The sequence below is a fragment of the Arachis hypogaea genome, chromosome 10 (genome assembly GCF_003086295.3).
Source record: "Arachis hypogaea cultivar Tifrunner chromosome 10, arahy.Tifrunner.gnm2.J5K5, whole genome shotgun sequence".
NCBI lineage: Eukaryota > Viridiplantae > Streptophyta > Magnoliopsida > Fabales > Fabaceae > Arachis > Arachis hypogaea.
Genome location: NC_092045.1, coordinates 99,139,045 through 99,211,133, shown reverse-complemented (window position 1 = coordinate 99,211,133; position 72,089 = coordinate 99,139,045). Strand labels below are relative to the sequence as shown.

The 72,089-nt window shown below is 33.8% G+C and overlaps 1 long non-coding RNA gene across 2 annotated transcripts; it reads left to right on the top strand.

Annotated features, from left to right (window-relative positions):
- The first annotated feature begins 50,913 nt into the window (after window positions 1–50,913).
- On the top strand, window positions 50,914–55,636 carry LOC140175519 (uncharacterized). Of its 2 annotated transcripts, none has more exons than XR_011866347.1 (3): window positions 50,914–51,085; window positions 51,183–51,237; window positions 55,332–55,636. It is a non-coding gene; the product is annotated as an uncharacterized lncRNA (long non-coding RNA). The 2 variants fall into 2 exon arrangements; XR_011866346.1 differs by lacking the exon at window positions 55,332–55,636 and adding an exon at window positions 51,316–51,393 and having other exon boundaries at window positions 50,925–51,085.
- Window positions 55,637–72,089: the final 16,453 nt, after the last annotated feature.

The window sequence follows — 72,089 nt, the reverse complement described above, 5'->3', positions numbered from 1 at the left end:
ATTGTGTGGGTAGAGTACTCTGTGTGTATGGGTGTCAGTGAGTAAGGGAAATGTAGTGGGTTAGGATTTGGGGTGGTTTAGAAAATTTTAATAAAAATAGAGATAATAATATAATTTTATAAAATAAATAAAAATATAGAATAATAATTAAAAATCAATTCAGATTTAAAGTATTCATCTTAAAAATACTTTTTAAATTACCAAATATGTAAATTATTTTTAGTTAATTACAATCTAATAAAAATTGGAGATAAGTAAATTAATTCTTCTTCGTTTATAAAATGAGGTTAAAAATATTAAAATTAAGATATATAAAATACTCATTATTTTAAATTATAAAAATTCTAAATTATACAAAAGAATTTGTCCGGTTTATATATAAAGTTTCAAAAATATAATCTCAAGTAATTGTAATAAATCATAATAATTTATTAATAACTTTTTTAAAATTCGGGACTTTACATCCTACCACACTTATAAAAATTTTCGTCATCAAAAATCAACTTAATACGCAGAATACTAAAAGTTTTGAATACTTTAATTTTGTATACTTTAGAAAAGCAGAGGTTTTGACATATATATGCGTATAATTTTCCAAATACTGGATAACTCGTAGAACTTAGGTGTAAGGAAAAAGTGTGGTTTAAAGTAAAAGTTACAAGATGATTCAAAACAAAGACATCACTTAGGGCTACTATTTTACCAAAACTTGAAGCACAGAAAGGTGCAAGTGCTCAAGTTAGGTGTTTGCAAAAATAAAGGGAGTATTTAGGTGGCAACAGTTTGAAAAACAGGTTGACGTAAACAAACAGAATAACCTCTGCATACAAACCTCGTACCAACTTCAAAACTTCAACTTCCCAACTCCATCAGTCACTTCACAACCCCATAACTCGTCACAAGCCTAAAACCCGCAAACTCCTTCGCGAGAACCTAAACTCCCACAACTTCTTGTAACATTGCACACGTACAAGCTTCACCTTCCACATACACAAACTACGTCTTAAAGAACTAATGCATCACTTATTATACCTAAAGGTCGCACGTGACTCTAAGGCAATCCTCGAGTTTATTCGAAAGGATACAAGACCTTGGAAAAGGACAAGCGACAAGAACAAAATCTGCAAGAGTTTGAAAGGATTGTTGAGATCACAAGTAATCAGGGATGCACAAGGAATGAAGAATGCCAGAAAGAAAATTAGTTTGCAATCTCAAGAATGACTCCCGAATAAACGACATCTGATAGGAATAGTAAAAAGAAGAGTAGTGCAGTAGTTTGAAACAAAATCAAGTCGAGTCACGGAATATGAGGTTTACAGAAGAAGAATGTCTAAAACCAAAGATAGAGCTCACAGGACTCGATAATAGGATAAAAAAATACTTTTAAATGCATTTGCTCATAAAGAATGAAAAACTTTTCAAGTTGCATACAATAAAACTCGGAATAGAATTAAGTTGTATTACTTTAAAACAATTTTCCAAGTTATAGGTAGAATATGTAAGGTTCGAAAATGAAATATAGGGCTAAGGGCCAAAGGTAATTTCTCAAAAATTTTGAAAGTTATTTTGGTCCTCATTTAAGCCAAACAGGTATAAGAGTTACAACGAAGATAGAAGAAAATTCAAACTTTATTTAGAAAGAAAAAATTTGGGGTACAAATTATTATTTATTTTTATTTGTAAACTCATTTTCAGCAAAAATTGGGTTCCTCGTACGCGAACACCCTTCCACGTACGCATGGGCATTAAAATGTTCACCTCGCGTACGCATGCCACCTACGCGTACGCGAGTACGCAAACAGAAAGGCTGATCTGCGTCGCGTGCCACTGCTGCGTACGTGAGTGTTTAAAAAGTGTACCTTTGCGTACGCACACCAGTGCTGTGTACACATACATAAGATTTTCAGAGTTTCATATGAAGGAGTTAATGCTAACTTCAAAACAACTTTGTCAAATTCAAAGAATAGCTATGGATGCAATTAAGTGAGAAAAATTGATTTAAAGACTCTTATAAAGGATGTCCAATCTCGTTTTAAAATTCACCTCAAAACTCCGAGAATATACTTGAAATCACGACCTCATAAGTATCATTCAATAAGGTTATGATGCGCTTAAAAGGAAATCAACCCATGGAAGAAAGGATCTTTAAATCAAGGAAATTCAAACAAAAATTTACTAGGCTTGGAATATCAAACTAGTTTCCAATTGGTCAAACGGAATACAAAATGTGTAAGGAAAGACAACTCAATCAATAGAAAATTCTCAAGAAAATAAAACTTTGACTAAAGAAAGACAATTAAGAGGACAACGGTGCATTAGATTGAAACAGATTCAAGCTGACTCGGATGAGTATGAGATTCATAAGAGAAAGTAAACTAAGACTAATGGTGACGTTTGATGAGCGGATAATTTATACGCTTTTTGGCATTGTTTTTAGGTAGTTTTTAGTAAGTTTAAGTTACTTTCAGGGATGTTTTCATTAGTTTTTATGTTAAATTCACATTTCTAGACTTTACTATGAGTTTGTGTGTTTTTTTGTAATTTCAGGTATTTTCTGGCTGAAATTGAGGGACTTGAGCAAAACTCTGATAGGAGGCTGACAAAGGACTGCTGATGCTGTTGGAATCTGACCTCCCTGCACTCGAAATAGATTTTCTGGAGCTACACAACTCCAATTGGCGCGCCCTCAACGGCGTTGGAAAATAGACATCCAGAGCTTTCCATCAATATATAATAGTCCATACTTTATTTGGAAATTGACGACATAACTTGGCGTTGAACGCCAAGTACATGCTGCTGTCTAGAGTTAAACGCCAGAAACACGTCATGATCCGGAGTTGAACGCCCAAAACACGTTATAACTTGGAGTTCAACTCCAAGAGAAGCCTCAGCTCATGGATATATCAAGCTCAGCCCAAGCACACACCAAGTGGGCCCCGGAAGTGAATTTATGCATCAATTACTTACCTATGTAAACCTTAGTAGCTAGTTTAGTATAAATAAGACTTTTTACTAGTGTATTAGACATCTTTGGATCACTTTAGATCTGAGAAACATCTCTGGATGCCTAGTCCATAGACCATGGGGGCTGGCCATTCGGCCATGCTTGAACTTTTCACTTATGTATTTTCAACAGTGGAGTTTCTGCACACCATAGATTAAGGGTGTGGAGCTCTGCTGTACCTCAAGTTTCAATACAATTACTATTACTTTTTATTCAATTCTCTTTTATTCTTATTCCAAGATATACGTTGCACTTCAACTTGATGAATGTGATGATCCGTGACACTCATCATCATTCTCACCTATGAACGCGCGTGACTGACAACCACTTCCGTTCTACGTTAGGCCGAGCGCATATCTCTTAGATTCCCCAACAGAATCTTCGTGGTATAAGCTAGATAGATGGCAGCATTCATGGGGATCCGGAAAGTCTAACCTTGTCTGTGGTATTCCGAGTAGGATCCCGGGAATCCGGAAAGTCTAACCTTGTCTGTGGTATTCCGAGTAGGATTCCGGTATTGAATGACTGTGACGAGCTTCAAACTCCTGAAGGCTGGGCGTGATGACAAACGCAAAAGAATCAATGGATTCTACTCCAACCTGATTGAGAACTGACAGATGATTAGTCGTGCTGTGACAGAGCATTTGGACCATTTTCACTGAGAGGATGGGATGTAGCTATCAACAAGGGTGATGCCTCCAGACGATTAGCCGTGCAGTGACAGCGCATAGGACTATCTTCCCGAGAGGATTAAAAGTAGCCATTGATGATGGTGATGCCCTACATACAGCTTGCCATGGAAGGGAGTAGGAAGGATTAGATGAATGTAATAAAAAAGTAGAGATTCGAGAGGAGCACAGCATCTCTATAAGCCTATCTGAAATTCCCACTATTGATTTACATAAGTATTTCTATCCCTTTTTATTTTCTATTTATTATTAATTTTCGAAACCCATAACCATTTAATCTGCCTAACTGAGATTTACAAGGTGACCAAAGCTTGCTTCATACCAACAATCTCTGTGGGATCGACCCTTACTCACGTAAGGTATTACTTGGATGACCCAGTACACTTGCTGGTTAGGTTGAATGGAGTTGTGAGATTCTCTAACAGTGCCTGGAACTCTTGTATTACAATTTCGTCCACCAAGTTTTTGGCGCCGTTGCCGGGGATTGTTCGAGTATGGACAACTGACGGTTCATCTTGTTGCTCAGATTAGGTAATTTTCTTTTCAAAATCTTTTTCAAAATTTTTCTTTTCTTTTTTGTTTTTCCAAATTTTATTTTCGAAAAAATTAATAAAAATACAAAAAAAATCATAAAATCATAAAAATCAAAAAAATTTTGTGTTTCTTGTTTGAGTCTTGAGTCAATTTTTAAGTTTGGTGTCAATTGCATGCCTTAAAAAAATTTTCCTTGCATTTTTCGAAAAAATTCATGCATTCATGGTGTTCTTCATGATCTTCAAGTTGTTCTTGACAAGTCTTCTTGTTTGATCTTGATGATTTCTTGTTTTGTGTTGTTTGTTGCTTTTCATATGCATTTTTTGTTTGTCAGAGTCCATGCATTAAAGATTTCTAAGTTTGGTGTCTTGCATGTTTTCCTTGCATCAAAAATTTTTCAAAAATGTGTTCTTGATGTTCATCATGATCTTTAAAGTGTTCTTGGTGTTCATCTTGACATTCATAGTGTTCTTGCATGCATCTTGTGTTTTGATCCAAAATTTTCATGTTTTGGGTCATGTTTGTGTTTTTCTCTCTCATAATTAAAAATTCAAAAATCAAAAAAATATCTTTTCCTTATTTCCCTCCAAATTTTCGAAATTTTGGGTTGACTTGGTCAAAAATTTTTAAAAATTAGTTGTTTCTTACAAGTCAAGTCAAATTTTCAATTTTAAAAATCTTATCTTTTCACAATCTTTTTCAAAAATCATATCTTTTCAATTTTATCTTTGTTTCTCAAAAATTTCAAAATTCTTTTTCAAAATATTTTCAAAATCTTTTTCTTATCTTTATATCATATTTTCGAAAATTAGTTAACAATTAATGTGATTGATTCAAAAATTTGAAGTTTGTTACTTTCTTATTAAGAAATGTTCAATCTTTAAGTTCTAGAATCTTATCTTGTAGTTTCTTGTTAGTGAAGTAAGTAATTTCAAATTTTTAATTAAATTTTTTTATCTTTTATCTTATCTTTTTCAAAAATTTTATCTTTTTCAAAATATCTTATCTAACTTCTTATCTTCTTATCTTTTTTAAATTTGATTTTAATATCTTTTTCAATCAACTAACTATTTGTTTGTTTCCTATCTTTTTCAAAACCAACTAACTATCTATCCCTCTCTAATTTTCGAAAATACTTCTCTCTTTTTCAAAAATTCTTTTTAATTGTTTTAAATTTTAATTTTAATTATATCTTATCTCTGATTTTCGAAAATCACTAACCACTTTTTCAAAATTATTTTCGAAATTTCCCCTCTCTTTTCTTATTCTATTTTATTATTTATTTACTAACACTTCTCTTCACCTCTCTTCATCTAAAAATCCGAACCCATTCTTCTTCATTCTTCTCCCCTTTCTTTTTCTACTAACATAAAGGAATCTCTATACTGTGACATAGAGGATTCCTCTTCTTTTCTTGTTTTCTTCTCTTTCATATGAGCAGGAACAAGGATAAAGGCACTCTTGTTGAAATTGATCCAGAACCTGAAAGGACTCTGAAGAAAAAATTAAGAGAAGCTAAGTTACAACAATCTAAAGGTAACCTTTCAGAAATATTAGAACAAGAGAAGGAGATGGCAGCCGAAAATAATAATAATGCAAGGAGAATGCTTGGTGACTTCACAAAGCCAACGTCCAAATTTGATGGAAGAAGCATCTCCATTCCTGCCATTGGAGCCAACAACTTTGAGCTGAAACCTCAGCTAGTTGCCTTAATGCAACAAAACTGCAAGTTTTATGGACTTCCATCTGAAGATCCTTATCAGTTTTTAACTGAGTTCTTGCAGATCTGTGAGACTGTAAAGACAAATGGAGTTGATCCTGAAGTCTACAAACTCATGCTTTTCCCTTTTGCTGTAAGAGACAGAGCTAGAATATGGTTGGATTCACAACCTAAGGATAGCCTGGACTCCTGGGATAAGCTGGTCACAGCCTTCTTGGATAAATTCTTTCCTCCTCAAAAGCTGAGCAAGCTAAGAGTGGATGTTCAAACCTTCAAACAAAAAGATGGTGAATCCCTCTATGAAGCTTGGGAAAGATACAAGCAGCTGACCAAAAGATGTCCATCTAACATGTTTTCAGAATGGACCATATTAGATATATTCTATTATGGCCTGTCTGAATTTTCGAAAATGTCATTGGACCATTCTGCAGGTGGATCTATTCACCTAAAGAAAACGCCTGAAGAGGCTCAAGAACTCATTGACATGGTTGCAAACAACCAATTCATGTACGCTTCTGAGAGGAATTCCGTGAATAATGGGATGCCTCAGAAGAAAGGAGTTCTTGAAATTGATGCTCTGAATGCCATATTGGCTCAGAACAAAGTGTTGACTCAGCAAGTCAACATGATCTCTCAAAGTCTGAATGGATGGCAAAATGCATCCAACAGTACTAAAGAGGCAGCTTCTAAAGAAGCTTATGATCCTGAAAACCCTGCCATGGCAGAGGTTAATTACATGGGTGAACCTTATGGAAACACCTATAACTCATCATGGAGAAATCATCCAAATTTCTCATGGAAGGATCAACAAAAGCCTCAACAAGGCTTTAACAATGGTGGACGCAACAGGCTGAGCAATAGCAAGCCTTTTCCATCATCTTCTTAGCAACAGACAGAGAATTCTGAACAAAACACTTCTAATTTAGCCAATCTAGTCTCTGATCTGTCAAAGGCCACTTTCAGTTTCATGCGTGAAACAAGATCCTCCATTAGAAATCTGGAGGCACAAGTGGACCAGCTGAGTAAGAAAGTCATTGAAACTCCTCCCAGTATTCTCCCAAGTAATACAGAAGAGAATCCAAAAGGAGAGTGCAAGGCCATTGATATAATCAATATGGCCGAATGCACAAGGGAGGAGGAGGACGAAAATCCTAGTGAGGAAGACCTCCTGGGACATCCTTCAAGCAAGAAGGAGTTTCCTATTAAGGATCCAAAGGAATCTGAGGCTCATATAGAGACCATAGAAATTCCATTAAATCTCCTTCTGCCATTCATGAGCTCTGAAGACTATTCTTCCTCTGAAGAGGATGAAGATGTGACTGGAGAGCAAGTTGCTCAATACTTAGGAGCTATCATGAAGCTGAATGCCAAGTTGTTTGGTAATGAGACTTGGGAAAGTGAACCTCCCTTGCTCATTAGTAAACTAGATACTTGGATTCAGTAAATTTTACCTCAAAAGAGACAAGATCCTGGCAAGTTCTTAATACCTTGTACCATAGGCACCATGACCTTTGAAAAGGCTCTATGTGATCTAGGGTCAGGGATAAATCTTATGCCACTCTCTGTAAGGGAGAAGCTGAGGATCATTGAGGTACAACCTGCCTTGTTCTCATTACAATTGGCAGACAAGTCATTGAGATAAGCTTATGGAATAGTATAGGACGTGTTAGTAAAGGTTGAAGGCCTTTACATCCCTGTTGATTTCATAATCTTAGACACTAGGAAGGAAGAGGATGAATGCATCATCCTTGGAAGACCTTTCCTAGCTACAACAGGAGCTGTGAAAGATGTCAACAGAGGAGAATTAGTCCTTCAATTGAATGGAGACTACCTTGTGTTTAAGGCACATGGCCATCCCTCTGTGACAAAAGAGAGTAAGCATGAAGAGCTTCTCTCAGTTCAGAGTCAAGAAGAGCCCCCACAGTCAAACTCTAAGTTTGGTGTTGGGACTATACAACATTGACCTGATCACCTTTGTGGCTCCATGAGAGCCACTGTCAAGCTATTGACATTAAAGAAGCGCTTGTTGGGAGGCAACCCAATTTTATTTATCTAATTTTTATTTTATTGTTATTTTGTGTTTTATTAGGTACATGATCATGTGGAGTCACAAAAAAAATATAAAAATTAAAAACAGAATCAAAAACAGCAGAAAAAAAAATCACACCCTGGAGGAAGCACAGACTGGCTTTAACGCCAGTAAGAAGCATCTGGCTGGCGTTCAACGCCAGAACAGAGCATCAACCTGGCACTGAACGCCAAAAACAAGCAACATTCTGGCGCTGAATGCCAGGAATGTACCTAGAGGAAAAGCTGGCGCTGAACGCCAGTAACAAGCATGAAACTGGCATTCAACGCCAGAAACATGTTACATGTGGGCGTTGAATGCCCAGAATGTGCACCACTCGGCGTTTAAACGCCAGAATGGTGTGCAAAGGCATTTTACATGCCTATTTGGTGCAGGGATGGAATTCCTTGACACCTCAGAATCTGTGGACCCCACAGGATCACCTCAGGATCTGTGGACTCCACAGGATCCCTACCTTACCTCCTAATCCTATTTTACTCTTTCCCATGTCACACTTTCCAAAACCCTTCACCAATCACCTCAAACCCTCTTCCCAATCACCTCATTCACCACTCACATCCATCCACTCTTCCCCATAAACCCCACCTACCTTCAAAATTCAAAAACATTTTCCCACCCAATCCCACCCTAAATGGCCGAACCTAACCTCTCCCCCCTATATATACCCTTCCTTTCTACTTCATTTTCACACAATACAACCCCCTATTCTTCACCTTGATTGAACCTACACTTCCCCTTCTCCTCCATATTCTCTTCTTCTTCTTCTCTTCTTTCTTCTATTGCTCGAGGACGAGCAATATTTTAAGTTTGGTGTGGTCAAAGCATAATCTTTTTTGTTTTTCATTACCATCAATGGCACCTAAGGCCGGAGAATCCTCTAGAAAAGGAAAAGGGAAGACAAAAGCTTCCACCTCCGAGTCATGGGAGATGGAAAGATTCATCTCCAAGAGCCATCAAGACCACTTCTATGATGTTGTGGCAAAGAAGAAGGTGATCCCTGAGGTCCCTTTCAAGCTCAAGAAAAATGAGTGTCCGGAGATCCGACATGAGATCCGAAGAAGAGGTTGGGAAGTCCTAACCAACCCCATGCAACAAGTCGGAATCTTAATGGTTCAAGAGTTCTATGCCAATGCATGGATCACTAGGAACCATGATCAAAGTATGAACCCGAATCCAAAGAATTATCTCACAATGGTTCGGGGGAAATACTTAGATTTTAGTCCGGAAAATGTGAGGTTGGCATTCCACTTGCCCATGATGCAAGAAGATGAACGCCCCTACACTAGAAGGGTCAACTTTAATCAAAGGTTGGACCAAGTCCTAATGGACATATGTGTGGAAGGAGCTCAATGGAAGAGAGACTCCAAAGGCAAGCCAGTTCAACTAAGAAGACTGGACCTCAAGCCTGTGGCTAGAGGATGGTTGGAGTTCATTCAACGCTCCATCATTCCCACTAGCAACTGATCTGAAGTTACTGTGGATCGGGCCATCATGATTCATAGCATCATGATTGGAGAGGAAGTAGAAGTTCATGAGGTCATCTCCAATGAAATCTACAAGCCGACAAGCCCTCCACCATGGCAAGGCTAGCTTTTCCTCACCTTATTTGCCATCTATGTTACTCAGCTGGAGTTATCATAGAAGGAGACATCTCCATTGAAGAGGATAAGCCCATCACCAAGAAGAGGATGGAGCAAGCAAGAGAGACCCTTCACGGTTCTCAAGAGATGCATGAGGAAGCTCATCATCAAGAAATCCCTGAGATGCCTCAAGGGATGCACTTTCCTCCCAACAACTATTGGGAACAACTCAACACCTCCTTAGAAGATTTGAGCCACAATGTTGAACAATTAAGGGTGGAACATCATGAGCACTCCATCATTCTCCATGAAATAAGAGAAGATCAAAGAGCAATGAGGGAGGAGCAACAAAGGCAAGGAAGGGACATAGAAGAGCTTAAGGACATTGTTGGTCCTTCAAGAAGAAGACGCCACTAAGGTGGATTCATTCCTTGTTCTTATTTCTTTCTGTTTTTCGGTTTCTATGTTGTGTTTATCTATGTTTTGTGTCTCTACTTCATGATCATTAGTATGTAGTGACCATGTCTTAAAGCTATGAATAAAATCCATTAATCGTTCACCTCTCTTAAATGAAATATGCTTTAATTCAAAAGAACAAGAAGTACATGGATTTCGAAATTTTCCTTGAATTTAATTTAATTATATTGATGTGGTGACAATACTTTTTGTTTTCTGAATGAATGCCTGAACAGTGCATATTTTTGATCTTGCTGTTTATGAATGTTAAAATTGTTGGCTCTTAAAAGAATGATGAACAAAGAGAAATGTTATTGATGATCTGAAAAATCATGAAATTGATTCTTGAAGCAAGAAAAAGCAGTGAAAAAGAAAGCTTGCGAAAAAAAATGGCGAAAAAATAAAAATAGAAAGAAAAAGAAAAAGCAAGCAGAAAAAGCCAATAGCCCTTAAAACCAAAAGGCAAGGGTAAAAAGGATCCAAGGCTTTGAGCATCAATGGATAGGAGGGCCCAAGGAAATAAAATCCAAGCCTAAGCGGCTAAATCAAGCTGTCCCTAACCATGTGCTTGTGTCATGAAGGCCTAAGTGAAAAGCTTGAGACTGAGTGGTTAAAGTCGTGATCCAAAGCAAAAAGAGTGTGCTTAAGAGCTCTGGACACCTCTAACTGGGGACTCTAGCAAAGCTGAGTCACAATCTGAAAAGGTTCACCCTGTTATGTGTCTGTGGCATTTGTGTATCCGGTGGTAATACTGGAAAACAAAATGCTTAGGGCCACGGCCAAGACTCATAAGTAGCTGTGTTCAAGAATCAACATGCTTAACTAGGAAAGTCAATAACACTATCCAAAATTCTAAGTTCCTAGAGAAGCCAATCATTCTAAACTTCAAAGGAAAAAGTGAGATGCCAAAACTGTTCAGAAGCAAAAAGCTACAAGTCCCGCTCATCTAATTATGATTAATATTCATTGATATTTTGAAATTCATAGTATATTCTCTTCTTTTTATCCTAATTGATTTTCAGTTGCTTGGGGACAAGCAACAATTTAAGTTTGGTGTTGTGATGAGCGGATAATTTATACGCTTTTTGGCATTATTTTTAGGTAGTTTTTAGTAAGTTTAAGCTACTTTCAGGGATGTTTTCACTAGTTTTTATGTTAAATTCACATTTCTGGACTTTACTATGAGTTTGTGTGTTTTTCTGTGATTTCAGGTAATTTCTGGCTGAAATTGAGGGACTTGAGCAAAACTCTGATAGGAGGCTGACAAAGGACTGCTGATGCTGTTGGAATCTGACCTCCCTGAACTCGAAATGGATTTTATGGAGCTACAGAACTCCAATTGGCGCGCTCTTAACGGCGTTGGAAAGTAGACATCCAGAGCTTTCCAGCAATATATAATAGTCCATACTTTATTTGGAAATTGACGACGTAACTTGGCATTGAACGCCAAGTACATGCTGCTGTCTAGAGTTAAACGCCAGAAACACGTCATGATCCGGAGTTGAACCCCCAAAACACGTTATAACTTGGAGTTCAACTCCAAGAGAAGCCTCAGCTCGTGGATATATCAAGCTCAGCCCAAGCACACACCAAGTGGGCCCCGGAAGTGAATTTATGCATCAATTACTTACCTATGTAAACCCTAGTAGCTAGTTTAGTATAAATAAGACTTTTTACTAGTGTATTAGACATCTTTGGATCACTTTAGATCTGAGGAACATCTCTGGACGCCTAGTCCTTAGACCATGGGGGCTGGCCATTCGGCCATGCCTGAACTTTTCACTTATGTATTTTCAACAGTGGAGTTTCTGCACACCATAGATTAAGGGTGTGGAGCTCTGCTGTACCTCAAGTTTCAATACAATTACTATTACTTTTTATTCAATTCTCTTTTATTCTTATTCCAAGATATACGTTGCACTTCAACTTGATGAATGTGATGATCCGTGACACTCATCATCATTCTCACCTATGAACGCGCGTGACTGACAACCACTTTCATTCTACTTTAGGCCGGGCGCATATCTCTTAGATTCCCCAACAGAATCTTCGTGGTATAAGCTAGATAGATAGCGGCATTGATGGGGATCCGGAAAGTCTAACCTTGTCTGTGGTATTCCAAGTAGGATCCCGAGAATCCGGAAAGTCTAACCTTGTCTGTGGTATTCCGAGTAGGATTCCGGTATTGAATGACTGTGACGAGCTTCAAACTCCTGAAGGCTGGGCGTGATGACAAACGCAAAAGAATCAATGGATTCTACTCCAACCTGATTGAGAACCGACAGATGATTAGCCGTGCTGTGACAGAGCATTTGGACCATTTTCACTGAGAGGATGGGATGTAGCTATCAACAAGGGTGATGCCTCCAGACGATTAGCCGTGCAGTGACAGCGCATAGGACCATTTTCCCGAGAGGATTAAAAGTAGCCATTGATGATGGTGATGCCCTACATACAGCTTGCCATGGAAGGGAGTAGGAAGGATTGGATGAATGTAATAAAAAAGTAGAGATTCGAGAGGAGCACAGCATCTCCATAAGCCTATCTGAAATTTCCACTATTGATTTACATAAGTATTTCTATCCCTTTTTATTTTCTATTTATTATTAATTTTTGAAACCCATAACCATTTAATCTGCCTAACTGAGATTTACAAGGTGACCATAGCTTGCTTCATACCAACAATCTCTGTGGGATCGACCCTTACTCACATAAGGTATTACTTGGATGACCCAGTACATTTGCTGGTTAAGTTGAACGGAGTTGTGAGATTCTCTAATAGTGCCTGAAACTCTTGTATCACAATTTCGTCCACCAACATTCATAAAAGTAAGAGAGTAATTAAAAACAGAAACAAATATGACATCCATAGAAATGAAAAGTTTAAGAAGGGAGTTGGTCAGTTGGCCCATTCATAAGAAGAAAGATATGAGTCCAACATTTTCAAAAGAGCAACAAGTGCATAAATAATGTAGTATGCGAAACCAAACTCAAATTAAAAATAAATTAGGTGAAGTTTATCAAACGAAAATTAACTGGAAGGAGACAAAAATCTTTCTTTAAAGAATATTTAAATATATAATCAGATAAAGACATTTGTTAAAACTGAAATAGAGTTGATAGAAAAATCAAGTTATATTTTAAAAAAAGTATACTTTCATAAACCAGTAAAAGAACTGGCGAGGTATTGGGAGTAACTAGTTTTTAAACTGAATAAAGAATTTTCAAAGTTTTATATATATCAAATAAAAAAATGATTTTTTTTAAGGCTTCAAGAATAATGATTGCAAATATAGTCAAGTAAGAGAAAAATTAAATCACAACTTCTGTAAAAAGAACTCGAAATAAGAGCTTAAAGAGATACACTGCATCAAAACAAATTCAAAGTTGTACCAAGGAATATATAGATCAAGAAAAGAGTTTAAACAAAGAAAGGCAAACACATCAAGGACGTTAAGCAGACACATACGGTTAAAATCAAACAAAAAAGCATATGAAGAGAAGAATAGGGTTAGGGAAACATCAATTTACTTCCCAACAGAAATAGCAATTGAGGATTCCAAGGTTAAATTATGAGAGAACAGCTCACATGACATTCACAGAGTTCAAGACACCTAACCGAATAACCTCAAGAAATTGATTCTAACGTTTCCAAAACCCGCGACTCGCGTTATCTGTGACTCACGTATTGTCTATGTTAGCCCATTGGTGCTTCCATGTACATAATTCACTAGTGTTAAGTCGACCAAACTTAATACCAGAAATTATGCAATACAAGACTAATGGCATTAATCAATAGACCATCATGTGCATAAAGCTCTAATTCTCTTCATTCGACAAGAATATTACATGACAGATACTCAGAGTATGCAGTTGAAGCATAGTCGGTCCATTCCTTAGGCTCTACAGGAAGGACCGCTCTAATACCATAATGTAATACCCTAACTATTAAAATAATACGCTTCCGGCTACGCCACTCTGATAGCTCGGGTATTACGACTACTCTTATATTATTTAATACCAAAATATGAGCCTGTTTAAAATAGAAACCGAATATTCAAAACATACCTTCATACATTACAATACAGATTATAATACTCACAAATAATTCATATATATATATATCGTACCAATATACAAACTTCACATATCAAAACTCCTATCCCTCTTGCAAAAATTGCTAGAAATAAAGGCGAGGGAAAAATAAAAAACTAAGATAATACAAAATAATGTCAAATAAATAGAAAATAAATATAACTCTTCTGAAGCTTCGTCGCCCATATCCTGAAAAGGGAAAAACCTGTAGGGGAGTGAGAACATCGTTCTCGAAAGGATTCTCACCATAGGGTTACAAAATTGCTATAATAAGATACGAAAATAAAACCGTTCTTAAAGTACAGTGATTAATAACCGCCTTATGCTTCTTTTCAAAACCAAAGATTTAATATTCAAAATCCGAAATCCTTTCTAAAACAGAAAGCTATTAATTTCTCAGAAATCCAAAAGCCTTTTTAAAAGTTTTTCCTAGACAGCATAAATGGCCAAACTGTTCCAAGCATAGGTTCATTATGTCTATGATAAACTAGTTTAGTTTTTCATACTTTTCTAAATAAAAAACATAAACCATTCACGGCCTTCGGCCCATCAAGTATTCAATCACGACCATAAGCTCAAACAACTCAATCAACAATCAATCTACCACAACCAACCAATTTTCAGTCACAACCACAAGTAGGAATGTTCAAGCACAATCAAGCAGTTACATCAAGTAGAGCAATTAGAAATTAAACATAATTATTCACATAGGCAAACCAAGTACAATATGTACACCCAACCAATGTCACATAGATGCATATGATGAATGCCTGTCCTATGGCTGATGAGTCTCATCTGTCAATTATCAAGTCAACCCGACAAATCTGGTTTGCTAAACCCTTGGACTGTCTCCCGACGCACATCTCCATGAGTCTATGCATAGCTTTTTCTTATATATATATATATATATATATATATATATATATATATATCAATCGCTCAATAGGGGTATCATTCCCGAAAATTTATATGTGCCCGGTCACTCTTGCGACATAGGGTCAACAGAGTATCGAGTCTCAATATGGAACACATGGTGGCAAGCCACAGTACTTTACCCAGGAAAACTCGTATCTCAGATAAAAGAAATACAAAAGCCACATATTCATTTATTCATCATCGTTTTCGCACTTCATTAACCATTCATATCAAATCAATCATCATTCAAGCCATAGGTCACTTTTTTCTTTATAACTAGAAAACAAACTCATCTTTGTTCAAAATTTAGAATCCTCATGTTTAGGGGTTGAAAAAGGTCAGGCGGCCTGCCAGGGGCCTATAGCCTGGCCTGGCCTGGCCTGTTATAAAATAGGTACAGGCCCAGACTCTTTTAAAAGCCTTAATACATTAATAGGCCAAGCTCAGGCTTACTAATTAGTCTTATAGGCCTGTCAGGCCTGTCTGGGCCTGTTAAAATATAATTAAATATATAAATAATTATTTATTATTAATAAAATTATGAGATATTTTAAATTTATTATATTTTATTATAAATATTTTTGTATATTTTAAATATGTTAAAAGTTTAAAATTTTTTATAAATATTAAATATATGACATATTACATATAACTATTTTTATTAAAAAATAATTTTTTTAAATAATATTTTTATTTTTGTAAAAAAAAATTATCAGGTCTTTTAACAGGCTTCAGGCCAGGCCAGGCTGAATACTTTATAAAGAGTTTATAACAGGCTACAGGCCAGACTCAGGCCAATCAACTGTATGACAGGCCAGGCCTGTTAAGAGCAAAGCCTGGCCTGGCCTGGCCTGTTTCCACCCCTACTCATGTCTCAATTGTTCTAAGTTCATGTTCCACTTTTCTTTAAAATCGATCCTCTTTGAAAAGACACACATCTTTCACTTTTTGAATCATCCGTTAAACTATTTTAAAATAGAGTTGTCAATTAATAATTTTGGCAAAGACTCAAGACTCTATAGAAGAATAGTCTACACCGTTTCTTAAATTTTTAGAAATCTCCAAAAATGATGTAAGATTTTTTTTTTTGACTTTTTATAAGGATAAATCAGATTATTTTTTATTTATGAATAGTAACTACAATATCAGAAAAGTTAAATTATAAATGTAATTAAGAACTTCTTCTATTCATATCATATTTGATAAAAATTAATGGATCAAATTCATGAGTTATTATATTATTTCTTAACATGAGAAAAGAAAATTGACGAGACAAAGAATTTATTTGGGTGAGATTTTACAAAAAATAAAAATAAAAATAAAAATAATTTTATATTTAGATATTTAATTTAAAAATATATTTTTATTTAATAATTATATTTAAATATAATAATATAAAAATATTTTTTATTATCTTAAAAATATATTTTTTAAATAAAAAATCTTTTAAAAAAATATAAATTATAGTTTCTATTTTTTTATTTTTGTAATGTTTCTACTTTTATTATTAAAATTTTGTGAAATACACAAAAAGAAAATTCTAATAGTTTAATAATAGCCAAACAAATACAAAGTAAATTCATGAATAAAGTAACTTTTTTACGAGACTCCAAAAGAATTTCATTTGTACCTTTGTGATTTACTTTTTTTTTTCCCAAAACATCATGCAATGATTTATTTAAAAAATAAAAGCGGATCAAAATCATCACGTGGTCATATTTTTTTAAGAATAAAATTTTATTATCAAGAAAAATACTTAACCAAGTTTAAAGAAATTGTTATAATCGTTTTTCACATCATGTGCTTCTTCTCCTTTTCCTTCTCTTTTTTTTTTTATTTTCAAAATATAAGTGTATGACTTATTCTAATTAATCTTACCCACTTATTTTTTGGGAATATATTTATGGACTCGCCTCTGATCATGATTTTAACAGAAATCGATATATTTTGTCGGAAAATATGGGTTATAATAAGAAATCTAGCTTACTAATTGTAATCTTTGCATTCCTCCTCATTCTTCTTCGTGTTTCTCTTCCTCCTTCCACTGATGTTACTACTACTTCTTCTTCTTCTTTTCCTCCTCTTCTTCCTCTTTTTTTTTCGTCTTTCTCTTTTGATATCATCGTTGTCACCACCGCCACACCAGAACCTCCATCTCCTCCTCATTTTTTTTTCATTTGAATTTTTTCGATCTCCTCCTCTATTGTGATTATTATCATCATCATTATCGTTATCGCTATTGTCATCATTGTCACATTCTTTTTATATGTGTGACGATCAGATTTCCTATCAGTAAAGAAATATAAAAATATAATCGCGTTGTAAGTATAGCTTCTAAACCAACAGAAAATCCTTTCGTACAAACGTTTTGGTTGTCACAAGTAACAAGTCCCTTTGAAATTGATAACTGAAGTATTTAAACCTCGGGTCGCCTTCTCAAGAAATTGCAGGGAAGTATGAATTATTATAGGTTATGCAAAGGTATATTTTGGGGTTTTGAAAAAGGTTTGAACAAGAAAAATAAATTGCAGGAATTAATAAATTAATAACCAATAAAAACTCTTGGCAAAGTATGAAAACTGGAAGTCCTATCCTAGTTATCATTATCAATAGTGATGAGAATTATATTTTTGCTCCCACTCAGTCAACCTCTAACTATGAAGGTAAGTCAAGTGGATAAATCAATTTAACACCTAAAGTCCTAGTAAACTCCTGAGAAAAGACTAGAGTTATAGGAATCTAAATCAATCAGCAAAGATATCAATTATCAATCACGATGAGTTTGACAACTCAAGAGTTACCAATTAATCAACCAAAGTCAAAAGGAAAAAATCTAAATCATTTATATAATAAATGGAAGAAAGCAATCATGAATCTGAAATACCTCAAATTGTATTAGTTAAGAAAATCCTAACATGAAAAGTTTATAAGCCAATTTGGCAAACTAAAATAAAATAATAGAATGAATAAAAGTAGAAGAGAAATTGAAGTAAAGGAACATTGAACCTGTGATGAAAAAGAAATAAATTCTAATCCTAATAGAAATCCTAATCCTAAATCCTAAATCCTAAGAGAGAGGAGAGAGCCTCTCTCTCTCTCTCTAAAGCTACATCTAAATTATGAAAAGTGAATTATGAGTTGTGAGATCTGCTCTGAAGTATTTGATGAATGAATGGATTCTCCTAGTTTATAGCCTCTAATCTGTACTTTCTGGGCTGAAAACTGAGTAAGAAACAACTCAGAAATCGCTCTGGTACGTACAGGTCGCGGAAAAGTGACGCGGAGGCGTCGTCCACGCGTTTGCGTGGATTGAAGTTCGCAGATGCGACACGGGCGCGTCATCCACGCGTTTGTGTCACCTAACTTCGAGGCAGCTATGGCAAATTATATATCGTTGTGAAGCTCCGAATGTTAGCTTTCCAACGCAACTGAAACCGCGTCATTTGGATCTCTGTAGCTCAAGTTATGGTTGATTTAGTACCAAGAGGTCAGGCTGGACAGCTTTAGCAGTTCCTTCAGTTCCTTGTATTTCTTCCAATTTTGCATGCTTCCTTTCCATCCTCTAAGCCATTCCTACCATGTAATCTCTAAAATCACTTAACACACATATCAAGGCATCGAATGGTAATAAGAGAGGATTAAATATAGCAAAATTAAGACCAAAGAAGCATAGTGTATATCACTCTAACTCTCATGTGTATAGGGTAATCACTCTATTCTTCTCTAATCATGCTTTCTAAACTTTGTTCTCCATCTAACCAATCAACAAATATTTAATGTATACATACAAATATCATGAGATCTTTTTCAAGGTTGTAATGTGGCTAAAGTAAGGGTAAGGATATATATATATATAATGCTAAGTGAGCTAATAATTGAACCCTTGATTAGTCTAAGATCTCACCTAACATATACATACTCTATATAATCTAGAAATCTTGCCTAGCTGCCCAATTTTCCCACTTGTGTGTTACATACTCATGCACCAATTTTATTTTTGATTTTATCCCATGTGCATTGATTCTTTAATTTTTGCATTGGGGTAATTTTTGTCCCCTTATTTAATTACTTAATAATTTTTTTCTTTTTTCTCTTTTTTTTTGAAATATAAGAATAATATATAAATGCACATGGTGTTTTAATTATTTTGATTTCATATGAGCATGCTCCCAAATTTCAAATAATTTATTCACTTTAATACCCTTTTTCTATCATCCCATGTTCCCATAAATTTTTCCACACTTAGTTGATACATAATTTCTATTTTAAGCTAACCAAGGATTCAACTTGGAATTTTTTTAATTTATTTTTCCGCTTAAGGCTAGTAATGTGGTTATAGAACAGAAGGGGGTCAAAAGGGTCAAGGGGGCTAACAAGGGTGATGTAAAAGGCAGGCTTATTTGGGATAAGTGAGCAAAAATTCAAATAATGACCTCAATCACATGCAAGCATGTAAATACACTAAATAATGGACATATAGAATGGAATAAAGCAAAGATTGCAATTATAGAGAAGAAAACACACAAGAATAAAATATTATGGTTAAATAATGTAACCGTATAATTAAGCTCAAAATCTCACAGGTTGTGTGTTCTTTGGCTTAAAAACTAAGTTTCAAATACAACTTCAAACAAATTTAACACATAAAAAATTTTAATTTTTTTTAATTTAAATTAGTAAAATTTTTCAAAAATAGGGTCTTAAAAAGAAACTTATTATTTTCAACCAAGTAGTACTTAAATGCAAACAATCAAACAAATATGCAATGCAACAATGAACTAATAAAGAAAATAATAAGACATTGGTGTTGAGAAGAGAATAACTAACCCATGGAGATCGGTATCGACCTTCCCACACTTAAAGATTGCACCGTCCTCGGTGCATGCTAAGATGTACAAGTGGATGGGTGGCTCCGCAGCTAGGGCTCTTTTTGTTCCTTTCCTTGCCGGTGGTTTGGGAGTAACTTTCTCTTTACCTTTCTTGGTGGCCATCCTAAAAAGGGAATAAGAAAGTAACATGTAAAGCTAGGAGTTCAAGCAAGGAAGATGATGGTATAGGTGATAATCGATGCACGGTAAAGAAGGATGTCATTAACACATGGTCATGACTAGATGTGAAAAGTTCATCAATGGAAATATAGCAAGTGCATGTAATGACAATTAAATGCAAGATATTTATTGGCATGCTGGCAAAGGCATGAGTAGCATAGATCAAGCATTAAATGCCCAATTTGATTATCATCTCTTTCAAACGAATAATCTATTTGTATTGACAATTATATTTAATCAATTAAATACAAAAGGGGTTTTGTGAAAAACTGGCATTAGAAAAGTAGAAAAATTTAATATAATGCATAATGCCATATGGGTTTTTTCACAAACACTTAGCAGGCATGGTAAATAAGTTGAGGAAAGTATATATTTGAACATGCAAGCAACCCTTTTAAGAGGTAATATGAATTGTCAAACAGTTTCACAATAATTCATAAGCAAAAAATAGAGAGAATAATGACCCAAATAAATTTCTAACGCCAATGAAAATAATGCAATGAATGAAAGTATGCAAATAAATTAAATGAAATAGAATGGAAGTGAAGAGGGATGAGAAGTTAAAGATATGAAGAAGAAGAAGGTAAGAAAAGGAAGAAGAAAGAAGAAAAGATAGAAGAAATTAGGATTAGAAAAGAAAAGATAAGATAATTGGCGCTGATCTGGATTGATTTCAGAAAAGCTGTGTGTCGCATGTGACGCGAACGTGTGGGTTACGCGATCGCATTGTGTGTGATAATTATCAGGTGATGCGGATGCATGGGTCACGCGATCCCGTGGCCTGATTTGTGCGATTGGCGCGAGTGCAGCCTCGCGTTTGCGCAACTCTCTGTTTTAAATGCATTTTGCCAACAATCTGGGTGACGCGGTCGCGTGGGTCACGCGATCGCGTGAATGGCCATATTTGCAAAACGACGCGGACGCGTGGGGCACGCGTTCGCGTGGTAAGGCTTGTGCTTCTAGCACCGTTCCAGCCCCACTCCATCATAACTTGCTGCCATGCACCCGTTTACTTCGATTTTACAGGGCCACACGTTCACATGGGTGACGCGGACGCGTGGGAGGCATTTTTCCCACATGACGCGGACGCGTCAGCGACGCGGTCACGTGGATCAATTTGTGCCAAAGGCACGCCTCTAGCCACGTTCTCGCGTGACTCTCTATAAAATCTCTTTTCTTCCCAACGCACCTATGACGCGGACGCGTCGGCGATGCTTACGCATCGCGTGCATCTCTCTCTCTCTTCTTTTTTTAATAATGCAGTATGCAGAATGCAATGCTAATATGAATTTTATGCATGATTCCAGGTCCAATCAAAACTCAAAAACAAACAAAACAGACTAGAACAAAACTGAAAAAGGAACGATCATACCATGGTGGGTTGTCTCTCACCTAGCACTTTTAGTTAAAGTCATTAAATTGGACATTTGGTGAGCTTCTTGTTATGGTGGCTTGTGCTTGTATTCATCCAAAAATCTCCACCATTGTTTGGAATGCCAACAGCCGCCGGGGTCCCAAACAAGGCATATAAAGCCCTTGAGTAAGTTCAAACAGGCTTTAAGGCTCCCGGGGTGTTGAATGTCAGAATAGATTCCAGGATCCCAAACCTTGTTTCTACACCCGTCTTCAAGTGGATCCTGATGATTCCATCCGGGTGGCAAGCAATATGAATCCTTAGGGGAGCTGTCAAATAACTTCCTAGAATCCTCAGGGGAGCTGCCAAATAACTTCATAGACCCATTCAACTGAGCGCTACACCAATCTTTACGTTTAAACTTTGAGCACACAACCATGTTGAACCTTGCTTGACAATTCTTACCACTGACTATCTTCCTCTTACTCTTAATGCCACAAAGAGCTCTAAGTTGACCATCCGTCTCCAGTAGCCCATATTCAAGTGGAATTAAAAAACTAAGGGATATGAATTTTACCCACTTGAATGTTGTGAAGGATGATGGCAACTTATGGGGAGGGGTTTCTAATGAACTTGCAAGCTCCACTCCTTTGTGTTCTTCTTTGACAACTACCACCTCTTTGCAAGCTTCATCAATATCAACCTCTTCCTCTTGGTAGCTTTTTTCCAATTCAGTCTCTTCTTTATTGCTCACCAAGGGCATGGAAGGTTGTGCCTCTTCTTCTTTAATCTCTATGTCAAGTCCAATGGGAGAGGATTCAAATTTAGATAAGAATTCATTAATGATTGAATCAATCTCTTGATCGTCCCTTACAAAGTCTTCAACCATGATATGCCTTGGAGGTTGTACACCCTCCTCAACATCAAATTCAAACTCCTTAGAAGGGGGCTCTGTGACTTGAGTTTCCCATGGAGGTTCCGCACCTCCTAAGGCTTCAACCATTTCTTCCTCTTCAATGGCAGGCATAGCTTCTTCCAATTGTTCCAATACCAAATCGTGCTGCTCACTGTCCACCGGAATTTCTAACTTCTCCTTCATGCCACGTTTTTCAGTAGATTCTCCACATGAAGCCATGGGAGTTCCTTGAATGTTCGAACGTCGAGAAGGTAATTGATTTATCGCTTGATCTAGTTGGCGAAGGATTGCATGAAATTTTTCCACTATTTCCTTGAGACGATCCCTTGATTCTTGTTGACCTCGGCTATCATAAGTAGGATCATAGTGCTCTTGGATTGATGGATATGGAGATGGTGAATATTGAGGTGGTGGTTCTTGGGAGTAATTGGGGTAGAATTGGAGTGGTTCTATATATGGTTTATACGGTTCATAGGGTCGTTGGTATGGTGGATATGGGTTAGGGTCATATGGAGGTGAATGGCAGAAAGAGGCTTGTGAGTATGGTGGTCCAAAGTCATGTTGAGGAGGGGGTTCATAGGCATATGGTAGTGGTTGTTGATAATCAAAAGAGTGCTCACCATAGCCGTTATCTTGGTATGCATCACAGAATGGTTGTTGATAGTCCATTGGTAGTGATTGTTGCATGAGGGTTGATCAAATCCTTGTGGCTCCTCCCATCTTTGATTGTTCCATTCTTGGTGCATGTTGTCATTATAATATCCTCTTCCTGCAACATAATTGTAACCAGACTCATAGCCAAAGGGGTGAGAGTTTAGAGTAGTAGGAAAAAATAAAAACAAAAACTAACAAAAAGAAAATATTTTGAAAAAGATATGATTTTTGAAAAAGGATAAGATAAGATTTTGAAAAAGATACGATAAGATTTTGAAAAGATATGATTTTTTTTCAAAAAAGAATTGAATTTTGGAAAATAAGATAAGATAAGATAAAAATTTTAAAATAAAAATCTGAATTTTTTTTCTTTCGAAAAAAATATTTACAATAACCAATAATAAGGCACACGTTTGCAATTTTCCGGCAACGGCGCCATTTTGACGATTAGATTTCCTATCGGTAAAGAAATATAAAAATATAATCGCGTTATAAGTATAGCTTCTAAACCAACAGAAAATCCTTTCGTACAAACATTTTGGTTGTCACAAGTAACAATTCCCTTTGAAATTGATAACCGAAGTATTTAAACCTCGGGTCGTCTTCTCAAGGAATTGCAGGGAAGTATGAATTATTATTGGTTATACAAAGGTATATTTTGGGGTTTTGAAAAAGGTTTGAACAAGAGAAATAAATTGCAGGAATTAATAAATTAATAACCAATAAAAACTCTTGGCAAAGTATGAAAACTGGAAGTCCTATCCTAGTTATCCTTATCAATGGTGATGAGAATTATATTTTTGATCCCACTCAGTCAACCTCTAACTATGAAGGTAAGTCAAGTGGATAAATCAATTTAACACCTAAATTCCTAGTCAACTCCTGAGGAAAGACTAGAGTTAAAGGAATCTAAATCAATCAGCAAAGATATCAATTATCAATCACGATGAGTTTGACAACTCAAGAGTTACCAATTAATCAACCAAAATCAAAAGGGAAAAATCTAAATTATTTATATAATAAATAGAAGAAAACAATCATGAATTTGAAATACCTCAAATTGTATTAGTTAAAAAAATCCTAACATGAAAAGTTCATAAGCCAATTTGGCAAATTAAAATAAAATAATAGAATGAATAAAAGTAGAAGAGAAATTGAAGTAAAGGAACATTGAACATGTGATGAAGAAGAAATAAATCCTAATCCTAATAGAAATTATAATATTAAATCCTAAATCCTAAGAGAGAGGAGAGAGCCTCTCTTTCTCTAAAGCTACATCTAAATTATGAAAAGTGAATTATGAGTCATGAGATCTGCTCTGAAGTATCTGATGAATGAATGGATTTCCCCAGTTTATAGCCTCTAATCTGTGCTTTTTGGGCCGAAAACTGGGTCAGAAACAGCTCAAGAATCGCTCTGGTACGTACAGGTCGCAGGAAAGTGACGCGGAGGCGTCGTCCACACATTTGCGTGGATTGAAGTTTGCAGATGCAATGCGGGCACGTCATCCACGCGTTCAAAGCTCCGGATGTTAGGTTTCTAACGCAACTGGAACCGCGTCATTTGGACCTTTGTAGCTCATGTTATGGTTGATTTAGTACCAAGAGGTCAGGCTGGACAGCTTTAGCAGTTCCTTCAGTTCCTTGTATTTCTTCCAGTTTTGCATGCTTCCTTTCCATCCTCTAAGCCATTCCTGCCCTGTAATCTTTGAAATTACTTAACACACATATCAAGACATTGAATGGTAATAAGAGAGGATTCAACATAGCAAAATTAAGACCAAAGAAGTATGTTTTCAATCATAGCACAAAATCAGGACGGAAAACGTAAACTCATGCAATTAGTATGAATAAGTGTATGAAAGATTGATAAAATCCACTCAATTAAGCATAAGATAAACCATAAAATAGTGGTTTATCAATGTGTAACAGCTCAAATGCAGAATGCACCAAAATTCTTTAATGATGAAGACACACAAATAAACTTAGTTTAAAATAAGTTCAGATCAAAAGTGTACCTTATTTAAATTCAAAATGCACCAAAACTAAATCCAAAATTCACCAAAATTACTTAATAATGATGACACACAAACAAACTCAGTTCAAAACAACCATAACTTACTTAATGATAATTCAAATCCTCTTCCTTCTTCTTCTTACCATCATCATCATCATCGTCATCATCATCATCTTCATCTTCATCATCTTTTTCTTTTTCTTTTGTTCATTTTTTTCTTATTTTACCTTCTCATGATTCTTCTCATTTTACTCTCTTAACAAAAATAAAAACAAGAAAAAATCTAACAAAGAAGAGAAAGAAACATATAATGTTGCAAAATTAAAATGAAGATGAAAAACCTACATTCATTCAACTAAATAAGATTACAATACAACACATACATGTTCATTCAAGTCTAATATGAGAAGTGATGAGCCACTATTTTATGGTTTATTTTGTATTGAATTGAGTGGATTTTGTCAACTATTCTCATACTTATTCATATAAATTGCATATTTTTTAGATTCCTTCCTAATTTTGTGCTATGATTGAAAATATGCTTCCTAGGCCTTAAAATTGCATATTTTTAATTTTCTTTTATTACCATTCGATGCCGTGATTTTTTTGTTAAGTGATTCAAGGGTTTATAGGGCAGGAATGGCTTAGAGGATGGAAAGAAAGCATGCAAAAGTGGAAGAAACACAAGAATTTGGAATTTTGAGAAGTTGTCCCGTTGCGTATGCATGACTGATGCGTACGCGTGACTGAAGCGTACGCGTGGCCAATGCAGAGTTCAAATGACGCTTACGCGTGGCTGACGCGTACACGTGACGAGCGTCACATGCCTCAGTAAAGAGAATTCGTTGGGGGCGATTTCTGGGCTGCTTATTGCCCAGTTTCAAGCCCGAAAATAAAGACAAGAGGCTGGGGAGTGAAGCTGGAGAGGGGATTCATTTATTCATTCATTCACACACTTTAGTTTTAGATGTAGTATTCTAGAGAGAGAGGCTCTCTCCTCTCTCTAGGTTTTAGGGTTCTTATCTTCTTAGACCTAGATTTTATTTTTGTTTCAATTTAGTTTTCCTTTACTTTTATTTTTTCTAGCACTTTAGTTTATCTTGTTCTCTTGTTAATTTCCCTATTTTGCCAATTTTAGCTCATGAACTCTTTTGTTAATCTCCGTTTTCTTTCAATGCAATTTTATGTTTTCATGTCTTTTTATGTGTACCTTAGTTGATATTGTTAATTTCTTGCACTTGTTAGTCTTAGGTTTTATTATTTCTTGTTAATTTTCTATGTTTTTTTTATGCCTTTCAAGTGTTTGATAAAATACTTGGTTGCATTTTAAAATAGCTTTTTTTGTTCTTGGCTTGGATTGAGTAATTTGGAGACTCTTGAATTGTCAAAGTCTCTTGTTAATTTGTGATTGAAAGTTGCTAGTTGGCTTGAGCTTCACTAAATCTAGTCTTTGATTAGGAATTGTGATCTCAAGTCAATTTTGCTCAATTGACTTTCCTTCAATTGTTAGAGATTAACTAAGTGAGAGCAAAAGGCAATTACTATCACAATTGACAATGATAATGAGGATAAGAATTCTTATTCTCAACCCTTGCTAGGACTTTTCTTAGTTGTTAGTTTATTTTTTTATCACTTACATTCCTTGTTCATCATTCAAAAACCCCAAAAATACTTTTCTATAACCAATAATAAGTACACTTCCCTGCAATTCCTTTGAGAGACGACCCGAGGTTTAAATACTTCGGTTATTTTTATTGTTTTGCATTGTGACAAACGAATTAAACGTTGACCGAGGATTATTTGTCAGTTTAGAACTATACTTGCAACGCGATTTTATTGAGAAATTCTTTACCGACATATTTATCCTCCATCAAGTTTTTTGGCACCGTTGCCGAGAAATTACAAATGTGTGCCTTATTATTGGTTATTGTATATATTTTGAATATGTTTGCCTTTTACTTCTTTGTTAGTTGTTGCTAGTTTTAGGAGTTTGTTTTCATTATTTCTTATTAGCTTTCCATTTTATTTTGTCTTTTCACCATGAATTCTCATCACTTTAGCTATGAGTTTGGCTCAAACTATGTTATAGAAAATGGAAGCTACAATAATGATATGCAAAAAGGATGGAACAATCAAAGGTGGGAGGAGCCATATGCATATGATCAACCTTTTGGCAACAACCTCCTCCAACTTACTATGAGCAAGAGTCATTCCAAGATGCATACCAACCCGATGGCTATGGTGGACCTCCTTGTGATTATCAACAACCTCCACCATATGCCTATGAACCTCCTCCTCAATATAGTCCCCAACCATACTCACAAGTCTTATACCACCAAACACCTCCATACTCACAAGTCTCATACCATTTTTCCATTTGAACATGGTTTTCTTGGAATGGATGGTCAACTTAGAGCTCTTTGTGAATTGAAGAGTAAGGGAGAGTTGTCTAGTGGTTGGCAAAATGATGTTAGGCTCATCAAGGTTGAACCCTCAAGTCATAGGTCTCATTGTTGGAAGAATGCTAAATTGTATGGATCGAGGAGGAAAATTTGGTGCCTAAATGAGAATTCGGCATGCTTCTCACCCAATTGGAACTATGATGATCAACTTGAAGATGGATGTGAAAACAAAGTGTGGGATCCTAGATCACAAAAGGAGGATCAATTTTGGGAGCTCACGGTTTGTGAAGAACTCCATCAAAGCTTGATGCAAATGACATGGAATGATGGAGCTTATTGGAGATTGAAGCATTTTTTGTGGAAATTCAAAGATGAATTCAAGCACAAGCCTCCTTGATTAGAGCTCCCCATAAGTCCAACTTAAAGACAATAAATAAAAGTGCTAGGTGGGAGACACCCCACCATGGTAAATTCTTTCCATTCTCCTTTTGTTTATATTGGTAATAAGTTGAATTTTCATTTTTAGTTAGGTTTATTTAGTTTAAGTTGTGATTTAGCTTGTTTAAAAATATTAGGTATTTCTTTGGTAGCTTGTTAGTTTCTCCTTAAGCTTTAAAAAAAAGCGAATGACGCGCACGCGTCGCCCTGGGTGCTACTGTTGTCTGGTACAAAAATCAGAGAGTTGTGATGGAACCATGCGGCTGTTGGGTGCTGGGCACGATAAACGTCCACTCATACGCGTGATCGAGGCGTATGCGTCACCCTCTCTTTTCTGCATCTCACGCGTGCGCGTGGGGGACGCTTACGCATCACTTGCCCCTTCTGCTTTTCGTGCCCACACATGGTCCAGGCTTGCGCGTCGCATTGCGTCCTTAGCTACCATGTTCCTTCTCTCTTCTTTATTTCTTTCTTTCTTCTTTCTTCTTCTTCTTTCTTTCCTTCCCCCATTTCTTTTCTTTCTCTTATCTAATTTCTCAACATTTCTCATTCACATGTTCCCACTTTCCCTTCTCTCTATTTTCAAAACTTTCACTTCTCATTTTTTCTCTTTTTTCATCTTTGTACTTTCATTCATTGTATTTTAATTTTGTTTCTTGCATTATTTTGGTGCTTCGTGACTTATTTGATATTGTTGGGTGATGAATTCTTAGATCAATGCTTAATTTCTATTGAAACTTGCATCCTTTGTGCATTGATATGAACTCGCATTGTCTTTCATGACCCAACTTTTTTCTTACTTATTATTTGTAAATTTTGCCCCACACACAAGATTAGTGCTTTAGTCCTTTCTAACACTTCATTGTTTGTTTTTGTGCTTAATTATCATTGAGTTAGAATAGGACCAAAATCTTCATGCTTATCACTAATCTTATTTGTGTCAATTCTTGTTTAAACTTGATGTTTTCGAGTATTCTCTTTATTCCATTTGCTTATGCTTTGATTTTACTCTTTCATCAAGTGCTAGTTGATATGCCGTTTGTTTATATTGCTTTCTCACTTGCATATTATAGCTACCATGTAGTTGAGAACCCCACTCTTTATTCGGTATTAGCCCACACCTATGTTTTATTTATCTTTGTTTGTGAGTTTAATCCCTCCTTTTTCTTTCCTTTTAAGCTAGCCACCAACAAGGGAAAGGAAAAGCTTCTAAATGGGACGAACAACAAGTCCCTCCGTACAATCTTTTGAGGAAGCTCATCAGTTGTAGCAACCCTAATCCACTTGCTCATCTTTATATGCATCAAGGATGGTGCAATCTTTAAGTGTGGGGAGGTCAAGACCGACTTCCGTGGGTAACTACTTCCTTTTCCAGCACCAATTCTTAATCTTCTTTGTTAGTTAGTTGTTGCATTGCATGATAGATTGCATTATAGTTAGAGTTTGTGCATATTTTACCATTACTTGGTTAAAGTAATAATTTCTTTTCCAAAAAACTATTTTAGGGCATTTCACTAATTTAAATTAAAATTTTTGAACTTGCTTCAAGAAATTTATTTTGGAATATGGTTTTAGAGTTAGAACACACAAGCCCAATAAGATTTTGAGCCTAATTGATTGGTTGCATCTTATCAACCAATCTTTTGATTCGGTGTATGTTGTTCTCTCTAAGATTGTGATCTTTGTCTTGCTTGATTCTATATTTCCATTGTTTGATGTATGAATGCATTTATGTGATTGAGGCCTTTGTTTCACTAAAGCTCACATACCAATATGGCCTTACCCTTTCATCATCCTTTGCAACACAAGGTTGAGCCCATTTTACTCCTCTTTGTTCTCTATTTTAGCACATCACTAACTCTAAGCGAAAAAAAATGAATGTCCTTAATTTGAATCCTTGGTTAGCTTAGACTAGTGAGAGTATACATGAATTAAGTGTGGAGAAATTGGGTTTGGGAACATTTGGTTTGGAAATTGAGTATTGTATATCTTTGTGAAAATGTAAAAAAGATAGTTGAGCACATATTCTTGCATTCAATACCTTAATCATATGCCTTGATCTCTCGTATATGTATATTATCCACCACATATATAAAAAAAAGAAAAATTAAAAAATTAAAAAACAAGAAAAAGAAAAAAATGAAAGTAATAAAAGGAGACAAAATGTCCCAAAGTAAATAGTGGTAGCAATGCATATGTGTTGTACTCAAAATTAGGGTGCATGAATATGTAGAAAAGATAGTTAATGAGTAGTTAGGTTTTGTATCTTGATTCTATGGATTGTCTTAGGTTAGGTGGAAAGTTTAGGTTAATCAAGGAATCAGATTTTAGTCCACATAACTAAATACATTCCTACCTTGACTCTAACCCCATTACAACCCTTGAAAAGACCTCTTGATATGTGTATTTATACATTAATTTTTGTTGATTGGTAGAAGAAGAGCAAGCCTTAGAAAGCAGAATTAGTAGAGAATTGAGAGAATCAACCCCTCAAACACTAAAGTGATTAGAGTGTATACACTTCTGGTGAGGGTTCAATGCTCAATCCATGTTCTCGGCTTTCATGAGTTTTCTTCTTTTGCAAGTCTATTTGTACTTCACTTTATGATTTGAATTAGTGAAATTCAGTTTATATTTGTTCTTGGAAGATTTACTTACTTTTGATCAAGTAGGTAGAAACGTTTTGCATTTAGTTGCATTCATATAGATAGGTTGTATTGCGTAAGTCCTACCATTTTCCCTTCACCCTTTTGGTTCCCTTGAGCTTAGCATGAGGATATAATAACGCTTAAGTATGGGGAGATTTGATGAGCCACTATTTTATGGTTTATTTTGTATTGAATTGAGTGAGTTTTGTCAACTATTCTCACACTTATTCATATAAATTGCATGTTTTTGAGATTCCTTCCTAATGTTGTGCTATGATTGAAAACATGTTTCCTAGGCCTTAAATTGCTTATTTTTAATTCTCTTTTATTACCATTCGATACCGTGATGTGTTTGTTAAGTGATTCCAGGGTTTATAGGGAAGGAATGGCTTAGAGGCTGGAAAGAAAGCATGCAAAAGTGGAAAGAACACAAGAATTTGGAAATTTGAGAAACTGGTCCCGATGCTACGCATGACTGACGCGTACATGTGACCAAGCCACAGTCCAAACAACGTGTACGCGTGACTGAAGCGTACGCGTGGAGTTTAAACGACGCGTACGAGCGTCATGTGCCTCAGCAAAGAGAATTCGCTGGGGCGATTTTCTGGGCTGCTTTTGGCCCAGTTTCTACCTCGAAAATGAAGACAAGAGGCTGGGAAGTGAAGCTGGGGAGAGGATTCATTCAGCCACTCATTCACACACTTTAGTTTTAGATGTAGTATTCTAGAGAGAGAGGCTCTCTCATCTCTCTAGGTATTAGGGTTCTTATTTTCTTCTTAGACCTAGAAAATAAAAAGGAGAGATTCACTCTATAAAAGGGGAGCACAAAATAAAAAGAAGGTACGCTATTCACTTTGAATTGCGTTATCCTCATCTCACACACTTTTTGACTTAAGCGTTGGAGTACCTTTGCAGGTATCCATCACCGCCGATCCTGAGAAGCCGACGTATAACTCATCCAACCTAGGCGAAAGTGACTTCTTCAACCTTGGATCGGACGAGCTATACCTCTACCAAAACTTACTACACAGGAACAATAGGAATATTTAGATAACTGTTTAAAAAATACACACAAAAATGGGATAAAAAATTGATTTCTATACTTTTATTGGGTAAACTACCAAAAATGCACTCGAATAATTTTGTCGCTATTAAAATGCATCCGAATTTTTTTATCGACAAAAATGCTCTCAAATAATTTTAAAACGTGACAAAAATATCCAACATTAAATATGTATTTCTCAAAAATGCTTTAGAGATTGAATTTCGATACAGTTTTTTACAAGCAAGAATAGAAACATAAGATATTTTTTAATCATTCTTGAAAAAAATCGCATCAAAATTCAATCTCTAAAAGCATGTTTGGAGACCATTTAACATGAGAAAAGAATTCAATTTCCATTAAGAAAAGAATTTATTTCTAGCTATTTGAAACTCAATTCCATGATTTGAAATGACTATAATATATTAATAGAATAGAATTCAAATTTGAAGAGTATGTTAGTGGATTTGAAAATCTGATCTATTTTTGTCCGATTTACAAATCAAGAAAAAATGAGAATTGAAATTCACAAAAGAATTCAAATCATTCATTTTTAGTTGTTCTAAAGCAAGAAAAAGAATTCAATTTTTTAGTGAATTTTAATTCTTAGCATACCAAACAAGCTATAAAGTATTTTTTGAGAATGCATATTTAATATTGGGTTTTTGTCATATTTTAAAATTATTTAAGGGTATTTTTGTGGTTAATAAAATTTGAGTGTATTTTTGTCGGCGAAAACGAGTGTATTTTTAGTAGTTTACCTATTTTCATTTTATTTTCAAAATTATCATTGGTTATTGACAAAAAAAACTATAAAAATATATATTCTTAGCGAAAAATCACAAATTTTAAGGATAAAAGTATTTTATTTTTTTAAATCATTGCGAAAAAATCGCATTAAATTTAATTTCTAAAATATTTTTTAAAAATACATATTTAATGTTAGATATTTTTATTACGTTTTTTAATTATTTAAAGACACTCTTATCAATAATAAAATTCAAATACATTTTTTGTTAATTAGATTATTTTTTTATTAATTTAATGTTAATGGTAATTAATTATAGAAGGAATACATAATATTTTTTATTTTTCTATTTTTCATTCATTGAAATTATTAAAACAAGAAGAACCATTTTTTTTTCTATTTTTCTCCACTTTTACTTTTTTTATTTTTTTTCAACTAATGAACAACAGAAAAATAAAAAATTGTATGTACTCTTTATATACTCTTATTCTAATTATTACCATCAATATTAAACTAATAAAAAAATAATCTAAATAACATTTTTTATTAACCATAAAATTATTCAAATATATTTTGATAATTTATCTTATTATAAAAGAGAAACAACTAAACAGAGAGTATTAACAACAGATTCCAGTGAAAATTTTAATGAGAGGATGTTCATATTGTAATACTTGTTATATATAATTCATGTTAATGATTTAAGTTTTTTTCTGATACTGGATAGATAGAAATGATGTTAATTACATTTGAAGTGTCACAAGATAATAAAATCAGGCTACAAAATACATAATTGAAAAGGAAAAACGTCATTTGTGTCAGGAGCATGTGAGTATTCCTCTCGTGTCAAAAACTATGAGTCAGACGGTGATCAATAATACGTGTCAACCATCTATCTACTATTGTACTTCTTCTTCTACCACACAATCACTTTAGGATATAGTAGATAAGGAATGAGAATCTCATCCGCATACCGTGAGAGTGTGAGATCATGTGCCTCTCTATTACATGAGTCATGACTCATGACTGCTCTTACTTTTTTTATAAATGATAACTGATGTATATAAGAATTTTTAAAATTTGGTGAGAATAAATATTTTAATTAATAAAAATATTTTTTATTTCATTAGTTAGTAATTTTTTTAAAAATTTATTTTTGTATTTAATTTTATTTAATTATATTTTTAATATTTTTAATTTATTTAATTTTATCTCTAATATTTTTAATTTATTTTAAAATTTATTTTTAATAATTTTTAATTTTTACTTTTAATATTTTATATAGAATTCAATTCCAAAAATAATTTTGATGTAGATGACAAATATTAAGAATATAATTGAATGTATTAAATATTAGAAATATTTAAAAAAAACAAACAAATATTAAGAATAAAAAATATATTTTATTTTTAATATTATTATAAACAAATTTTGCTGTAACGTAAAAACAATATCAACTATCAAGAAGAACCAATTTTTTTTCTATTTTTCTCCACTTTTACTTTTTTTTTTTTTCAACTAATGAACAATAGAAAAATAAAAAATCGTATGTACTCTTTATATACTCTTATTCTAATTATTACCATCAATATTAAACTAATAAAAAAATAATCTAAATAACATTTTTTATTAACCATAAAATTATTCAAATATATTTTGATAATTTATCTTATTACAAAAGAGAGACAACTAAATAGAGAATATTAACAACAGATTTTAGTGAAAATTTTAATGAGAGGATGTTCATATTGTAATACTTGTTATATATAATTCATGTTAATGATTTAAGTTTTTTTCTGATACTGGATAGATAGAAGTGATGTTAATTACATTTGAAGTGTCACAGGATAATAAAATCAGGCTACAAAATACATAATTGAAAAGGAAAAACGTCACTTGTGTCAGGAGCATGTGAGTACTCCTCTCGTGTCAAAAACTATGAGTCAGACGGTAGTCAATAATACGTGTCAACCATCTATCTACTATTGTACTTCTTCTTCTGCCATACAATCACTTTAGGATATAGTAGATAAGAAATGAGAATCTCATCCGCATATCGTGAGAGTCTGAGACCATGTGCCTCTCTATTACATGAGTCATGACTCATGACTGCTCTTACTTTTTTTATAAATGATAACTGATGTATATAAGAATTTTTAAAATTTGGTGAGAATAAATATTTTAATTAATAAAAATATTTTTTATTTCATTAGTTAGTAATTTTTTTAAAAAAGTTATTTTTGTATTTAATTTTATTTAATTATATTTTTAATATTTTTAATTTATTTAATTTTATCTCTAATATTTTTAATTTATTTTAAAATTTATTTTTAATAATTTTTAATTTTTACTTTTAATATTTTATATAGAATTCAATTCCAAAAATAATTTTGATGTAGATGACAAATATTAAGAATATAATTGAATGTATTAAATATTAGAAATATTTAAAAAAAATTAACAAATATTAAAAATAAAAAATATATTTTATTTTTAATATTATTATAAACAAATTTTGTTCTAACGTAAAAACAATATCAACTATGAACAAGATACGTGGATTAAAAATAAGAAATTAACTAATAAGTAATACTTATTAAGTAATTAAAAGATAATAATTTTTAATATTTTAATACCTTAAAAATAGGATGAAAATATTAAAAATTGAATTTATAATGAAAACTTTAATTTAATTTACTTTTACTGCTTCCTTTCACAAATGTTCCAACCATAACAAAAAAAATAGGATTGGAGTTATCGGTTACAATAAAATTTACACCAAAAATAGATATAAAAAGCCAAGGTTTTATTATTAAAAAATATTTCCTACCTAATACACATCTCAAAAAATGGTCAACCGGAGCATAGGCTTATGTCCATTTGATATAGTGAGTAGGCAAAGTATTCTAAAGAACTTTTACAGAATGCTCTATTCAATGGAAATGTAAAAAATAATTATAGATTTATTTTGATTTATTATTTTATATTTATATATTTTTAATAAAAAAAATTTTAAATTTAAAAAACAAGTTTAAACCTCACAAAAAAATAAGGTTCAATATCTTTAAAAAACAAAAAAAGAATCGATAAAAAAAAGTAACTTACATAATCGAAAATAGTCAAATTACCCATAATTCTAAATTCAACCTAATCGGCAATAGTCATAAAGCTCCACTAAACAAAACTTCAAACTCCTCAATTTAAGAACCCAAAATAATAAAATGAAAAAAAAAATTAACGAAGTAAAAATGTAGGAGTACATTCTTTTAATAAATGAATTAAAAATTAAAAAATTTATTTGTTAGAGAAAATTTTAAATCAATCCCTAATAATTTTTTATTAGGCAAATTCTAATAAATTAAAAAATTCATCTCTAATTTTTTTAGAATATTATCTATTAAACAAATTAATCAATGATTATAAATTAGTACCTAACATTTAAAAATTAGATAAATTATTTCTATAGTAAAACAGTTTTCTATGTAAGAGTATGAATGGGAAATAATGTGAGGAGCCATGGAAGCAAGTATTCGAAACTATAGCATGGAAAAAGTTTATGGGATTAAAAGAGATATAAAAGGATGAAATATATGACTCATTTTTAGTTTGTTTTTATTTTCATTTTTTGAATAGCTACTAAATTCATATTAAACTTGATGGATTTGGCTACTATTGTAACAGAAACATCAAAATGACCTTCTAAGCGCAAATTCCGGACTTAGATGAGGATTTTTGGTCGAAGATATTTTTTGGGTAATGGGTCAACTAGTTTAGTTTCATATTTTTGCTCAACAAATTAGTGGAGTTTAAACCTAGTGTGTGCCCAAGTCCCAAAAAAACCCTAGCGTTTAAAAGATTGGCTAGCCCAATTTGTGTTTCTTTTTAGAAGCTTTAGGCCTTACCCACTAAGTGTTTTTCAGAAGTTAGCGCAGCCTATTGTTAAACCTTTGCAAGACTGCAACTCAGATTTGTTATTCTTATTACTTATTAGACTCTCAACATTAAAAAGGATTTAGCTAAATTGTGCCTAAGGACTCATATTAAAATTATAAATCAAAAAAGTTTTTATTGAATAATTTTTTTAAAGATAATAGTGATATTTTATTTAATAGAAAAATAAATACAATATTTAAAAATTAGGACAAGAAAAATAAAAAAAGAGGATTTTTTAAATATTCACGAACAGATAAAATTGTAAAAAGAAAATAACATAAAAAATAGATAAGAAAGAAATCTTAAGGTACTATTACTATATATAAGACAAAATAGATAGCTCATGGTTCAACTTAAGCGATGTTGCTAGCACTTTCTTCAGAGGCTCCTAGACATGCTCGAAGACTCGCCGACACCTCTCCTTCTAAATATTTCAAGCTACAATCAAAACCAGTCGATCTCTTTGAGGGTTTGTTCCTTGAAACCCAGTTTGTAATACTAAATCCTTCTACCAATCGAAGACAGGGAACATCTATAGTTTGAAATGAAGTAAGTCAAATAACTCTTCTTCCACACTAGATTAGTGTCTCCATAGAAAAATAGACAGTGCATGAGTGATTCTCGAGTTGACTTACAGATTGGACAAGTTATCAGAGAGAATGAAATCTGCTGGTGGATGAGAAGCAGAACAGGAAGCTTACCAATGGAGGATTTTCTACGCAAAGAACAAAATCTTATGAGGGATTTTCAGCTTTCATAAATGGCTCCAAATTGGTCTTTGTTGCATGAAGTTCGAACAAAATTCAATGAAATTATGGTAAAATTGATAAGCAATCATGTATCCTAATATAATATCATATGTTTTTACTCTGTTCATTACCCATTGAATTATGTTTTCACTTTCTTCTGGGATTATGAAAAGAATTCGCTGAGCAATTTTCAGAAGATTTTTTATAAATAAAATAAAAAATTAATATTTTTCCAAACAAGAATTTTCACCTTAAATTTCAAGAAAATACGATTTTATTTTTGGTATTTTGGGCAAGTTCGCCGCACCCCCAACGAACTTTAGGCTGAGTTTCCAAAATAAAAGCATGGCTGCTGGAGAACGAAGCTCAGAACTACAATTTCATTCTTCATTTTTGTTCTCATTTTTTATATTTTTCTCTACAATGTCAATGAATCCATTATTATCCATTCATTATGATGGTGAAATAGTGTATGATGAAGAAGATTTTATCGTTTTTAGGTCTGGGTAACTGATAATTACCTATATGACACTGAAATCAACAGTCTAATGACGAGCAGATATTTTATACACTTTTTGACATTATTTTCATATAGTGTTTAGTATGTTTTGTTTAATTTTTATTAAGTTTTCATAAGTTTTAGTGTTAAATTCACATTTTTGGATTCTACTATGAAGTTGTGTATTTTTGTATAATTTCAGGTATTTTCTGGCTAAAATTGAGGAGCTGGAGCAAAAGTCTGATTCAGAGACAGAGAAAGCACTGCAAATGCTGTTCGGATCTTACCTCCTTGCACTCGAAAGAGCTTTTCTGAAGGTATAGAAATTCAAATGAAGCATTCTACACGGCTATGAAAAGTTGACTTTCAGAGCTTTCCAACAATGTATAATAGTCTATACTTTGCTTCAGAATAGAAGGTCCAAAACTGGCGTCCAACACCTTCCTGCCCCTCTTTTAGGCGTCCAGCGCCCAAGGAGAAGAGACCAGCGTCCAAACGCCCAAAGAAGATCCCATAGCTAGCGTTCAACACCCTAGAGGCCTTCTAATACGTGTATCTCATCAAAGTTCGGCCCAAACACTCACCAAGTAGGTCCCAGAAGTGAATTTTAGCACTAAAAACTAAAAAGACTCTTTTATCCTTATTAGTCATTAGTTTAGTATTTAAAGTAAAAGATCACTCTTTGTTAAGGATCTTCAGCCACTTTTTACCATAATTTCATGTATCATTGTGTTCTCTATCAGTATGAGTTTCTAAACCTCCTAGGTTGAGGGGAGGAGCCCTGCTGAGTTCTATAAATGAATAAAAGCATTACTGTTTCTCTTCAATCCGTGTTTGATTCAATTCTAAGATGTATATTCTTTTTTCAACATGATGAATGGGATGATTCGTGACAATCAGCTCCATTCTTCATACTAAGACCGCGTGCTTGACAACCACCCGTGTCTTCTTGGGTTTGTGTGAATACGTGACTGGAAAGTATCGAACTGGCGACTTGATTATACATCTCTTAGACGACTAATCCACGACTTTATTGGAGACTTCTCGACACACCAGTTTAGCCGAGAAATAGGGAGATTAGGGTCTCTGTGGTAAAGGGTAGAACCCAAAGGCGCAGCATTCTCTGATCCAGAAGATTCGACCTTGTCAGTGGCGTTTTGAGTAGGATCACCAAGGGAATAGACTGCTAGAGCTTCACCTCTGTTCAGATTGGATGACTGTGCCATACGGCGTTAGATCTAAAGCAGAGGAGATTAATGATCGCGGCCATACGACATTGATCACGTATTCACACGAACCCAAGAAGAACACGTGTGGTTGTCAGGCACGCGGTCTCAGTATGAAGAACGAAGATGATTTTCATGGGTCATCCCATTCATCAAGTTGAAGAACAAAGATACATCTTAGAATTGAATCAAACACGGATTGAAGAGAAAGAGTAGTACTTTATTAATCCATAAAACTCAGCAGGGCTCCTCCCCTCAACCTAGGAGGTTTAGAAACCCATACTGATGGAAAATACAATGATGGAAAACAAAAATATGGCAGATCTCCCTTTATGAGAGATATAAAAAGTCTTTTTATACTAAGCTAATGACTAATGATTATATAAGAAAGGATAAAATAGTCTTTTAGTGCTAAAATCCACTTCTGAGGCCCAATTGGTGAGTGTTTTGGCTGAGCTTGATTGAGATCTACGTGCTAGGAGGCTCTAGGGCATTGAACACTGGTTAGGGGGTCCTCTTTGGGTGTTTGGATGCTGGTCTCCTCCTTTGGGCGCTGGACGCCTGGAATAGGGTAGGAGGCTGGCGTTGAACATCAATTTTGGGCCTTCTATTCTGAAGCAAAGTATAAACTATTATACATTGCTGGAAAGTTATGGATGTTAGCTTTCTATAGCCATTGAGAACGCTCCATTTAAACTTCTGTAACTCCAGAAAAGCTCTTTCGAGTGCAAGGAGGTCAGATTCAGACAGCATCTGCAGTGCTTTCTCTGCCTCTGCAATAGACTTTTGCTCCAGCTCCTCAATTTCAGCCAGATACCTGAGTTTGCATAAAAACATACAAACTTATAGTATAATCCAAAAATGTGAATTTTACACTAAAACCTATGAAAACTTAATAAAACTTAAACAAAACATACTAAAAACTATATGAAAATAATACCAAAAAGCGTATAAAATATCCGCTCATCACAACACCTAGAAAATAAGAATCCTAAAACCTAGCCTCTCTCTCTAGAATACTACATCTAAAACTAAAGTGTGTGAATGAACGATTGAGTGAATCCTCTCCCCAGCTTCATTCCCCAGCCTCTTGTCTTCATTTTCGGGCTTGAAACTGGGCCAAAAGTAGGCCAGAAATGGCCCCAGCGAATTCTCTTTACTGAGGCACGTGACGCTCGTCACGCATACGCGTCGTTTGAACTCTGTACTGGTCACGCGTACGCTTCAGTCATGCATACACGTCGTTTGGACTGTGGCTTGGTCACGCATACGCATCAGTCATGCGTACGCGTTGGGACTAGCTTCTCAAATTTTCAAATTCTTGTGTTTCTTCCACTTTTGCATGCATCCTTTCCATCTTCTAAGTTATTCCTACCCTATAAACCCTTAAATCACTTAACAAACGCATCACGGCACCGAATGGTAATAAAAGAGAATTAAAAATAAGCAATTTTAAGGCCTAGAAAGCATGTTTTCAATCATAACACAAAATTAGAAAAAAATCTCAAAAATATGCAATTTATATGAATAAGTGTGAAAATAGTTGACAAAATCTACTCAATTCAATACAATACAAAATAAACCATAAAATAGTGACTCATCAAGAAGCAATGCTCCTAAAAGAGAAAATAAGAGCAACAAAAGAAAGAAAGAAAGAAAGAAAGAAAGATAGAAGAATAAAAAGAAGGAAAAAAATATAGCATTAAAGAAGGCATTTTTGTATTTTTATAGCAAAATTTCGGTGTCAAGACTTAGAAATATACATGTTATTGTTAAGAAATTTTGGTGTTTTTTGTTTGGATAAATCTTGTATTATTTAAAACTCTTCCTTTTCCTTTTCCTCCTCCACATCTTCTATTGTTTCTTCTTCTTCTTTTTCTTCGTCATCTTCTTTTTTATTTTATTTATTCATAATTCTTTTTATTTTACTCTTTTAAGAGGAGTAAAACACAAAAAAAAAGCAATATCATATGAGAAATAGGAGGAGATGAAAAACTAAAAATAAAAGGTAACAACAACAACACCAATAGAAGAATGGAAGGAGGCGTATGAAAAAATATGAAGAAGAAACACAAAAAAAAGAATGATGAGATTTCGCACGCATGTTGTGTGAATAGATTTTGTTAAATTTTGGCCAACTTAGTTGGATTTGGTTGCCAAAAAAAATTTAGATATATGGCGGGACTATTTTTTTAAACTTCATTTTTGTGAAAAGCATATTAAAAAGGGAAAACTACTAAAAATACATCTGAATAGATTTGTCACTGACAAAAATACATTCAAATTTTATTATCGACAAAAATACTCTCAAATAATTTAAAAATACGACAAAAATGTCCATTTTTTTTGTAAGTGTTAAATGACTTTTGTATTTGATAAATTGCTTATATATTTGATTCATAGTTTTATAGGTAATTCGCCTGTTATATCTCGTATCAACTAATGCTATAAATCGGTAACATGCTAAATAAAAAAAAAAAGAAGGGATCTTTATCCTTGAGGTGAAGAAAAGAAAAGAGGAGATAATAGGTAACTTCCGAAATACATTGAATCACGATGAGATCAACACAAGCTAGCCACACTATAGGGTGAAACAAAAAAAAAAAGATCCACTCTATAAAAGGAGAGCACAAAATAAAAAGAAGGTACACTATTCACTTTGAATTGCGTTATCCTCATCTCACACACTTTTTGACTAAAGCGTTGGAGTACCTTTGCAGGTATCCATCACCGCCGATCCTGAGAAGCCGACGTATAACTCATCCAATCTAGGCGAAAGTGACTTCTTCAACCTTGGATCGGACGAGCTATACCTCTACCAAAACTTACTACACAAGAACAATGGGAATATTTAGATAATTGTTTAAAAATACACACAAAAATGGGATAAAAAATTGATCTATATACTTTTATTGGGTAAACTACTAAAAATGCGCTCGAATAATTTTGTCGCTAACAAAAATACATCCGAATTTTCTTATCGACAAAATGCCCTCAAATAATTTTAAAACGCAACAAAAATATCCAACATTAAATATGTATTTTTCAAAAATGCTTTTAGAGATTGAATTTTGATGTATTTTTTGCAAGCAAGAATAGAAACATAAGATATTTTTTTAATCATTCTTCTTGCAAAAAATCGTATCAAAATTCAATCTCTAAAAGCTTGTTTGGAAACCATTTAACATGAGAAAATAATTCTATTTCCTTTAAGAAAAGAATTTATTTTTAGCTATTTGAAACTCAATTCCATGATTTGGAATGACTATAATATATTAATAGAATAGAATTTAAATTTGAAGAGTATGTTAGTGGATTTGAAAATTATATCTCTTTTGGTCTGATTTACAAATCAGGGAAAAATGAGAATTGAAATTCTCAAAAGAATTCAAATCATTAATTTTTAGTTGTTCTAAAATAAAAAAAATCCAATTCCTGAGTGAATTTTAATTCTTAACATATCAAACAAGTTATAAAGTATTTTCTGGGAATATATGTTTAATATTGGGCATTTTTGTCATATTTTAAATTATTTGAAAATATTTTTTTTGTTAATAAAATTTGAGTGTATTTTTGTCAGAAAAAATGGGTGTATTTTTAGTAGTTTATCTATTTTTATTTTATATTTAAAATTATCATTTGTTATTGATAAAAAAAACCACAAAAAGAATATGTACTTAGTGAAAAATCACAAATTTTAAGGATAAAAGTATTTTATTTTTTTAAATATTTACAAAAAAATTGCATTAAATTTAATTTCTAAAATATTTTTTATAAATACATATTTAATGTTAGATATTTTTATTACGCTTTTAAATTATTTAAAGACACTCTGATAATAAAATTCAAATATATTTTTTGTTAACTTGATTAGTTTTTTATTAGTTTAATGTTAATGGTAATTAATTATAGCAGGAATCATAATCTTTTTTATTTTTTTATTTTCCTTTCATTAGAAATTATTAAAATAAAAAGAACCAATTTTTTTCTATTTTTCTCCACTTTTATTTTTTTTTTATATTTTTTCAACGAATGAAAAATACAAAAATAAAAAATTGTATGTACTCTTTATATACTCTTATTATAATTATTACCATAAACATTAAACTAATAAAAAATAATTTAAATAATATTTTTATTAACAATAAAATTATTCAAATATACTTTGATAGTTTATCTTATTAAAAAAAGAGACAACTAAATAGAGAATATTATCAATAGATTCCAGTGATAATTTTAACGAGAATGTCCATATAGTAATACGTGATTATATAATTCATGTTGATGATTAAAGTTTTTGTTTGGATCCTGAATAGATAGAGATGATATTAATTACACTTGAAGTGTCACAGGATAATAGAGTCAGGCCACAAGAACACGTAATTGAGAAGAGAAAACGTCACTTGTATCAGGAATATGTGAGTACTCCTCTCTCGTGTCAAAAGCTACAAGACAGATGGTGGTCAATACAACGTGATTGTTGTATTTTTTCTACCACACTGTCACTTTAGGATATAGTAGATAAGGGATGGGATCGCTTCGCATAACGTGAGACCATGTGCCTCTCTATCACGTGGCTGTTCAAAATTTGGTGAGAAAAAATATTTTAATTAATAATTTTTTTTTCATTAGTTAGTAATTTTTTTAAAAAATTATTTTTATATTTAATTTTATTTAATTATATTTTTAATATTTTTAATTTATTTAATTTTATTTCTAATATTTTTAATTTATTTTAAAATTATTTTTAATATTTTTAATTTATTTTAAAATTATTTTTAATTTATTTTAAAATTATTTTTAATAATTTTTAATTTATTTTAAAATTATTTTTAATAATTTTTTATTTTTAATTTTAATATTTTATATAGAATTAACATCCAAAAATGATTTTAATGTAGATGATAAATATTAAGAATATAATTGAGTGTATTAAATATTAGAAATATTTAAAAAATATATTTTATTTTTAATATTATTATAAACAAATTTTGTTGTGCATAATGTAAAAACAATATCAATTATGAACGGATTAAAAATAAAAAATTAACTAATAAATAATACCTATTAAGTAATTAAAAATATGATGAAGATATTAAAAGTTAAATTTATAACGAAAACTTTAATTTAATTTAATTTAATTTTACTGGCTTCCTTTCACAAATGTTCCAACCATAAAATAAAAAAAAATTAGGATTGGAATTATCCGGTTACAGTAAAATTTACACAAAAAAATAGATATAAAAAGTCAAGGTTTTAGTATTAAAAAATATTTCCTATATATCATGCACAATTGCACATATATAATAAGAGAGTAAGAGTATAAATTCTACCTACCATGAATTCTATGACGAATTCTATGACGTAAAAAAGAAAGATTCTTTTACATATGTATGTTTGTGTTGTTAAAAAGGTAGTGTGATAAGTGTTTAAAAAAAGAGTTATTGAAGAGACAAGATTTGACATATGGCAAGTAAAGTATATTTTATCTTATGTAACATAAAAATAATGTATTGATTTTTTTTGACTAAATAATGTATTAATTAAATAGACTAATTATATTTATGTTAATTAATTATTAAAGATAATATTGGACCTTCTATGATTTTTTTATTTTTATATTTTTTGAGTGTACGCTCTCTCTTTCTCCAAAAATATTAACTTTACACACAAAAATTTATTAATATTTATTTATTTTAATATATACCTTTTTCTTTTTTGATGACTTAAATATATTCAGTTTCACAAAAATAATTAATTAAAATTTTCTTTTTCATTAATTTTTTATCTAAGTTAATAATTTTTCTTCCAATTCATGTTACTTGAAAAAGAGAATTCAATTAATTATTTTTATTTATATAATAAATATCATCTGAAAAATTAATTTTTACACACAAAAATTTATTAATATTTATTTTAAATTAAATTAATAAATGTATAATATATATTAAAAAAATTATCATATTTCTTCAACACACTTATATGCCTTGAAAGAGAAACTAATCATATAATTTTGTTAAATATGTTTAGATATACTTTTTTTGTTTAATAAAATAATAAATATTAAATATTCACTCGATAACATAGTTTATTCATTGTAAAAAAATAATAATTTAATTATAAATAATAGGTTGCATCTAAAATATTCCAATAATAACTTGAAATATTTAATTTTTTTAGACAATTTTTTTTGAAATATTAATTATTAAAAGATTTTTCTTTTTTTAGTATTTGAAATTTTCTTTTAATTATTTTTTATAAACAACTGTAAATAGATATTTTAATACAAACAAAATAACAAGATATCGTCTATATAATACCAAAAAATAACTATGTTTTCTTATATTTTTTTTGTGTCTACCATATTTTTCTATATGTCTGGTGTTATACAAATTTTGGATGCATATATTTTTAGTGAGTTTAATTTTGATGTATTAATCGTGTAAAATGTGTTTTACACAGTCGTGTATTTAGTCTTTTGGATGACAATTCACACTGTCGATAAAAAGTAATTATTTTTGTTAATGTAATGTTACGTCATATCAATATTTTTTAAACAATTAAATATAAATTTTTTTATTAATTAAAAATATTTAAATATAAAAATAATTAATAACAAACTATTTTTATAAGATGTTAAGAATATGTGGTATTTGAATAATATTTTTTTATAAATATCTATATGTACCCAGAATAATATTGACAAATATATTGATATAATATTTAAATTAAATATATATAAATATTACCATTAATTTAAATGTATGTAAATACGTAAAGTTATATGTTTTTTGTTGGTTAAAATATATAAATACATTTTTATATTTGTGAAACTGAATATATCTAAGTTATCGGAAAAAAAAGGAATATATTAAAATACATAAATATTAATAAATTTTTGTGTGTAAAGTTAATATTTTTGGAAAGAGGGCGTACATTTAAAAGTCCAAAAATAAAAAAAATCATACAAGGTCCAATATTATCTTTAATAATTAATTAACATAAATATAATTAGCCTATTTAATTAATACATTATTTACATGTTACATAAGACAAAATACACTATATTTTATTTATAATATGTCAAATTTAGTCTCTTCAATTACTCTCTTTCTAAACACTTGTTACACTATCCTTTTAACAAGACAAACATACACATATAGAAGAATCTTTCTTTTCTTTCTACATCGTAGAATTCATCCATACACATATCAGTAAAAGATAGTAGGCAAAAAGTATTCCAAAGAACTTTGACAGAAAGCTCTATTCAATGGAATTATAAAAAATAATTATAGATTTATCTCAATTTATTATTTTATATTTATATATTTTTAATAAATTTTTTTAAAATTTTAAAAACAAGTTCAAACCTCACAAAAAAGTAAAGTTTAGTATCTTTAAAAAGCAAAAGAAGAATCATAAGAAAAAAGTAACTTACATAATTGAAAATAGTCAAGTTATTCACGATTCTAAATTCAACCCAATGGGTAGGGGTGTTTGCGATGCGATCGGTTTTGAATCAAAAACTCATTTGATTTGAACACTATGTTTACTTGCGGTGCGGTTTAGATTGGATATTTTTTTTAAAAAATCCGATCCGATTCGATCCAATTTTGAGCGGTTTGGATTGGGTTGGATTTACGGTTTTATCAATTAAAAAATTAAATATATATAACAAGTTTCAACATCAAATTTCAAATAACCAACAATAATATAGAAAGTCTTAACAATATCTTAAAAAACTAACGATAACATAACAATAGAAATAAAATTATAGGTTAGTTAAAATAAATAAATAAATCAAATTTTGAACATAAAACATCTATTAAATAATAATAATACATGAAAAATATAAAAATATATAACAAATTGAATATGTTATAAGTATAATTGTAAATGTAATAATAAAATAATAATATTATAACACATTGTGCGATTTGGATTGGATTGGATCGGTTGTGAAAAGTAGATCCGAAATCCGATTCGATTCAGCGGTTTGCAAAAAATAAGATCCAATCAAATCCGAATTAATGCGGTTTTAATCGATTTTTAATTTGAATTGGATTAAATGAACGGTTTAATTTGGATCGGTTTAAATTTAAACACCCGTACCAATGAGTAATAATCATAAACATTTTAAGCTCAACTAAACAAAACTTCAAATTCCTCAATTTAGGAACTAAAGCACTCTTATTGAAAACGCCAATTACTCAATAAACAATATCGTCTTCTGTATTCGAATCTAGGTACACAAACAAGCCACCGGTTAACTCAGCTTCCTAATAACACTCTTAGATTCTTCAAATGAATCCAACTTAATTGTCAATGTGACAGCAAATCGTCGCACAATGCAGGTGCAGCAAAGATATCAAAGATCTCTCACTCTTGAACGATAAAACTTTGATATCTAGAAGATGACGAATAGTGATCAGTGACGATACTCTTTAAAAATTACGAATATTAATATTTAAAAACGGTATTACTAATGTGAATTTTAATGTTTAAAGAATGACATGTATAAACATGATGGTAGTAGTTAAAATTTATTTTTAAAATATAAAAAAATTTGTTAAAAATATATAAATATAAATTAATAAATTAAGATAAATTTATAAATATTTTTAATAATTTCATTGAATAGAGCTCTTTATATGAGTTGCATTAAATACTTTGCCGAGTGAGAATATATATCGCTCTTTCCATGGATACTTGGATACCATGATGATATAAGGAATTAGTGAGTGCCTTCAATAGTCCAAACCCAGAATCATAAAATGAAAAAAAAAATTAACGAAGTAAAAATGTAGGAGTACATTTTTTTAATAAATGAATTAAAAATTAAAAAATTTATTTGTTAGAGAAAATTTTAAATCAATCCCTAATAATTTTTTATTAGGCAAATTCTAATAAATTGAAAAATTGATCTCTAATTTTGTTAGAATATTATCTATTAAACAAATTAATCAATGATTATAAATTAGTACGTAACATTTAAAAATTAGATAAATTAGTTCGATAGTAAAATAGTTGTCTATGTATGAGTATGAATGGGAAATAATGTGAGGAGCTATGGGAGCAAGTATTGGAGACGATAGCATGGTAAAAGTTTATAGGATTAAAAGAGAGATAAAAGGATGAAATATATGATTCATTTTTGGTGTGTCTTTATTTTTCATTTTTTGGATAGCTACTAAACTCGTATTAAACTTTACAGATTTGGCTACTATTTGTAACAGAAACATCAAAATGACCTTCTGAGCCCAAATTCCGGACTTAGATGAGAATTTTAGGTCAAAGAGTGTTTTTTGGGTCATGGGTCAATTAGTTGTTTCATATTATTGCTCAACAAATTAGTGGAGTTTAAACCTAGTGTGTAAAAGAATGGTTAGGGCTTCCGACGGTAAAGCCCAATTTGTTTCTTTTTAGAAGCTTTCAGCCTTACCCACTAAGTGTTTTTCAGAAGTTAGCGCAGCCTATTTTCAAACTTTTGCAAGATTGCAACTCAGATTTGTTATTCTTATTACTTGTTAGACTATCAACATTAAAAAGGATTTAGCTAAATTGTGCCTAAAGACACATATTAAAATTATAGATCAAAAAAATTTTTATTGAATAATTTTTTTTCTAAAGATAATAGTGATATTTTATTTAATAGAAAAATAAATACAATGTTTAAAAATTAGGACAAGAAAATAAAAAAAGAGAATTTTTTAAATATTCATGAACAGATAAAATTGTAAGAAGAAAATAATATAAAAAATCGATAAGAAAGAAATCTTATGGTACTATATATAAGACAAAATAGATAGCTCATGGTTCAACTTAAGCGATGTTGCTAGCACTTTCTCCAGAGGTTCCTAGACATGGTCGAAGACTCACTGACACTTTTCCTTCTAAATATTCCAAACTATAATCAAAACCAGTCGATCTCTTTGAGGGTTTGTTCCTTAAAGCCCAGTTTATAATACCAAATCCCTTTATCAATCGAAGACAAGGAACATCTATAGTCTGGAATGAGATAAGCCAAAGAACTCTTCTTCCACACTAGATTAGTGTCTCAATAGAAAATTAGACAGTGTATGAGTGATTCTCGAGCTGATTTGCAGATTGGATAACTTACCGGAGAGGATGAAAACTGCTGGTGGATGAGAAGCAGAATAGGAAGTTTACTATGGAGGATTTTCTATGCAAAGAACAAAATCTTATGAAAAATTTTCAGCTTTCATAAATGGCTCCAAACTGGCCTTTGTTGCATGAAGTTCGGACAAAATTCAATGGAGGTATGGTAAAATTGATAAGCAATCCTGTATCCTGATATAACATCATATGTTTGTGCTCTGTTCATTATCTATTGAATTATGTTTTCACCTTCTTCTAGGATTATGATAAGTATTCGCTGAACTATGTTTGGAGGATTTTTTTAAATAAAATAAAAAAATTAATATGTTTCCAAACAAGATTTTTCAACTTAAATTTCAAGAATACGGATTTTTTTTTGTATTTAGGGCAAATTCGCCACACCCTAGCAAACTTTAGGTTGAGTTTTCAAAATAAAAGCATGGCTGCTAGAGAACGAAGCTCAGAACCACACTTTCATTCTTCACTTTTGTTCTCATTTTTGACATTTTTCTTTACAATGTCAATGAATCCCTTGTTATCCATTCATTATGATGATGAAATAGTGTATGATGAAGAAGGTTTTATCGTTTTTAGGTCTGGACAACCGACAATTATCTATATGACACCGAAAGTCAATAGTCTAACAGTATTGAAAAATCTGATATTGTATTCCGTCGAGTAGCAACAGACGAAAAATGTGAAAAAATTTACTACATATATCCGACCGAAGTAGATGATAGTTTGTTTTATAAAAGGTATATCACAATTGTCTTGGCTCTGTTGTTAATATATTTATTAGACCACGGTTGTGAGAAATATTTCTGTTATTTTGAATTAAGTATCGGTTACGTGACGACGAGGACGTACGTCATATAAGATCGTGGCACAACCGATGGACAAATGTTTATTTGTTGAAATTATTCGTGTTCCTCATTGATTTGGGTGGACGAGGATCATTTGCAGATACCGTCGATGATAGTCCCTTGAGTGGAGCTGTTAGACGAAATATTAGAAGGACAATAGTCGATCTAAATATGCCATCTGAAGGTCGTCAAGGGGGTCTAATGTTGAAGTTCGTAATGCTGACATGATGAAAGATGATGTAAAAAGTCATGAGAGTTCTGCTATCAAGGATCAGATGATGGATCAGTATGAAGTTAACCCTGATGACGGAGATGATGCTAATGATGAACCAACAGAAATTCCTAATGATGGTGACGAGGAAGAAGAGATGAACTACTATGGTGACACACAAATCGCTATGACACAACCTTTCATTTCTCGACCATATGACCGACCGGATCACTTCTCCAGGTTGAATCTCGATGCAATGACTTTGGATTGGTCGTTTACCCAGGGAGGCCCCGAAGAGGATCCAAACAATGAGCTCGAGGTTGGATAACAATTTCAGAACAAGTGAGCTTGACAGTCCACTTGGTTTGTGACTGTCTGTCATCTGGGCCAGGAACAGCACCCACGTAGCTGCTGGCAGAAGTCCTCAATGGACCGTCCCTGATGATGCTGCTCCCAACCACCTATGGCATCCACTAACAGGATCATCGTCGATCCTAAGTCCCAACTGGTAGGCCACGTCCTGCAGGATGATAGTTGTAAGAACCCGCGTTTTCATGTAAAACCGTTTTAATAAAATAATTTTAGTGCCTGGAATAGATTCAAAATTTATAAGTTTTAATTTGAAAATAAAAATGTGACATTTGATTTCAGTGAATTTTTTTGAGTTGGAAAATGTATCTTTTTCAGAAAGTTTTTGTAAAAATGCGTACTGGCGCTTGAGCCAACAGTACCGGCTCTAGTCTGTCCAATACTGCGTATTTTGGAAAATAATATTTAGAAAATTGATTTATTATTTTGAAAGGAGAAAAATAATTTAGAATCGAAAACCGGACACTAATCTTAAAGGTTTTGGCCCAAAGTGGACCAAACGGACCAAAAACGCTAACGGGTTGGACCGGGCCCAAACCAGGCCTAAGACTCAACATATATAAGCTCATTTAATGAGCTTTGAGCTCATTTTTCAGCCCTAAAGAGAGAGAGACACGCGGTTTTGAGAGAAGGGAGAAGGAAGGGGGTGACACTATTCACCTCCACCTTCCGGAGGCCATAACTTTTGATTCGGAGCTCCGATTGACGAGCCGTTTGCGGCCACGTGAAGCTCTCGTCGAGCTCTACGTTTCTATCTAAAGAAACCTGGTAATAAATTGCATCACTCTTCCCAGTTTCGTGTCCTAGATTTCTGCATTTTTGAGATTATGGTGTTTAAGTAGATTTTGTGGTTTTGCTTGTTTAGGTGATCTCTAGTAGCAGATAATTGTTGGATTTTACCCCTACTTACATTGGATAAGGTAAGGTTCCACTAAATCCTTGTGTTTAGTTGTTTGTGTATCTTAGGTTTTGATTTTTGGTGATATATGTGTTGTTAGTTTGAGTTTTGGTGTTAGTTGAGGCTTTGGATCAAGCTTGGTGGTTTTGTTTTGGTGTTTGGTGCGTTTGGGAATCGGCCAAGGTATGGTTTCAGTTTTCTTAATGTAATATGTAATGTTCATGGACACTTAGGCTAGTTGACCCTAAGATAGGATTGAATGTTGTTGGTGTATGAATAATTACATGTGAATTGATGATAATTGTAGGTTGTATTGGATTATTATTGTTGAGGGTGATTATTGGGAATTGTGGTGTTGATGAGTATTGATGATTAGTGTTGTTGATGAGATTGTTGGTATTTAAGGATTGATGAATGATTAATGATGTTGTTGGTACTTAATAATTATAAAAGTTGATGAAGAATATTGATGTTGATTGGTGCTAATTATAAATTGTGATGTTGGTTGATGTTGGTGAGTGTATATGTTGAGTGTGGTAATATGAATGTGGATAGTGATTGATAATGTTAAGGTTAAGTGATGAGGATTTAAACTATGTTGTTGATGCTTGATGTTGGTTAAAGATTATTTATGATGGTTTTGGATGTTGATGGGTAAGGAATTTGATGGTATTGAGTAGTGTAATTAGAATTATAGATGGTTGAGTTAGAAAAGAAAGGGTATGGGCTGTTATGTTGATTTGGTAATGTTTGGGTTGTGGTTGGTTTGGTTTTGAATTGTGAGTTTTGGAAAAATTGGAGTTTTGAGGCCTTTGGTAAAAATAAAATTTTGGATAAACTTTGTCTGATCATAACTTTTTCCTCGGTTTTCAAAATCTAATGAAACTTATTTAGAATTAAAGATCTTTGAAAACTCTTTAAATCGATATAAAGTTTGTGAAAATTGGAATTTTATAGAGGAAGTTATGATCATTCAAAGTTGGTGTTAAAAATTTGAAATTCTGCAAAGTTGCAGAATTTCAGGATTTTCTGATATGTGCGAACGCACAGCCTTGTGCGCACGCACAACCCTACGAAAATGTTATTTTGTACGGACGCACAGGCAGGGAAAAGGGCTCTAGTAGCAACGCTAGCATACGTTGTGTGCGCGCACATCAATGAAGAATTACGACCTGTGCGGACGCACAGCCCTATGCGCACGCACAAGTCGGGAAGGGTTGTCTGTTGGGGCGCTCGCACAGCTTGTGCGAGTGAATAGACTTTATAAATTTTAGTACATGTGCGGATGCACACGCCCTGTTTCATAAATTTAACTTTGTTTTCAACTATTTCACCTTCTCGACAAGGTTGTAAGCCTCTATAACACCATTTTATGATTCTTGGGCTTAGTTTTGGGCATTAAAACATGGGAAAGGTCTTAGGAGGTTTGGTTTGGTTTTATTCTGAAAAGTTAGCAAACGGAGGTTTAGGTTTCTGGTGGATTGCGGATGAGTTTGGTTCAGAGGGAAGGAGGAGTAATGAATTTAGTGATTGTTGACAACGAAGTGAGAAACTGATGGACTTGAGGATATGAATATGTAAGGATGTTAATGGAAATGATGATGGTTATGATGAGTTGATGATTCAAAGAGGAATGATGATCTTGTTGAATGTGGGAAGTGTGCCAGGCACTATATCCTCGGAATGATAATGTTTGAAAAAGAGTGTGCCAAGCACTATATTCTTGGAATATTGAGAGTTGATAATTGGAAGTGATTTAAGATGAGAAATGATGATGATTTGAGGTCGATGAAATTGTGGATGTGGATAGTGAGCCAGGCACTATTCCTTTGAATGATAGTATGCCAGGCACTATATCCTTGGAATGATTTGTGATGAGTTGTATGTTTTGTTGTTTTCCTTCTCTACCACAAGAGTGTGCCAGGTACTATATCCTCGGAACGATAATGAGCCAGGCACTATATCCTCAGAACAAGAGCGGGCCAGATGCTATATCTTCAGAAGTGGCAGAAAGGCGACATTCGAAAGGATGTGTCGGGTTGGCATTCATAGACCGACAAGTGATATCACGAGCCAATAGGACTGGTGGACGAAATTGTATCTCGTTATGGAATATGATAATAGAGCCTGGTCCAAAATCAACTTCACAATTCCGTTCAACTAACCAGCAAGTGTACTGGGTCGTCCAAGTAATACCTTACGTGAGTAAGGGTCGAATCCACAGAGATTATTGGTTTGAAGCAATTGATATTTATTCTATTAATCTTAGTCAGGATGTCAATAGGATTATTTGGATTAAAAGTGAAATTACTGGATTTGATAAAAGAGGGAACAATGTTACTTTGATTTGCAGTACTGGGGAATATGTTGGAGTTTTGGAGATGCTTTGTCCTTTGACTTCAACTCTTCCTTGAAATCCTCTTCTCACACGCAGGTTCCTTCCATGGCAAGCTCTATGTAGGGTGTCACCGTTGTCAGTGGCTACTTCCCATCCTCGCAGTGAAAACTATGCTCACGCACTCTGTCACAGTACGGCTAATCACCGGTTGGTTCCCGCTCCTACTGGAATAGAATCACTCTTTTGCGTCTGTCACTAACGCCCAGCAGGTTGAAGTTTGAAGCACGTCACAGTCATTCAATCCCGGAATCCTACTCGGAATACCACAGACAAGGTTTAGACTTTCCGGATTCTCAAGAATGCCGCCATCAATCCGGCTTATACCACGAAGATTCTGTTTGGGAATCTAAGAGATATTCATTCAGTCTGATGTAGAACGGAGGTGGTTGTCAGGCACACGTTCATGGGTTGAGGAAGGTGATGAGTGTCACGGATCATCACCTTCTTCACAATTAAGCGCGAATAAACATCTTAGATAAGAACAAGCGTGTTTGAATGGAAAACAAAAGAATTGTATTAAATCATCGAAACGCTGCAGAGCTCCTCACCCCCAACAATGGAGTTTAGAGACTCATGCCGTCACAAAGTATGTAATTCAGATCTGAAAATGTCATGAGGTACAAGATAATTCTCTAAAAGTTGTTTAAATAGTAAACTAGTAACCTAGGTTTACAGAATATGAGTAAACTAAGATAATTGGTGCAGAAATCCACTTCTGGGGCCCACTTGGTGTGTGCTGGGGCTGAGACTAAAGCTTTCCATGTGTAAAGACCTTTCTTGGCGTCAAACTCCAGGTTATGACGTGTTTTGGGCGTTCAACTCCGGATCATGACGTTTTTCTGGCGTTTAACTCTAGATAGCAGCATGTACTTGGCGTTCAACGCCAAGTTACGTCGTCTATATTCGCGCAAAGTATAGACTATTATATATTGCTGGAAAGCCCTGGATGTCTACTTTCCAACGCCGTTGAGAGCGCGCCAATTGAACTCCTGTAGCTCCAGAAAATCCATTTCGAGTGCAGGGAGGTCAGGATCCAACAGCATCAGCAGTCCTTTTTCAGCCTAAGTCAGATTTTTGCTCAGCTTGCTCAATTTCAGTCAGAAAATACCTGAAATCACAGAAAAATACACACACTCATAGTAAAGTCCAGAAATATGATTTTTGCCTAAAAACTAATAATATTTAACTAAAAACTAACTGAAACATGCTAAAATCTACATGAAATTACCCCCAAAAAGCGTACAAAATATCCGCTCATCAAGGACCGGCATTCATCATATGTATTTCTTATGTGCTTGTTTGCTTTGACTACTTGAGTTTGCCTAAATATATAATATGCCCACTTGCTTCTTGAATTACTTATATATACTTGAATATTATCTGTGTTTTACTTGTTTGCATTAATTGTGATTGTCTGGTGTTGAGGAGGTTAGGTAGGCAGTAGCGATCGGATTGCACAGAGGTTAGGGTGGCGAAGGCTGTGGGATACAACGGTGTGATTAGTATTAGTTAGAATTCCTCTAAGTTTAGATAACTCGGTTTATGGTTTAAGTTCTTTATGTATTTATTTATTCTGTTCTAAGCTTGAATACCTGTATGCGATGTGAAGTTCTAGGATTGCCTTCGGCGTCCCGGGGCCTTACATCTTACATCATTGGACACTGTTACCATATTGAGAACTTCCGGTTCTCATTCCATACTTTGTTGTTATTTTTCAGATGCAAATCACAACCTACCTCGGTAAGTTGTTTGGTTGGTGACAGAAGCGGAGGATCCGGATACCTTTTGGAGTCTTTTTGGTTTGGTTTGTATTTGTCTCTCGCTTTTGTATTTTTGTTTTGGCTTAGAGGCCTGTATTTGAGAGAGAACAAATCTTGTATAAGCCATTTTTAAACTTTAGTTCCTCTTGTCTGTATGTTTGGCTTGCCGGCTTAAACTCCACGAGCCATGGCTAGTTTCTTATGATATTACACTATTATATTATTATCTTTGTTTATATCACATCTGTTTTCTTGTGTTTTAAGTTGGACGCTTCATTGGTTCGCTTTGCGCTTTTAAATCCTGTGTTTGAGCTATATCCTTCATCAGGCTTCTAGATTATATTATTTCTTATATATATATATATATATATATATATATATATATATATCCTATGTATAAGCCTCAAAACTATCGTAAACTCTGATTAACCTTTGCTTTATGGCTAGAGGTAAAGTTTAGGGTAATTGGGGTGTTACAATAGTCATCTCCTTGCATGGAAGATGAAACATGTGGAACTCAGGTCTCCAGCTTTCTATCAACGCCAAGGCAAATGGCCAGTCGTGCTCGAATTCAACCATATACGCCAAATACTCAATCCCAACTCGTCTGAGATACGACCTAATCTGCTCTAACAGCCGTCTCATCAAATTTTATATGGTGCCTAAGATCCGAGATGCCTACCAAATGGAAATAAAAAATAAAAAAGGATGGTGAACACAAAAAATAATAAATTCACTGTTTATTAATTACAATAAAATAAACAAGAGTGACAAAAGTGTACCACTCGATCAAGTCTGCCAGCAATGTGCTCAGCCTGATCCAATCTGTAAAGCATATCTTTGTAGCCCAATAACTGCTGCTCCATCTAACCACACTCTAGTAAAATAAAATAACATATACTAAACTCAGTTCCTTTCACATTAACTAAATTCTTAAAAAACATATTCAAACCAACTAATTGTCTACCTTACTTCTTAATTATTTTATAAACTTACCAATTAAAATTTAACCTAACTACATGAGGCCGCCAACTAACTCTATAAACATACTACTCAATAACTACTTGAACCCTAAATTTTACTAATCATGTTTTTTTTCCAATCTAATCTATCTAATTATTCCACTAATTATCTTCTAATTCACAACCTAAACTAACTATTTTGACTAAACTAATTAACAATTCACTAATAACTTATACTAATTAACATGTTATAAACAATAAACAGCAACTGTACTTAAAAAAATAACATAAAAAACCTAACTAACATGTTATATACTCTAACTAACATGTAAACAGCGAATAATAACTCTAAATAACATTTAGATAGTAACTCTAACTAACATGTTAACAGTAAACAATAATTCTAACTAACAAGTAAACAATAAATCTGTAGCTCTAACTAACATACAAACACTAAACAGTAACTTTAACTAACATGTAAACAATAACTCTAACTAACATTAAAACAGTAACTCTAACTAACATATTATTTACTGACCTAAAACTGACGATGTCGTGGATAGCGAATTTTACGGACGTCGAAAGACAGAGAATCTCATACAGAAAAATCTAACTATCACAAGTGAAGGAGGAACAAAGTGAATTTGGAGGAGAGATTTGGAAGGAAAGTGACAAATGAGAATGACCCCACGTTTATATACTCTGCCGAACTCAACCTAAAGTTTGCTGGGGTACAGTGAATTCTATATATATAGAGTTCGTCGGGGGTGCGGCAAACTTGTCCTAAATACCCAAAAAAAATTTATATTCTTGAAATTAAAGTTAAAAATTTCTGTTTGGGAAAATATTAATTTTTTAATTTTATTTAAAAAAATCCAATTAAAGTTTATGTTTTTATTGAATAATAAAAGTTTAAGCTTTTAGTACATTTATTTTTATTTATTAAAAAAATATTTAAAATCTTTTATTAATAATAATTTTATCATATATTTTTAGGAGATATATTATGAAATTGTCTATATTTTCATTTACTATATTACTGATTACAAATCTACATTCTAAAAAATATTTAATGATTCATTACACAAAAAATTACCTTTTACATTAAAAATCCTTCTATATTTATCGTTTTTAAAAAAATGTTTTTGGAGCACTTGTTATTAATTTCATTGAGATCATAAAGCTTTTCCATTTAAATTTTATAAGAGAAATTCTCCACATACAAGCATTTTTTTATACAAGTCTTTACAAGTGTACTTTCTTCTTCTTCTTGTGCACGTTCTTCTTCCTCTTCTTCTTCTTCTTCTTCTTTTCTTTCGTTTCTTGCCTTCTCTTTCTCCTTCTTCAAACATTACTGCACGTTTTTACTGCACGTTCTTCTTCTTCTTGCTGCACGTTCTTCTTCCTCTTCCTCTTCTTCTTCTTCTTCTTATTTTCTTTCGTTTCTTGCCTTCTCTTTCTCCTTCTTCAACCATTACTGCACATTTTCACTGCACCTTCTTCTTCTTCTTGCTGCACGTTCTTCTTCTTTTTCTTCTTCTTCTTCTTCTTCTTCTTCTTTCATTTTTTGCCTTCTCTTTCTCCTTCTTCATTTACGTGCTTTTCTCTCTGTTTTCTTTCTTCGTTATTCTTGATTTCCATTATTTTTTGACACATCAAGCTTTAAAATCGTTTTTGAAGAAGAAGAAGCAGCAGGAGATGAGGAGGAGAAAGAGAAAGAGTTCTGAATTATGCATAAGGTGTACTTCAACGAATTTTGGATGTATTTCTTAAATTCTTTGGGTGTAGTTTTTGTAATCCTTTTGGTGTATTTCTGTAATCCTTTGGGTGTATTTCTATAATAATTTGGGTGAATTCCTTTAACCGTTTGGATGTATTTCTGTAATCTTTTGGGTGTATTTCTGTAATCGTTTGAGTGTATTTCTATAATCGTTTGGGTGTATTTCTGAAGTTCCATTATCTTCAAATTTGGCAAGAAATTCGTTTTCATGGAGGAAGAAGAAGAAGAGTCGTTTATAATGCATGGTGAGTAGCGCACTTTAAAAACAGGAAGTGATTAAATAACGTACGTTTATTTACTCTTAAATGTGGAAGTGTAATGCGTGTTTTTTGTTGAGCTTGTACCAACTTGTAAGACTTGTAAGCTAAAAAGACTTGTATGTGTAGTAGGCTTCATTTTATAAATTATTTACGTAGCTACCTCTTGTTAGCATTAATGGTGATATTATATAGCTAAGTTATTTTAATAATTAAATTCAATTAAATTACTCTAAGTTTATTTGACCAATAAAAACTGGTTAAAGAAATTAAAAAAATGTAAAAAAAAATGGATTGTATTTACAAAAATACTTTGTTCAGCAAATATTTTTCTAGCACTAATAAATAGTAGATAAGAAACGGATCTTGTTAATAAGTGTCTTAAAAACAGTTTTTAAGAATATTATAGTTAAGACTTAAGATATTTAAATAAAGATATAAATCAAATGCAAATTTTTATGTTTTTTATACATTAAATATATTGTAAAAATAAAAAATCACTTTCAGAAGGGCTAAAAAAATCATATCTAATATGGATATGATTCGTAAAATAAATTTTTAATATTATCTAAACTTTTTAAATGAACGATTAATTTTTCTATGTTTAAAACTCTTATTGTGCTCATTCTTATGGTTGACTCTCCAAGCAGAATGAAGAACTTTCGACCAGTCAGTCTCTGTAACGTCGTGTACAAGATAGTAACTAAGGTGCTGGTAACCCGTTTAAGACCTTATTGACTGATATTATATTTCCAAATCAGGGAGGCTTCATTTCTGTTAGAGGAGCTCCTGACAACATCATAGTGGCACAAAAAGTCCTTTATTTATTGAAGAGAACGAAATTAAGAAAGGGTGCTATTACTTTTAAGATAGATATAGAGAAGGCATATGATCGGATCGATTGGAGGTTTTTAAACTACACCTTGAGTAGCTTCGGCTTTCCTACCTCTACTAGAAGTCTTATTATGAATTGTATTCAGGCGTCATCTCTTTCGATATTGTGGAATGGGAATATGTTAGATAGTTTTCAGCCCAATAGAGGGTTGCGACAAGGAGACCCCATGTCACTGTATTTATTTGTACTTTGTATGAAAATGCTAGCTTGCTTCATATCTAATCAAGTGGAGTTGGGGGCTTGGGACCCGGTTGCTGTTTCTCGGGGAGGGCCATGAATCTCCCATCTCATATTTGCAGATGACCTTCTTCTTTTTTGTAAAGCAAGCAAAACACAAGTTCACCAGGTAATGCATTCTCTAAACTTATTCTGTAAGGCATCGGGCATGAAGGTGAACATAGATAAGTCCAAAGCTGTTTGTTCAAAGAGCGTGTCCAATACTCATAGAAATGTACTGGTTGGTGTATCTTCTATCAGATTTGCTAATGAGTTAGGCAAGTACTTGGGGGTCAACATCAACCATCCACGGGCATCTCGAGCGGCTTGCCTGGAGGCGGTGGAGAAAATAAAAAGAAGATTGTCTAGCTGAAAGGGTCGGCTGCTTAATAGGGCCGGCATATTATGTCTTATAAAATATGTGGCAACGTCTCTACCTATATATCAAATGCAGGTCTCCCTCTTCCCCAACAAAGTGTGTTCTAAGATTGATTCTGTTATTCGTAATTTCTTATGGAAAGGAAGGACAGATGAGCGAGGCTTAAATTTGTTGAATTGGAGTACTGTGATCACGCCCAAGAGGTATAGGGGCCTTGGTGTTCGCGACACTCAATGTGTTAATACTGTCCTCCTTGGTAAACTAGTTTGGCAACTCTTCCATGGTAGGAACAAATTATGGGTGCGCATTATGCTAGCTAAATATGTTCAAGGAAGCTTGGGGCTGGATCTTCAATGCCCTACGCAATCCTCGAGCATATGGCACAACATCACAAAGACAGCTAGTAGGCTTAAAAATGGCTATATTTGGTGCATTGGTTCTTTAACTCAATCTTTCTGGTATCATCCTTGGAGACCGTCGAGGCCTTTGGCTCCAGAGATCCCTTTTGTGCATATTTCAGATACTGGTCTTTTCCTAGGTGACGTGTGGTCTGGGAGAGTTTGAAATTTTGATCATCTTTATACTGTGTTGCCTGAGACCCTAAAACTAGATATTACAACTTACAATCCTATAGTGCTGGCAGATTGTGATCCAAACTGGTGTTGGGGATCTAATGTCTCAAAGACTTACTCAATAACGGATGATTATGAATGGCTCCTTGATAGAAAGGTTGCATGGGATACAAATGAGAATTAGTTGTGGTTTTGGCATTTAGGAATACATGAGAAGGTCAATGGGTTGATTTAGCTCATCTTGCATGGGGCCATCCCCACTGCTAGCCTTCGTTAACCAAGACGCTTAACAGCAACGGATCTTTGCCCCAGATGTAATGAAGCACCAGAATCTGTAGAACATTGCCTCAGACTTTGTAATAAAGTGAGCCCGATTTGGGAGAGCTTGAAGGTGGGAATGCAAACTTGGGATGCCGCCTTGGATTTTCAAAGTTGGCTTCGTCTAAAACTTCGGGCCAACGAAAGAATTTTTGCAGCAGGTCTTTGGTGGATTTGGAGAAATAGAAACAATGATATCTTTAATCAGAAATACATTTGGAGCAAGGAAAAAGTTCTTAAGCTTATCAGGCACTCTGCAGCCGAGTATGCTGCAATCAAGCGTTCTAATTAGGTGACACACCATCCCTCTTTATGTGATTCATGATGTCCTCCCCCAATCAATGTTGTTAAACTAAATTGCGATGCTAGTCTTTTGGAACAAGTTCAACTGGCTGATTTTGGGTGTGCTATTCGGGGCAGTACGGGTAAATGGTTATTGGGTTGTTTGGCAAGCATTCCAATAGGAACTATTATTTGGTGTGAGATATTCGCAATTTGGAGGGGTCTTTGTCTGGCTTGGGAAAGTGGTCACAGGGAGGTAATTTGTGAAACAGATTGTCTAGAAGCTTATCTCTTGATTAAAAAGGATTCATCTCAAATGCGGAGAGAATACACAGACCTTTTTTTAAAAATTTTTGAGATTCTACAGCGAAATTAGGTGGTTCAAGTTCAATTGATTCAACGAACAACGAAATTGGTAGTTGACCGTTTAGCTAAGACAGCGGCTAATCATTTTCGTCTTTATACTGAATTTTTAATTTCTTGTAATATTATTGATCAGACCATTAGAAAGGAAATGATATCTCCATCTTAGTTGCTCTTTATTTTTTATTTTATCAGACACCAAAAAAAAAATGAACGATTACTTATAAGAAAAATATAATAAAATTGGATATACTAAAATGAACATGTCACGACTCACGACCTTTTATATTGATGAATTAATTAATAAGGATGTATAAAATGAGAGGAAGAGGAAGACGATGATGATTGAAGAAGGAAGTGGACCCCTATATATGTAGTACTAGTTGTCGGTTAAGTGGATGGTCCCATTGGAATATAACACTGTTTTTCTTACTGTCTATCTATGTAGCACATAGCAGTCCCAATCCCCAATAACTGGTTGTGTTTGGCGATGTAGGGTAAAAGCAAAGAAAGTTAAAAAGAACAAAATGTTTCGTTGGGCATGCCTCCTAATTGTTTTAAATTGGTAGACACACCTAAACACTAGTAGCATACCACCCATTTTTTGATGTGGTACTATTGAATCTAAATATAACATGCAACATTATATGTATTAGGGCAAAGGCCAAATTTTAATTTAATTTTGAATATTTTATTTTAGTCATAAAAAATTTCAAATATCTTATTTAAGTTTTAAAAAAATTTTAAATAAATTTAATATTATCTTATTATTAATTTTGACACGAATAATTAACATATTTAAAAGTCAATAACATTTTATTTCAACATGTAAGTAAAATTAATTTACTAATTATCACTAAAGTAAAAGATTTTTTCTTAATTCTAAAACGTTGATAATTAATTAATAGAATTTTTGGGTTTTTAACAAAAATGAAGTTGAAAAGAAAAAGTATTATAAAAAAATTTTGGTTATTTTTTTTAACACAAAAAAATATAACTTAACAATAATATTATTAGTATTTATGTTATTTATTCTATTAACTATTTGTATAAATTTAAAAATAAAATAATATTAAATCTATTTAAAATTTTTTAAAATAAAAAATAATTAAAATATTTAAAATGTTCAAAACTAAACATGAAAACCAAATCGTACTTTATCCTATGTATTATCATCCTGTGGTTAACCTAAACTTCTTCACCTCTTCTTAGCGTGACTGCCTCCTCTATTAAGAATCTAATATTTTTTGGTAGTTTTTAGTGGAGAAACAGAGACAAAAAAATTGAGACTGAGAAATAAAAATTAAGAGATAGAAATTGAAAAAAATTTCAGTATTTTATTTGGTGTAAAATAGGAGACAGAAATTGAAATAAGAATGATACTCTAATTTAGTTTGCACAAAAAATAAAATTGGAATTAATTAATTAAAATAAGGATATTTTAGATATAAAATATTATTAAAATTTTAGTTTTTATCTCTAAAAATTTTAGTCTCTAACTATGTTTCCACTTTTTGAAAGTACTGAAATACTGGAATTTTGAAAATAAAGACAAAAATTTTAGTATTAATCTCTAAACTAACAAATATAAACTAAATTTTAATATCCCAATCTCTATCTCAATACCTCAAAACAAACATTACCTATACCTTCCCTATTAACATCCCATTGATGTGTATTTTAGTATTTTTCTTATCCAAGCCAAAAACCTCAACTTAAATCTAAAAACATACTAGTTATATTTTTAAGTGTTTTTCTATATATTGAAATATATTATATTGTTAATAATATTTATTAAAATAAATTATTATTTTTCTAAAAATATTTCAACACTAATAATTTAATAATAAAAATAAAATAACTTAATTATTGATATTTATTTAAAAATTTATATATTTTATAAAGAATTAGTAATGTATAATTATTTATTACTACTGTAGGCTGTAGGTTTCTTTTTTAAGTTAAAAAGAATGTAAATAAACAGATAAAAAAAATGTAAGAAGTTGGTGAATGAGAATTATGTTACGATGAGGAAGTAGGAAAGAGTGAAGCAAAGGTGGCACGGTTGTCTAAGAGACTCTGTGTGTGTGTGAGAGAGAGACGCCGAAAGGAGCAACAATACTAACACGCGTATGGCTGTGAGTGGTCCCCCCATCCACTCACTCACTCGCTCTTCCTAAATACCTTTCTGTCTCCCTTTTCTAGTTTTCTCTTCTCTCCTTTCCTTTCTCATTCTACTTCTCACACCCATCATCTTCTTTCTTGTTTTTCTTAATTACTTACTCGACTTCTTTTAAATGCACACACCATCTAGATTAATAATATTGATCTGTCGTTATAATTCGGACTAATATTTGAATAATGAATTATAATTCCGTTATGTATTATAACATTTTCGTTTTTAAAGTGATAAAAATCATAACATAATAAAAGATATTTAATAACAAAAAAATATTAATAAAAAATTGTCAAAATTTATTTATTTTTTACTTTATTTAATATATTATATAATAAATAAATATTAAATAAAATAATTTAAATTATTTGAGCTGACTGATTTTTATCTCCTTATCATTATGGATAATGGCCTAATAACTTTGTAGGGTGCACACCATTTTACAACTATAATCTAAGACGACAAGGAAAAAAAAGGTATGAGCATTGTTCTTTGATAAATCTTATTATTAAAAAATATTCACACGATAAGTTTGAGTGTGTTAACTCATCCTAGGTAAAGTATATCAAAACAAATTATTTTAAAATAGTATATAATTTTTGAGTAGTCAATATTAATCATTTTTTAAATTTTAAATTTTAAAATTTTGACTCACTGAAAAATAAAAAATTTTTGGAGATATGCAGATCAGATCCGATTTATGAACACCCATAGTTTTTAGACACTTTTACAATTGAAGTAATTTTTTTTAACTTTATGTAAGATATCTTTATGTATTTCATTGACTTTTGTAGTTTTGTACATAGATATGAATAAATTATTATTTTAGTCTAGAAAAATCAATTTTTAATAAAATAACAAAAAATTTGATATTTAAGATCAAATTCTAGTGGATATAAGCAACAAAAATTTTTTCCTAGTGGACATATTACATATTTATAGAAATTTTAAGAAGAATATTCAGTGCTATCTCCTTTTGTTGATGACAAAAGAAAAAGAAAGTAAAAGAAGAGAATTCAAAAATATTCATAATCTTAGCAGAGCAAACGAGTCTTAAGAGGAGTTAGATTAGTTGCATATTGTTTACATTATTTTGGTTATATTATTGATCTGTTAGCCATAATTCGGCCCAGAAACACCTATAAATTAGAACCTGAAAAGTAAATAAACACATACGCCAGCAAACATAATGTGTTTTTCCATCTCAATAGACTTTTCTATAAGATCAAATAATACTCGAAGCAGTTACCTGGAAATCAGGACAATATCACTCCACGATTCCGCAGATACTAATAACTGCCTATAGCACAATACTCCTATAAAATATAAACTACTTAGTATGTTACAGGTACGCTATTCACTCTGAGCATTGGAGTGCCTTTGCAAGTGCCCATCGCTGCCATTCTTAACGTTGCATTTATTTTTATTTTTGTGGACAGAACATGACACTGAGACAGAGACACTAAAAGGTATTCTTTGTATATTGTGTTTGGATATATTGTACAAGACACTAATGTAATATCTTATATTATGTTTAGATAGACATGGACAATACTAAAATATTATGTAAAATGACTAAAATAGACATGTGATTCCAAATTTTTTGCATCAAGTATAAACTAATTTAATAGAAAATGAGAGTAGGTAAGATTACAAGAAGAATTGGTTTATGAACCAACATGGTAAAAATGGTATTGAAGTAACAAAATTAAGAATAAATAAAGTAATGTAAAGTAAAAGAGTAAATTAAGCCTCCATTAAGTAAGCAACATGCCATAGAGAAGAGAATGAACGATAAGAAGGAAGGAATTATCCAGCCAAGTAAGAAATTCTACAAGAAGAAGAGAGTACTTGAAAAAAAAGAGAAAGTAGAAAAATACAGAAATAGAGAAAAAGCATGGAAAAGAGAGTACCTCTCTGAGAACGACGATGTAGAGAAGAAGCTCAAATTAGGAAAAATAAGAAGGGGTAATAGTAGAATAATAAAAAATATCTATGGACAAAAAGAAAAAAAAATTTCATAAAAAAATCCATGTCCACTTTCTCAAATCTCGTGTCCATCATTGTTGAAGTGGATACAAATTTAAAAAGTGTCCCGAAGACATGTTCAGTGTCAATGTCTCTTCCTCCAAATACTTTTTAAACATACGTTGTCAATGTCTCTGTGTCCTGTTTTCAAAAGCAAACGCTAACCAAGAACCTAACGTATGCTTCATCCAGTCCAAGAAAAGGCAAGTTCAACTATTGAGCAGGACGAACTATACCATGGAGTTGACTATCTACACAAAAACATTTGGCACCCACAATGGGCTCAAAGTTTGAACTAACCTCACTATCATATTTCCACCTCGTTTTTACCTTTTTTCTTACAGGACATAGTGTATGGCAGATGAATGGAGCAACCTTCCTCCTCCTCCCACCCAGGCCGAACTAATGGCTATCAATGAATCTCTATAGGCAAAGAGCCAACAGATGGCCGATCTATTGCATCAGAGACAAAACACCCGAAGCAAAGACGAAGAGAACAAGGATCTTGAATACAAAGATGAAGAGGACGTTCATACGTCGGAAGCTAAGCCCACCGTGACAACCACCACAAAGCAGATAGTAAAGAGGACCAACTCGTTTTCAAAACACATCATGGACTTTCAGATGCCCAAGAACTTCACCCTGCCAACAACGTTGAAGCCTTATGATGGAATCGATGATCCTAACATACATGTCACCAAATTCTACATGGTGATGTTCATGAATGGTGCATTCGACCCAATACTCTATCGTACATCTCCTACCTTTTTGGATGGTGCTGCCTTGATCTAGTTTTCTAACTTGCTTGTAGGATTTACATCAAGTTTTGATGAGCTGGCCAACCTTTTTATCAACAACTTTGTTGTGTCAAAGATATATATGTACAACTTAGATTACCTAAGTACTATAAACCAAAGACAACATGAAAACCTCAAAGACTATATAACAAGGTTTGTAAAGGCAATCATGGAGATACCCAACCTCAATCCCGAGGTCCATTTACATGCATTGAAAAGCATACTACACCCAAGAAAGTTCCAGGAAACCATAGTGGTGATTAAACCGAAGATATTAGCCGAATCAGAGAAAAAGCAAGCAAAATTGAAATAGAAAAGCTCGGACAAATTTGAATGGCAAAAAGGCCTAACGTTAGCAGAGAAGAAGACAAACGAAACAAATACCTGAGTATTAAGACGGGCCAAAAATCATTCAAGCTTACACTAAAATTCAACACATACATCCTTATCAACACCGAAAGAGAAGACATCATTAAAGACATCCTACACTCTAAACTAATCAAACCACCAAACAAGGCAGGACATACTAGGACCAACGATATGTGGATAAATCCAAGTATTGCACCTTTTATTAAAAATATGGACACACTACAGTACTATGTTATAGCAAAAGACCTCCTTGAGAAGCTAGCTCACCAAGGCCTGCTAGACAAATACATTGACGGTCGAGGACAACGGAAAAATAAAGAAGACCTCGACCAGCACTCCAAATCAAATGACAATTACAAAGACAAAGAAAAAAAGGTAGACAAAAACCCTAACTAGCCTCATAGAGTTATTAACTGTATTTCTGGTGATTTTGCAGGTGAAAGATGTAGCAACTCGGCTAGAAAGAGGTCCTATAGGACCATGATGTCAGTTACTGTTCATACCCTGGGTCGAGCTATCCGACCCGGGATGTTCTACAGACAAAGCGACCGACCTCTTCAGGTCAGGACAACCCGACCTCTTCTCAAAAAGATCGACCAAGTCACAGGAAAGCCCAAACAAAGGGCCCAAATAGAGGAACACGTCCCAAATCCAAGGGCAGCCCAAGCCCGAAGAGATAAAGGCGATTCCCTTGAAGATAAGAGGACCCCAGTCAAAGATAAGATAAAGATAAGATAAGATAACTAACTTATCTTATCTTTAAGAGGTCACTCTACACTATTATAAATACACTGGAGCACCCAGGTATAACTCATACTCTGATTCTACTCAATACCTGCTTAATACCCTTGCTAACTTAAGCATCGGAGTCCCTTGCAGGTACCCCACACACTCCGGAGACGAAGGATCAGCACCATCTCCAAGTCGGACACCAACAGCCCGACCAATACAGAAGATCTCATCCGAGATCGACCTATAGTTTCAGGTAACCCTCAGAACATTGGCGCCATTGCCGGGGACCTGGAAGTCATCCCAGCACCATGGTGGACGACCATGACAATAACCACGACTCAGATCTAGAGGATAGAACACCGCACAAAAAAGCGGACACTACACCAAAAGATACTCCCCAAATCAACAAAAAGAACTCCCCAAACGAGGGAGCCCTGGATACATTTCAAGATCAGTTAAAACAACTTGAGGAAGAAGCTCTATGCCAACGAGAGGCTGAGAAGGATCTGCAAAGAGAAATAAGGCGACGTCGGGAATTGGAGAACAAACTCCTAAAACTTGAAGCCGATGTCAAGACTAAAGCCGGGCGATCCACTCCCGAAGATAGCACCCGTAAGGAGCAAGATCCATTCACGAAGGAGATCATGAAGACAAGAATCCCGAAAGACTTTAAACTCCCAGACATGACCTTATATGATGGCACCACGGATCCCAGCCATCATCTCAGCAACTTCAGGAGCAGAATGTATCTCACAGACGCCTCAGATGCAGTTCATTGCAAAGCCTTTCCAACTGCTTTAACAAAAACAACAATTAGATGGTTCGACAACCTCCCTCCTAGATCCATCTCAAGTTTCGACGACATGGCCAAGAAGTTCCTGGCCAGATTCTCCATCCAAAAGGACAAAGCTAAACATGCGCCGAGCTTACTGGGAATCAGACAAGGAGAAAGGGAAACCCTGCGCAACTACATGGAGAGATTCAACAAGACATGCCTGGATATACAAAACCTGCCAACAGAAGCTGCTATCATGGGCCTCATTAATGGCCTGCAAGAAGGGCCCTTTAGTCAATCTATATCAAAAAAGTACCCCACGTTTCTGAATGAGGTGCAAGAATGAGCGAAAAAGTACATCAACATGGAAGAAAATTCCCGATTAGGAGAAACCTCAAAGGCCGGGTTCACCTCTCGGGATAAAGACAAAGATTCCAGAAAGAAAGAAGATCTCCATGGAGAGAAAATAAAAAATACCACAATTACACCCCTCTTCGGGTGTCTCTTGTGGATGTCTACAGAGAGGTTTGTAACACAGAAAAAATACCACCAGCTCGATCACTCAAAGGCAAAAAAGGAGGAGGAAACCGGGCTGAATATTGTGAATACCATCGGATCCGTGGGCACTCTACCAATGAGTATTTTGACTTAAAAAACGTCATAGAAAAGCTCGTACGAGAAGGAAGGCTAGATCGATACCTGGCCACCCGTGATGATGAACAAAGGAAAAGAAGAAGAGCAGAAGATGTCGGACCAACTGCGCGATCGTCCCGGATGCCAGAAAGGCATGTCCACATGATACACGGCGGATTTGCCGGGGGAGGAATCTCCAAATCCTCTTGAAAAAGACATCTCAAAGATGTATACCACGTCGCAGAAAAGAAGGAAGCACCCGACATCCCGGCGATCACTTTTACCAAAGAAGACGCATCCGGCGTTGCGTCAGGGCATGACGATCCCATTGTCATTACTATTATACTGGCAAATGCAAATCTTCATCGCACATTGATAAACCAGGGGAGCTCTGCCGATATCTTATTCAAAACCGCTTTTGACAAACTCGGCTTGGAAGAAAAAGAACTCAGAGCATATCCGGACAGCCTGTTCGGGTTAGGAGATACCCCGGTTCAACCAATGGGATACATCCCGCTCCACACAACTTTTGGAAAGGGAAGTCAGTAAAGAACACTCAAAATAGATTACATCGTCGTTGACGTAAGCTCAGCCTACAATGCCCTAATAGGTCGGACAACGTTAAATCAACTCGGCGCAATAGTCTCGACTTCGCATCTATGCATGAAGTTCCCAACTGTAGAAGGAATAGCCACAGTAAAGGCAGATCAGAAGATGGCGCGCCGCTGTTACAACGAAAGTCTAAACCTCAGAGGCAGAGGAGAAGAATTCCACACAATCGAGTTTGGTGGAGTTCGGAGGCGAGAGGAGCTCCGCCCACAACCTGAAGAAGAAATAGAGAAAATATAGATCGGGAACACCCCGGACCAAACAACCAACATCGGCACACTCCTGAAAAGGGACATAAAAGAATCACTCATACAGTTCCTACGCGACAACGCTGACCTCTTTGCGTGGAAGGCCGCAGACATGCCAGACATAGTTCCCAAACTAATGTGCCACAAGCTGGCAGTCTACACAGGATCTCGGCTGGTACAACAAAGGCGCAGAAAGCTAGGACCAGAACGCTCTCAAGCAGTGGAAGAACAAATACGAGCTCTACTGGAGGCAGGCTTCATAAGAGAAGTCAAATACCCGCTATGGCTTGCTAATGTTGTTTTGGTAAAAAAGTCAAATGGGAAGTGGAAAATGTGCATCGACTATACCGACCTCAACAAAGCTTGCCCGAAAGATCCTTATCCGCTCCCAAACATCGACGCACTGGTAGATGTCTCCTCCGGATACAAATACCTCTCCTTTATGGACGCATTCTCGGGATATAACCAAATCCCAATGTACCCACCTGACCAAGAAAAAACCTCTTTCTTAACCCCAAAGGCAAATTACTGCTACATTGTTATGCCCTTCGGTCTCAAAAACGCGGGAGCCACTTACCAAAGATTAATGAAGAAAGTTTTTTCGGATCACATCGGAAAGATCATGGAGGTCTACGTAGACGACATGCTAGTGAAGACGCAAAACGAAGAGATGTTATTATCCGACCTGACACAAGTATTCAACACCTTTAGACAACACGGCATGCGACTCAATCCCACAAAATGTACCTTCGCAGTAGAAACTGGTAAATTCTTGGGTTTATGATCACACAGAGAGGAATCGAGGCAAACTCGGACAAGTTCAGGGCCGTACTCGACATGAAAAGACCGACTTGTATCAAAGAGGTACAACAACTCAACGGGTGGTTGGCAGCCTTGTTCAGATTCCTGGTGGGATCCGCAATAAGATCTCTCCCCTTCTACGCCACTCTAAGGAAGGGAAAGGAGTTTGAATGGACAGTTGAATGCGAGCAAGCCTTCCAAGACTTCAAGAAATTTCTGGGACAGCCACCTATATTAAGTCGGCCACGGGAAGGAGAACCACTCATCTTGTACCTCGCAGTGGGAAATCGAGCAATAGCCTCAACACTGGTCCAAGAAGACAACAGTGGGCAACAACCCATATACTTTATCAGCAAAGCGTTACAAGGGTCCGAGCAGAACTACCAAAAAATAGAAAAGTTCGCTTACGCTCTCATAATAACATCTTGACGACTTCGCCCATATTTCCAGTCTCACACCATTAAAATTCGGACCAACCAGCCCATAAAAGGAATCTTACAGAAAACAGACTTGGCAGGCAGAATCTTGCAATGGGCAGTCGAGTTGTCCAAATTCGACCTTCAATACAAACCTCAGACGGCCATCAAATCTCAATATCTAGCCGACTTCATTGCGAAATTTATGGACACACCGAAAACCCCCACAGAATGGAATCTATACGTAGACGGCTCCTCAAATAAAACGGGAAGTGGCACAGGTGTAATAATTGAAAGCGACTAGGGGACCCAGATCAAACTCTCCCTCAAATTTGGATTCCCTGCCTCAAACAATCAAGCGGAATATGAGGCACTACTAGCTGGTTTGAAGTTGGCTAGGAAGGTTGGAGCTCAGAAACTTATCATCTTCAGCGACTCATAGGTAGTCACTTCACAAATAACAGGAAGCTACCAAGCCAAAGATCCCATTATGAAAAAGTACTTGGACAAAACCAGGGAACAGCTCGAACAACTCAGAGAGTATGAGATTCGACACATACCCCGAGAACAGAATGCCCGAGCTGATGCACTCTCAAAACTAGCCAGCACCAAACCAGGAGGCAACAATAGAAGTCTTATCCAAGAAATTCTATAGAAGCCATCAATCTCAGAAGAAGAAAAGGTCCTAGCCATAACAGGTCGCGATCAGGGATGGATGATCCCCATAATTAATTACCTCACAATAGAGGCCCTCCCTATAGATGAGAAAGAGGCAAAAAGATTAAAACGGGAAGCACAATACTATACCATCATAAATAATACTTTATACAAAAGAGGGATTTCAACACCGTTGCTTAAATGCGTGCCGACTTCCAACACTAATGATATCCTAGAAGAAATACACAGTGGCATTTGCGGCAATCACCTCGGAGCGCAAGCATTCACCAAAAAAGTACTACGGGTAGGATTCTATTGGCCAACCCTACAAAAAGAAGCCACAGAATTCGTAAGGACATGTTCACCGTGTCAAAAGCATGCCAACTTCCACACCGCTCCGCCAGAGGAACTCATCAGCGTAACCTCACCTTGGCCATTCACAAAATGGGGA